At 36.5% G+C, this 72089-nt stretch overlaps 1 protein-coding gene and 1 pseudogene across 1 annotated transcript; one reads left to right on the top strand and one right to left on the bottom strand.

The window, feature by feature from the left end:
• Window positions 1-2450: 2450 nt before the first annotated feature.
• On the bottom strand, window positions 2451-2540 carry LOC124525281 (uncharacterized; annotated as a pseudogene).
• A 28281-nt stretch (window positions 2541-30821) lies between these two features.
• Window positions 30822-68673, top strand: PPP1R3A (protein phosphatase 1 regulatory subunit 3A). The gene is made up of 4 exons (XM_047094836.1): window positions 30822-31609; window positions 64061-64119; window positions 64233-64357; window positions 66277-68673. The coding sequence occupies exons 1-4, from the start codon at window positions 30822-30824 to the stop codon at window positions 68671-68673; spliced, it is 3369 nt and encodes a 1122-aa protein (XP_046950792.1).
• The last annotated feature ends 3416 nt before the right edge of the window (window positions 68674-72089 follow it).

Genomic DNA, 72089 nt, shown 5'->3' with positions numbered 1-72089 from the left:
TCTTCAGTCATTATAATAGACCTTAATTATCTGATTATACTGGATTTTCTAATGGTATAAAATAAATTTCTCAGACAATTGACTGGTTGAATCTAAAATACTATAGAAGTCAATTTTGAACACCAGTGATTTAGCAGTAAATCATCCTCTTTATATAAGTCTTAAGTCAATGTACTAAATAATTAGAACTGCTAATATTAAAAAAACACTAATTGGCACTAAAAATTAGATTACAGTGAGTATGAAGATAAACTATTTATAACATTAGCCTTTCACATGTTTTTAATCTTGAAAAAAATGCTTCAGAATTCTCCATTAAAATCTCATGATTAATGACAAAAGGATTATAGATGGATAACATTACAAAAGGATTAAATCCTTCATAGATATGTAGAACAAATGAAAACCATTGTTTCCATTTCTGTATTCTACACCTAGATAAACATGTGTTTAGGAAAATACACATTTGTTTTACATAGTTAAGAAAAGCCACAAGAAGGGGGCTTGGGTGGCTCAATCAGTTAAGCTCTGACTCTGGACTCAGCTCCGGTCAAGATCTCACAGTTCATGAGTTCAAGCCCTGCATTGGGCTCCGTGTTGACAATGCGGAGCCTGCCTGGGATTCTCTCTCCATCTCTCTCTGCCCCTCCTGCACTCATTCTCTCTCTCTCTCTCTCTCTCTCTCTCTCAATAAATAAATAAATAAATAATAAATAAATAAGCTTTAAAAAGAAAAGACACAAGAAAGAAAATATTCTGTGAAGTCTGTAAGAGTTGTTGATTAAACATAATGGAATAATTCCCTTTTCTTGTAGGTACTACTATCTTAGTGCTTAAGATGTGATCTACAAAGTGACCTGAACCATTGCTCTACATATGAAACATTTCTTGGAGAAATCAAGAAACAACTACTACAAACCTTATATACTTAAGTGGCATTTGGTTTTGGAGTTGGTAATACTTTAGGACAAGATATATGAGAACCAGGAGATACACACACACACACACACACACACACAGAGAGAGAGAGAGAGAGAGAGAGAGAGAAGAAGAAGAAGAAGAGAGGGAGACAGATGGAGAGAGACAGACAGAGAAAGGGAGAGGGAGGGGGAGAGAGCTGGAGAGACAGAGGGGGAAGAGAGATGAGAGGTATTGGAGCTTAATTTCACTTTTTAATCTTGAGGAATTAATATCATCATTTCTCTCAACCTTGTCTATTTTGGCCATTGTTAAACATGTAAGTGACTCATATATTCTCTTTGCCCCCACAATCCTATCACCATACTACTTTGTGTTTTCTTTCTTTTAAAATCTCATATTTCCCTGGCTTTCTCTTTTATTCCACCCTAAAACTGCCCAATTCTTCCTAAGCCTCACTCAGCTTCTACCCCTGTTCCTCCTGAGGTGCTTTGAAACATTGAATCAACACCTAAAGACTTGCTTTTAAAACATTTTACAGAGTGGCTATTTCAGATTTCACTTAAGAAGGATCAGTAAGAGAGAGTTTGTTGCTTTCTTCCTCTAATTCATTTTTTAAATTTGTTTTAATTTTTATTTATTTTTGAGCGAGAGAGAAGCAAAGCATGAGCAGGGGAGGAGCATAGAGAGAGGAGACACAGAATTTGAAGCAGACTCCAGGCTTGGAGCTGTGAGCACACAGCCTGACGTGGGGCTCGAACTCATGAACCTTGAGATCATGACCTGAGCTGAAGTTGGACACTTAACTGACTGAGCTACTCAGCTGCCCCCAATCTATTTTCCATATTGCTGCTGCAATATTTCTGAGATGCAAAATAACTTTATTCCTTTGCTTAAAATTGTCAAAGTCTCCCAATATTCATTGAGATAAAACCTAAACTCCTTAGTATGACTTTGGAGTCATTTACTCAACAAATACTTATTGAGCACCTACTACGTCTAGTCACTGTTCCTAGTGCTTGAGATACACCAGTGAACAAAACAGGGAAAGATCTCTGCCCTCATGGAGATTACACTTTAGTGGTGGGAGAGAGATAATAAATGATAAATATGATACGTAAGTAACTTATCCGGCATACTAGAAGATGCTAGATGCCATAGGAAGGAAAGTAGATCAGAAATTCTGGGAGTGGCCGAGGCAGGGTGTGTTTCCACGGAATGGTCAGGGTCAGCCTTTCGAGATTTGAGTGCATGTCACCACCACATGCACCCTAACTTCCCACCATACTTTACTATCTTCCTTTCCATGAATAGCCCATGTTCTATCACCTATTAGCATTTTAGTTTGACACAAAATGTCCAATTTTCACAGAAGCCCTTTCTTTGCCCAACCCCTCTCTCCTTTCGATTCCCCATTCTGCTATGGCATCATCCCCTCTCCATCCCCTGAGTTCCACTTTCCTCCCAGATAGAATTGGTTGTCCCTCTTCTTTATTAAATCCATCTCACAGGGTTTTTTTTTTTTTGCAATTATTTGTTTGTTTTGTATTTGTTAATTATCATTTTTTTTGCTAGGTTATGCTATACTACACTTGATCTTAGCCAAAAGGCCGAGAAGCGATTAGGTTATGCTATAGCAACAACAACAAAAAATCCCTAAATTTTAGTGGTTTCTCACCTACATTTTGGTTGCAGCAAATTCTGAAAAACTGTGGCTCTGATTCCTGAGTTCCCTTCATTCCAGGAGTAACCTACATTTGGGACATGTCTTTTTCATGGCAGAAGGGAAAACGACTGGTCAAAACATTCAGTGTCTCTTAAAACTTCTCATGTATAGCATACATCACTTATGCTCACATCTCCAAGTCAGTGGGGCAGAAAAGATTCCTAGAGAGAGTGTCTCTGCAAGTTTCGTGATGATGGTTGGGCAATGGAATCCTCTTACAAAAGGAGAGTAATTGTGAGCAATACAATCTGCCACACTTGTGTATCTCACACAGTGGACTCTGCATACCATGAGTTCAAGTTTTGTGGCTTTCATCAGCAGACGTGTTTCCTACTACACCAATGTAGCTTCACAAAATGTCTGAGTGAAATAAGAAAAAGAGGATGGGAACTAACATCTGGTTAGTGTCATTGTACCAGGCACCACCACACTTTGTTACCTCTGTGTTACAAACGAGGCAAATGAGATTCCTACCTGAAATAACTTGTGCATGACAACAGTTCTGAAGCAAGAGATATAGCCTCTGTGACTCTAAAGCTGCTTTCTACCTCACCATCCTGCCTTTAGAGACATCTGTAATATACAACTCTTACGCATTCATTTCTTACTATTAAAGCAAAGAGAGAGATACGATAGGGCTACGAATGGTGATTCTATTTCTGCAGAGTATCTTGCATTTGACCTGTTCTTATCATATCTCCCATCATTTTTCTATCTCTGGCATTTGTTACACACCATTTAGAGTTCCATAATAACCCTTTAATTATCCTCCTCTCTCTCTAAGTTCCATTCTATACCTAAATAATGTTCCCAAAGCATGTCTTGTACCATGTCATTCTTCTGTTTGAAAGTGTTTCAAGGTTTCTATTTTTGTATATGTTTATTTATTGATTTTGAGAGAGGCATTGGTGGGCAGGGGAGGGGCAGAGAGAGAATTCCAAGCAGGCTCTGTGCTGTCAGTACAGAGCCCTATGGGAGGCTTGATCCCACAAATAGTGAGATAATGGCCTGAGCCAAATTCAAGAGTCAGACACTTAACCAACTGAGCCACCTAGGTGTCCCTGTTTCAAAGATTCTAATGATCTGTACCACAAACTTGAGTTTGTGCTGTTACCCTACATGGTCTCACTGTTCTTCCTGAAATCCCTCTGCTGAACTAGGGACATCTTTAGGACCTAATCTTCACTTTTCCAAATATAAACTGCTTTCTTTGCTCACTCACTCCACTGGGACTAACCCTCCTCGTGCCTTCATTTATCGAAAAATGTTTTTCAATTTGAAGTCAAATGCTGCTTATTCAATTCATATCACTCAGGTCCCCACCTGATAGAGGTCTCTCCCTCCTGTGTTTCCTTGGAGGTTTGTAGTGATAAGACAACTGAAGTTATTGAGGATGCTGAGAGTGGATGCCGATATGAACACTATCTTCAGATATTTGGAGGATGCTCACCTGGAAGAAGGATAGGCTTACTCTCTGAAGTTCTAGAGGGAAGAATAGAGACAAGCATAGATGCATTATGGGGGAATAGTTGCAGCCACTTCAGTATTAGCCCCAAGACAGAGTAAGTCTTTCTTCAAAGGAAGTGTTGAAGCAAAATCTGGGTGCCCCATGATTGTGGCTATTGTAGGATTTATGATTCAAACATCATCATTTATATTAGTTTGTGCACAAAGTGTTTTCTCTATTAGACTTTAGTTGTTTAAGAATAAGGACTTTTTTTGGGTGGGGGGAAGCACTAAAGGGGTAAGGGGCATTAAGGAGGACACTGCTAGGGATGAGCAGTGGTGTTATATGTAAGTGATGAATCACTAAATTCCATTCCTGAAGAAACAATATTTTGATTTTAAAAATTTAAAAAGTAATAAATTAGGGGCGCTTGGGTGGCTCAGTCGGCTAAGCGTCTGACTTCAGCTCAGGTCATGATCTCACAGTTTGTGGGTTCGAGCCCCACATCGGGCTTGTGCTGACAGCTGAGCCTGGAGCCTGCTTTGGATTCTGTGTCTCCCTCTCTCTCTGCCCCTCCCCTGCTTGCACTCTGTCTCTCTCTCAAAAATAAACAAACGTTAAAAATTTTTTTAAAAAAAGTAATAAAAGAAAACAAAAGAAAAAAGCAAGTTGCAGGAGAATGTGTTCGATATGATGCCATTCATTAAAATTTAAACTCTTGCCCCCCCCCCAAAATGAATAAGGACTTTTATCTCATTTATATTTGTGTCTCTCATCCTATTTATTGGATTTGCTTTGTTATGCAAAAGGATTACGGGGACATACTGCTAGTATCACATGGTATAGCTATAAAATTAATTTTACTAAGACAAAAACTTTTAAGCAAAAAAGTAGCAGAGTGCATATATTTCTCTAAATTCTCACAACCCCGATAGAAGTGGATTTTAGACTACCCAGTTTGAGTGCAGGCACCCAGCTGAAGGGACTTTAGGGATAGAATGCCTTCTATTCAAGTGTAAATTCCCTGCTAGAGGAATTGGCCTCAGAAAAGAGGAGTCTCTGGATCTCAACCTCTGTTATCAACAGATTCTCCCTGAGCTAATTTCTTGCTAAATTATCAAAAGGGAGGGAATGAGTCACCAGGAACCCACATCTGTTTCTTCTTATGCTTACAATGTCTTTGCCTGAAGACAAGTACTCCCTAACAGGGGTAATAAAAGAGAAGGAAAGTAAATAGATCTCTACCATTTTCATGTATTTATTTGGCACACGAAAAGACAGTGGAAAATGGAAAGAAACCTTTGAACTTTTGTAGCCAGTTAGAAACTAACAGTTAATGTGCCCAGTGGAAAGTATGTCAATTCATCATCAATTGAAAGAAACACAAACCAATGATTAGCTCACCACTGGGAAAGAAGGAAACGCAAAAGACTGTGGGAAGAAGGGCACCAGACAGAACAGCTGGGATGATTGGAGGACCGGGCTTGTCAGGTGCAGAAATCCAGGCAGGAGCAGAGGAATAGAAACAGAAAGCTAGGAGAGGGCTGGGGGTAAGGACAGGCTGGTCAGTATCAATCAAGGCTACAACAGGGATGGAACTTTAAAATATTATGCCAAATGAAAGAAGTCACATACAAAAGGCCACATAATATATGATTCCATTCATGTGAAATATCCATCATATGGAAATCCAATGAGGCAGAAAGCAGACGAGTGTTTGCTAGGGGCTGGGGAGAGGGGAGGGTGGGCAGTAACTACTTAAATGGGTATGGGTATGCCTACTGCTTTTAGTGTAATGAATATGTCCTGGAACAAGACAGAGGTGATAGTCATACAGCAGTGTGAATGCACTAAATGCCAGTGAGCTGCACACTTTAAAATGGTTAATGGTTAATTTTATGTTAAGCTTGTAAAATTTTACCTCAATTACAAAAAAGAATAGACTGGTTGGGACCACTCTGGGAGGAATGGAATTCCAATTTTCTTTCTTTCTTTCTTTCTTTCTTTCTTTCTTTCTTTCTTTCATCTTTCTTTCTCTTTCTTTCTTTCTTTCTTTCTTTCTTTCTTTCTTTTTTCTTCCTCTTTCTTTCTTTCTTTCACTTCACTTGTCCCAAGATTACAACTTTTTAGTTTTTTACTTTAGCCAAATTTAAGTCATACACTTTCCTTCTTGTTGTATGGAGGCAATGTAAGAAAGTGTCCTCCCCTGAGTCTCTTAGTAGGAGGCAGGCCCCAGGATTTCATGGCCCACCAACATAACAGAAAATGAGAAATGCGTAATTTTCCAAAATTGATAGCAATGCTGTTAGGAAGGGATAGTGGATATTGAGCATACGCAGTATCCCTAAAATATCCCTATTAGAGGCAAGAAAAAATCTAATCAGGCATAAAACAGTCTTTGTAAGCAAAACTAGTAAGATGTCTTGAAAGAGCAAACAAGAATCTCTCAGACATATTTACTACTATTTTTAGAATTAAACGTTTTCTTTAAAGATATATGTGGTTGCTCTGTACATAAAACAAGTGTTTTGGAATATACAAATAGTTAAAATAAAATTCTGTTCCCTTTGAAAGCACATTGTGCAGAAGTCAGAGGATAAATAGAGCTGGCATACAGGCCTTTTGAAGTCAACTGGAATGCAACACGTATTTTGGAAATGGTACAGGAGAAGAGACGTCACAACTAGTTCTCCCCTTTTCTTTAATCAAAGTTCTTAGGATTCTTTGTGGGATTATGCTCTTGTTAAGACTTGGGAGTTTAGATGAATTTCTTTGAGGTGTTTGACAGGTCTGAAGAGGAATTATTGAGACACAGCAATAATAAGTTGACACTTGATCTTTAGAACACAAAGCTGTTCACGACTGGGTCTGTTCCTATATCCAACGTGTACAATGTGCGATGACATTCGTTCTGTGTGGCAACTGAGAAAACCTGAGCCAGAGAAAGCATTTAAATGTGCAAAATTGAATAGAATCAGACCAACGGGGCTGTTCGATGTGTTAAGGAAACAGCTCGGTTAGTAAAGATTCTTCTTTTTGTAGTTTTTATCACAAAAGGAATTTACCTGACACACATATGACCTGTGTTGTTCACTTTATACTAAAATAAAATATCAGGCGAATATTCTTCCTCAAATGGAGAAAGAATTAACTTCAACACAATTATTTTTTTTTTTTTTACTGGCACACAGGTAAGAAAATGTACAGAGTTGGATATAATTATAACAAAGTAGAAAGATCACTGGGTACAGATTCTGAAGACCTGGGTTGGAGTTCTGACTGCCAGTCTTTGTGCACCCAGGCTGGTCATTTGAATTCTCTATAACTTAGTTTCCTGCCTTACAGCGATGTTGTGGAGAGTAGCAAACAAATGTCATTAATATTTCCTTTTTTTACTTTACAGAATCTGTTACGAGAGGCCACTGTATTTTCTCACGGTTTTAGTGCTGTTTGAAATAAAATGAGGGACTACGAAAGCCGGTTAATGTCCCAGGCTACCCATTTTAAGAGCAATCTTGTCTGCAAAATGCTGTCTTTCCATTGGCAAATCACACACTGGCGGCCGTGGTGGGGCAGTGTCATCCCACCATGAGTAGATTCAACCGCAGCTGCCTCTGTCAGTCTTCATCTCTCACTATCTCTTCACATACACTTCAGTCCCGGTAAGTTGATTTAACACCGGATCTTAGTTCTAGCCTGCTCATCTTTGGTTACACAATCCCTGATATGAAAACCAAACAAAAGCCAAAAAACAAAAGCAGCATGAAATCTGTAGGTAGCGGGGTACAGCACTGGGACAGTGGGTATGGAACTGGTAATACTAGCTAATAACACAGGGACGGTGGTGAGTATTCACTTCTTCTATGAGATGGTGAGGAATGGGGTGGGACTTGGCAGGTGTGCGGTAGAGGGAAGGGACAAACAATAAAGGAGACCAGAGAGGCTGGCTTAAGGTGAGGAATGGGGGCACAAACAGTATCTGTATCTAAGCACAATTGGGTGTACTTAGATTCTATTTTAGATTATGTCAAATAACACCTTTAGCCGTGTAGTTACTGGGAACTGACATTTAATTAGTGAATGACGAGCGTGAAATAGCAGGGTGACATGGAGCCGCTTAAGAATAAAGCCACCATTATTTCTCTTGCAGTTTATACCTGCTAAAGTATTGTTTTGCCCTTTATTAATCCTTCACAATATTACTGCGAGAAAGATAAATAACAAGAACTAGCTATTCACTCTTTCTTGTGGACTAAACAAAAGGAAATTGGTTTAAATTGTAGTCAAGTAAAAATGTCTTGGCCAATCTGTGCTAAAAAGTATTTCCTAAATGGGTTACCCATTTTAGTAAATGTCTACGGAATTTACGAAGTTGAATTTTTATGACACATTAGCTTAAGCCAGGGTGATTACACTGGAAGACCCAGGGTTAAACATAAACATAGAAGGCACATTCAGCTCTCTACATGGGATGCTTAATACTCCCAGGCCCTCAAATTTTCTCCCAAAGGACTGTCCCATTTCCTGAAATTTTCACATTACTGGTTCTTTGGGAGGAGTCACTGAGGGCCCCATAATGGAAAAGAGTATATGGATTGCACCTTACATTAATTTTAACCATCTACTCTCAGATATTTTTCTCAAAATAATTCCCAATTATCTAGAAAAATTCCAAGAAAATGGAAAATGGGACAAATAATTTTCAGCAGAGTGGGAAAGTGATTCAAGAATCATTTAAGACACGGTTGCTGGCAGGGTCTCCCGAGTGGCTCACTCAGTTACACGTCAGACTTCAGCTCAAATCATGATCTCATGCTTCATGAGTTTGAGCCCCACGTCGAGCTCTGGGCTGACAGCTCAGAGCCTGGAGCCCATTTTGGATTCTTTGTCTCCCTCTGTCTGCCCCTCTGCTGCTTGGATTCTGTCTCTTGCATTCTCTCAAAAATAAATAAACATTAAAAAAATTTAAAAAAAAACATGGTTACTGGCAGAAATTCCCTGGTGATGGCTTGTGAACACGCAAATCCCTAAGTGAAGGAGGCCAGCCATTGTGACAACAAAAGACCCATCTAGAAATTGATTATTCATTCAACAAATATTTATTGAGCCTATATAATAATGCAACAGGCACTGTCCTTGGTACTGGGGCTAGAGAGTTAATAAAACAGACAAAAATCCCTGTCTTCAGGGACCTTAAATTCTAAAGGGAAACACAGACAATCAACAATGAGAAATGAAAAAAATCCACAGTATGTTAAATATTGACATGTGCTAAGGAGAAAAGGAAGGCAGGGAGGGGCGACAAGACGTGTGTGTGCTTCCCAGAGAGGAGGTTGTAATTTTTGATAAGAGGGCTATTTTACAGTGAAGGTTAAAGGAAGCTGGGGAATGAGCCATCAGGTATCTGTGCAGAAGATCCTTCAAACAGAGGAAACAGTCAAAGGCACTGGACAATCTCATGGGTACCAAAAGAAAGAGGAAAAGGAAAGATAAAACACTGACATTGCTTCCTTAAGAGTTTCGTTTAATAGCAGTCTTGCCTCTTCAAGCGAGCATGCAGATGGCAGCCTCTGCATGGGCTTCCCACTCCCTTTGCCACTCAGGTCTTTGATGCTTTACTCAAAGTATTGTTGTCTGCAGGCAATCTTCTAGAACTTCTCAGCCCACATCTTCATCTCCTTCTATTCATCATTTGACTCTTGATTTCTCCATCTCTGGAGACTGATTCCTCTGTCAACTTTTATGTCTCCACTACTCTCTTGCCAGCATCCTTGATTTCCAGGTCCCTTACTCTTCTGGAAGAATCAGTCTCTGTCTGCCAACTTTGATCAGCCCTATCACCCTCATCTTAGATGAGGTTTTCATCTATCATCTGACTTATGGTATTTTCCTAACCAACTCCTACTTCCATTTTCTCTACAGCTGGTCCTGTCCCTTCTCCCCATGTACCTGCAGTGGGCGCTAGATGCACACATTGTATGTGTGTGGGATGGATGGGCCAGCTGAGAACCCTAGAATTGCTTCTTGTTGACACATAGTGCTTCTCCCACGCCTGGTCCTCTTCTGGGCGAGAAGCATGCAGTTCCTGCATGGTGTCAATACCAGCTGCCTCAGATCTTGGACTCAGAGTCTTAAAGGGAAGATAGTCTCACTTTCTTCCAGGAGGTTTGGAACTCTATTCCCAGTTTTGTTGGCATTTCCAGTCTTCTGGTTGATTTCAGGAATGCCAAGTTAGGGTTAGTTCCAGAATCTGATGCCTACCTGGGTACATACCCCTCAGAGGAAGGTAATATTTCCTTCTGAAACTCTCATATATTTTTATCCAGATAATGGGTTGGTTGCCTGCTTTATCAAGGGAGACTGCCCTCATGGGCCCCATGGTGATTTGTCTTCTGAGGGAAAGTCTAGGTAGGAGGACTTGTTCAAGGATACAGAGGGCGTTCTGTGGCAAAACTCTCAGTTAAGAAAATGAGAGAACAATTTCCCCTGTCCCCCACCCAAACATATAAATTTCATCTCCCCTAGGGTGCCCAGCCTCATAATAGTAAAAAGAAGAATTGTTCAAGGTTTTTAAGGAGTTTACAATCTAGTTGAGAAGATCAGGGTTAATTTACTGTAAGGGGAAGAACATTGTCTTACATTTCTTTGGAGTCTCATTAGCCAAGACTTGCAGTCATTGCTAAGGTTATTGTAATGTACAGTAACTAAGAGAAGATGATATATTAAGTTTCAGATTTGTAAAATGAATAAAAGACTGTTCAAGTGGAAACATTCAAATTAATAAAGATAAGTAAGACATAGATGAGCCCTTTTGATTTGAAATGCAGATTAGGGTGTTACTGTATAGTGATGAGAGAAAAAATGGAGTACACTGCTATCCTAAAGGAAACTAGCTCTAGGTGAAGATGCTGCTGCATGATGTTTTGATACATAATAATGGTAATAATAAAATTTGTTATTTATTAACTCCCCTGAAATTATTTAAACCTCTCAACAATCTTATGGGGTAGATGGTATTATAATCTTTGTTTTACAAATGGGGCTCACAGTACATTGGTTGTTTTCCAATATCATATGGTAGATATTAAGGTATATGGTAGAGATCAAATTAAAACCTAGAAATTTGGACTTCAGAGCTTATGCATTGAAGAAGACTAATAACTGGTTGCTTCTGCAATTTTGTGTATTCCTGTATTTTGTGAATTTGTTTTATGTATGTATGCATGAATGTATTTACATATATATATATAAATATATGTATATATATTACATATATATATATGTATGTAAATATCTGTTCAGTTCTGCCTCTGGTCCTTTAACTAACCTCATCCCTAGTCAGGGGAAATTTATAAGGTCCTAGTCTCACAGCACAGAGATTTAACATTATTGTTGTCTATTCTTGATTCATTCAAGTCTTACACCTAATTTTAGGGACTGAGCTTTTGCCTTGTGATTCACTCCCAGAGCCTTTTTGTCCCTCTACATTTCCATTTTGGTTACATGGACAGCATTCCAGTTCTGTCTTTTGCATGCTGTTCTGTTATGAGATTAAAGTATTCAAGTTTGTGAACTTGAATGCTTGAAAGTTCCAAGTATTCAAGTTCACACATAGCTCAACTTGATTTACCTCTTCACTATCTGAAAGCTTAAATTCAAGACACTTTTCAGATGGTAATATCTACTGGCTCTGGTAATTGATTGCATCAGGGGTGAGGGAGTACTATCTACATTGCTACAATCATTTTCTCTCAAGCTAGATAGATGGGGTATTGGACATAAACATGCTGCACATTTCTGGCGTAAATCGTTGAATGGTTGCTGATGCCTCCATATGGTATACAGAAAGAATTAATAATTGAAGATGAGGCCAAGAAAAGAATTAACAATGAAACCAGCCTGATGGCTGGCTGGCTCCTGGTGCCATCAACTAAAATAGAAAACCTGGGAGAGGAAAATGTTTGAGGGGAATGTAGTTGAGTTATAAATATAACATAACTTTGGATACAGTAAGCTTAATATACCTTTGAGATTGAAAGTAAATGTATAACTCTTGAATTTAGAAGAGAGCATTAGAGGGGTGCCTAGGTGGTTCAGTCGGTTGGGAATCTGACTCTTGCTTATGGCTCAGGTCGTGATCCCAGTGTTGTGAGATCAAGCCCCATATCAGGCTTTGTGCTGAGCATGGAGTCTGCTTGAGATTCTCTCTCTCTCTCTCTCTCTCTCTCTCTCTCTCCCTCTCTCTCCCTCTCTCTCCCTCTCCCTCTCCCTGACAGCTTGTACTATCTTTAGCTACTAAGGAAAAGTGTAATAGGATCTCTATGTTGAATATTATTAACGTGGCTTACTCTTTTGCTTTTGTGAGCTGTAGTCCATTGAAGAGATCTTTCTGATTTGATGTAGGTTAAATTTCTTCCAAAAGGAATGAAAAGAAAAAGATAGAAGTAATAACTAGTATTCAAGAGTAGAATGTACAGCAAGGCACTAGTCCGGATTTCAGTGATTGAGAATTGGACTTTCCATATTCCATTATGTGTATCGTTAGCATAGACTTAGGGATCTAGAGTATAGATTTTTGCATAAGCTTTCTAGACAGGAAGAGGATGGAGGACAAAAAAAACCGTGTCCCTTTCTAACCCTAGAGAAATGTGACAAGAAAAAAGAGAAGTGGGAGAATATGATGAATAGATCTATCCCTTCTGTGAGTCAAGATACCACCGTGCGGAGTGAAGTCTTGCCCGATTGAGACTCTGGGTGGAGGGCCTCTCATACTTTTTCTTGTACCATCCTGGCTGGGGCTCAGCCATAACAGAGTAATTTTGAAGGCACAGCCTGAAATTTTATTTTTCCAATTCACTCTTACTCTTTCCTGTGTATTATAGGCCCCCTGGGTAGCTAAGAGTCTGATTGGCGACTTGCCAAGACTTGGCAGTGTGATGTATTTCTGTGAGTGGACCACCTAGGCTGGTACTGAATGGGATACTCAGCTTAGTGTTTATAGCAGCAATATGAGCAAAAGTGAGGCTGAACCTGCCAGGGGAGCGATCTGAATATTGGAGAACCCAAAAGAATGGTACACCATTTTCTTGCTCAGTTTTTAGCATGGGAGGACCACAGAGCATCCAGAAACTAGACCATTAAGGAGCATCACCAGGAGGCTGGAGGAGCCAGAAAACCCCACCAAAGGAATGCCCCACTCCTGCGACCCTTACCCCACACCCAGGTGTCATGTTGAAGAAGAACCTGGGAGGTGGTACAAAGAGTAAGAAATCTGAGAGACTAAAGTTTCCCAGAGTTGCTGAACATTACCCAAATGTGTTATTTCAATTGTCATATTTGACTAAGTTTTAAAATGGATTGGACAGTTAGTTAATGCTTCTCCTAATAAACCACAATGGTGTCTCCTGAAGACCAATTAGCTATAGATGAAAAATTTAAAAATTGTATATTCCCTAGGAATTACATTTTGTAACCCACTTTCATGTTTATTAAAGTAACAACCTTTATCCTTCCCATATATCTGTGCATCTATTAGTTCTTTTCCTATTCTTTTATAGAAAATGATGCATGTATCTGTCTCTGTATTAGTCTGCTAGGGCTGCTCTAAGAGAATACTATGGACGGGGTGGCTTAAGCAATAGAAATTTATTTTTATACAGTTATGGAGGCTGGAAGTCCAGGATCAAGGTGTCAGCAGGGTTGGTTTCTACTGAGACCTCTCTTTCCAGCTGTATACTCTGCTTCCCATTGTGTTTTCATGTGACCTTTTCTCTGTGCATGCACACCCCAATGCCCTTTCCTCTTCTTATAAGGACACCAATCCTATTGGATTAGAGCCACTCTTTTGACCTCACTTAATCTTTCCTTTATTAAAATTTTTAGTATTTATTTTTGAGAGAGAGAGAGAGAGAGAGAGAGAGAGAGAACATGAGCAGGGGAGGGACAGAGAGAGAGGGGACACAGAACCCAAAGCAGGCTCCAGACTCTGAGCTATCAACACAGAGCCCAATGCAGGGCTCAAACTCACAGACTGCCAGATCATGACCTGAGCTGAAGTCAGACACTTAACCGACTGAGCCACCCAGATGCCCCTGACCTCATTTAATCTTAATTGCCTCCTTAAAGACTCTATTTCCAAATACAGTCACATTGAGGGTTAGGGCTTCAAAATACAAATTTGGAGGAGATGTAATTCAGTCCATAGCAGTCTCCATCACTGTATTTGTTATCTGACAGAGACCTTGTCATTATTTCCCTAATCTCTGCCTGGTGACTGATAGGTAGTAGTACTTAATAAATGATGGGTAGATACAAAGCAAAGTAATACATACATAATCTAGAGTATAGTATGGTGAGTAAAGGCACAGACTTTTGAGACTTGTGTTCAAGGTCCAGCTACACCTCTCATCCAGACCCAGTTTCTAAATCTGTAAGTAGGCATAATGATAACACCTCTTTTTGTTGTTGTTGTTAGAAGATTAAATGCTTGTCTAGTAGATTTTACATACTCACTAAATGTTAGTTATGATTCTTAACATTTAACCGCTTCATTTGATCAACGTTTTATTTGCATATCAGCTTAAAATCAGCACCTTTCAGTCTGATCAGCAGGATCAGAGCATCTGGGTTATAATCAAGGGCTACAGACATAGGGGTAGAGTGAGCATGTCACAGAGCCATCATCCTGGGCAGTTGTTCTCTAGGGATTGTTTCTGTCTGCTTGGGGGTGATGTTTTGGCCCTCGTGATGGGTAATATTCTTAGTATTTTCAGGCAAAGTTAGGCTGAATTAATTTTAGAACTGACCCACTTACATATTTTTAAACTTTAGACTACGGCAGCTGCACAGCTAAGTTGGACAATTTACAAACTGTATTATGGCTTATATGGGGCAGGCCATTCTCGAAATAGGACCAAGAGGCTCAAGAGCCCAAGTGATTGGTTCTTGACAGATTCAAAATATCAATTAAATCCTTAACCCTTGGTCATCTGATGGAGTCTAGCAGTTTGGGGGCGGGGGGGGGGTGGGGAAGGAAACATATCATATAGTCTGGTATGGAATCAAACCCAAAAAATGAAAATTCAAATCTAGAATGCCACAGAATGGTTAACAAATAAATACAAATTTGGGCAAGTTTCCATTACACTGAACTATAATTACCTACCAAATTTTTATTTTATTTTTTATTAATTTATTTAAAAATTTTATTCATTTATTTTGAAAGAGAGAGCATGAGCATGGGAGGGGGGGGGAGAAAGAGAGAGAGAGAGAGAGAGAAAGAAAATCCCAAGCAGGCTCTTCACCGTCGGCACAGAGCCCAATGCGGGGCTGGAACTCACAAACCATGAGATCATGACCTGAGCCAAAATCAAGAGTCGGACGCCTCACCAACTGAGCCACCCAGGGGCCCCACCAAATTTCAATTTTAATACTTGGATTAACTTGGTAAACTTGCAGGCTTTTCATGTGTTCAGGAAATGGTATAAGAGTAATTATTAACCTCAAAACAATATTTGTGAAGTCTTTTTACCATTTCCTCCATGAATCTTAAAATAATTGTTTGAGCTAAAATTCCCTCCCCTAAACTGATTAGAACTTGATCTGTGTACTCCTCATATGTTACTGTTATCATTCAGTGCATGATGGTTTGTTATACCTCTTCTTCCTCCCTCTCCCTGCTGCTTTCCTTGAATTCAAGAGTCGTAACTGATTGATCTTTATATCTCTTGCAATGATGTTCAGAGTCCTACACATAGTAGGTGCTGAATAAATATTAAGGAAATCCAATGTAACCAGTATCTATTCAGAGCTCACTCCCTGCTTCATCCTCTCATTCACAATTCAACCATAACGTTTTTCCTACTAAGTTGAACTTGGACTTTTCTCAACACAGTGCTCCAGGGAGCTACTATCTGTCAGTTATGCTTGGTATGAGAATGAAATGACTTTGCTATTCTGGCCCTTGAGTTTCCAGCCAGAGATTTTGCCTTGAATTGTGGTCATTCATCTAGGCTCTTGTTAAGGATAAATGAAGTGAGGGGTTTTTTAATGAGGGCAAAGCTATCATTGGTACCTAAAAAATAACTCTTATATGCTATGTGTATTGATAATAGGTCAGGAACACTATTTTAATGTGGGAAAGACAACCAGCTCCTATCAATAGTTGTGACTAAATAAGAGTGTAAGAGTGAAATAATTACTACTAAGTATCCTGAGTCACATTAGGCCAAATCATTTGCTTTGATACTTAGATATAGAGATAGCCTTATTTCCATTAGTGTTTATTCAGTATTCATTATTCAGTGCAGTGTGAAAGAATTCCAAGACCTTGCCCTACCATTCTCACTGAAGATGTCAGTTTATTGACCACTTTTCTTTTTTTTAAAGAGAGAGGGCACACATGCGAGCCAGGGCAGATAGGGAGAGTATCCTAAGCAGGCTCCACACTGAGCACGTAGCCCAATGCAGAGCTCGATCTCAGACCGTGAGATAGTAACCTGAGCCGAAATCAAAAGTCAGACGCCTAACATTTCATTGACTACTGTTTTAAAGATTATGGAGTTCTCCTTTATTATTACTTATTTAGTTTAAATTATTTTAAAACTATTTGACACTATTATGAAGTTTCTAAGAGTAGTTATAGACCTTTGCTTCAAAATAAATGATTTCGCTCTTTTAGAATTTTGGACAATACTTATCTTGGTATTTACTTCTATGTGCATGGAAGTCTGTTTCTCTTATGTCCACCTCAGGGAAAAGTTTGTGATCACGTGTGCATGACAAGGGGAATTATGAACACTTGGCCACACTCAAGGAGATACTGGGGAGGCAGCCCTTTGTGCACTAGACCCTGTGCTCTCTTTTGATCAGAGTTAAGAAGACTAATACTAAAATTCTTCTGTCAGTGAGAGGCTGTTTGGAGTAAAGTGGAGAAGCCTGGAGAAATGGTCAGTTACATTCCCCGTTATGTAATTAATGCCTTTTACATGTAGACACTAATGATATTGTATTTACTAGTAGCTTTGATGCAAGAAAGAAATAAAGACAAAAATTACTTGGTCAAGAAAGAATAATGAAACCAGAATAAATAAATGCTCACAGTCAAATCTGAAAGTAGTAGTATTTTTTCAAAGAGCTGAGATGTATGCAGAAGGTTTTATCCATTTTTCTTAGAAGATATATTACAAAACATAACTATAATAACTACATGTCTAATATCACAACAAAGCACTATATTTAGAAGGAAATTTAAAGATATTAGAATTTCATCTCATCAACCAAACTAAAGAATAAATTAACATCATTCTAAGATTTATTTATTGGCAAATAGTTTCTTCCTGTCAAAATTCTATCAGGATCTGATTTTCTAAGCCTATTAAAAATAATAGGTAAATCAATAATAATTTAGTGAACTTCTTTCCACTTCAACCTCCTTCACGTAAAATGAATGAAAACATTCCACTTAACCACTTATTGAAAGAGAAATAAAGTCATAATTTGTTGACGTGGAATCAATGTCTCCTGTTTTGCCTTGGTCTTGCTTTTTTATCTAAGATGAGATACTACCTTGTGAAAATATTTTGGTTTAAGCACACATATTTTAAAATTAATTGTAAGCCTTTCTATTCAACTAAAGGTAAGTCATAAAAGGGACACTATGGCTGCCAACATTTTGCTAATAGTGGGTACTGCGGTTAAAAAACCTAAAGTCAAACAAATGTTCCTCAATATTTATCAATAGTATTCATTTAATATCTGATTATGGATCACATTTTGATAGCATGTTACGGGTAACGGCTCTACATAGTTCTAATATCAAGTAAATTGCTTCAAGGATATGTCCACTTATGGCAATTTACTGTTTATTATCTATATTGTGTGAGAAACATTTCTAAAATATTTACCAATATAGACTAATACCATTAATCACCAATGATTGATGGAGAAAATTGACTAAAAGTTTGCACTTGTCAATGACAAAACTAAAATGCTATAATTAAAAAATGGAAGTATAAATGCATTCAAAATTGAAATTTCTAAAAAATTAATACAAACCCTTCTCCAAGGGTAGCCTGTTTTTATTCTTACTGGAGAAATCATGAGATAATAATTCACTTCTTCATTAAAATATCAGCATCCCACATCTTTTATCTCTGTTAGAAAAATAACTGAAAACTAAAATCCCACCAGTTCTCAACTTTGTGTTTCTGTAACTGTTAAAAAAAAAAAAGAGTACTACATTACTTGTAAGCCTCATGAGACATTTTGAAAGTTTTAATTTATACTAGTTGTAAAGTTCTATTTGCTTATTATGCATGTTGTTTTTACAATTGTTTAGGTAGGTGAATGAAATGCATAAAAGGCAGAAGGAAACTAAAGGACTCTAGAACACCAACATTCAACTCCTCTATACCTTACACCTTGCCTTGCTCTTAGTCCCAATTCTATTTTCAGTTTTGTCTTTATTCTTAGGACATATTTCGAACTCCATGTGAAGACCTTACAGGGAGTCCATGCATGGAGCATGCCTGCCACATGCTGGGGAAATAGAACACACTGTAATTATCTCTATTTTATAAGGGATGAAACTGAGATGCAGAAAGGTTAAGCCATTTGTGAGAAACCACATATAAGTAAGCATTCTTTGAGATGGAGATAGAAACCTTTAATCAAGAAGAGGTTAAAATGTCATGATTCCAAATCTGAAATAGATGGTCTGAAATGGCAGATTCTTAAGAGAGAATAATTAAAGGAGTTGATGCCTCATTGTCTTTAACGATATTCCTTGCTGTTCCATCAAACCATTGAATAGACAAGAGGTGAGCAATAAGTTTCAAGCTGATCTTTTGTATAGCCAGATAATTTAGACAAAAGCTCATAGGGATGGTGTGGAAAGTAAATTCACCTACCTGGCCTCCAAACTCCAACTTTCAGTAAAGGGTGAATGAGTGACACCTGGACACATGGAGCAGAATAAAATTATTCTGTATGTTCTGCTTTTCTTTTTGAAATTTGCAGTGTCGGGCCACTGACCGTGTATGCTATGATAATTGTAGTAATTTGCGCCTTGGAATCAGAGATTGCTATGTCTCTCCTGAATTTTAGACTGGGCAAATGAACTTTATTCATATTCTATTTTCACTTCACCTATGCTCAGAAGACTCAACCTACAATTATGTACGATGGTTCATCCTACTTCTTTACCACAGTGGCCATGATTTCCAGTGTTCAAAAAGTGAAAGAGAATACCACCTTCCAGGTAGGCTAGCACCTATTTTTTTTTTTTTTACTTCTCTCTCCATTCTGGGAAAGTTCAGGATCAGAAACCTTATCAGGCACCTTCTCACCCTCGATTTAAATTCCAATTACTCTCCTGGGGTAAGGAAATAGGCCATTCCTAAATTTCAAAAATTTGCAACCAGGGGGAAATAGTGAAAGTATGTATTTATCACATCTCCTGTAGTGATTCTAATTCTCTGATATCAGTTTTTAATGGATCATTTCCCTTACATCTTTATATTTTATATGAAACTATACTTTAAAATGATCTAATGTTAGTCTACTTGTTCATGAATTCATAACTCTTTTCTTTTGCACTCTACTGTTCTTTAAAGTTTTTTTTCAAGTAAATCTGTATAATGCATGATGAAAATTTATCCTAAAGGGCTTCTTATATAAATGAGTGTGATAAACATCTCACTATGGTGACTGTTAATACATTAAAACCTTTTCAGTTGTTCTTTTCAAGAGGTTATTCTGAAAGATACAAAGCACTCTTCTTTAGACTCCATAGAGGCAGTGGAGAAATCACCTCCAGGTGAGGAGAAGCAGAGAAATGATGACGTATTAGTGATGAAGGATTCCTTTATCAATTAGGAAGCACCTTTGGACTTTCTCATTGTCAAGGAGTGTGATAGTGATCTCATTGCAATTGCTTGGATAAAGAGGATAGATACTGCTTCCTTTTAGGGGACTCGACTGATCCTCAGAGTTAGATTTTACATACTATCCCAGTCTTTAATATGGATACAATAAAAATATCCAGAAGAGTTTAGCTGCTTATGCCCAGGAGAACAACTTCAGAAGTGGCAGGGACCACACTTTAAGCACTTCTTTTAGTTATTAGACAAGATCTACTTAAAGAGTTTGAGGGGGAAGACCATCAAATTGTGAGCTGAGCAACTGCTGGCTTTGCCTATACTGCTAGTGCTCTGATAACAAGAGGGGGAAAAATTCCCTTCTTCCTTGTAAACCTGCTTCTTTTACAATAAAATGTAGTACAGTGTCTACTGGCTTTCTAGAATCCCTTCCAGTTTAAATGTGCTCTAGTATACAAACGTCTTCTGGTAAGCCCTTCAATACCAGCTCTTATTTACTTCATCCTCTGTGAAAATAATACAGAAAAATTAAGCTGAAATTTTGAGCCAATCTTGCAATATTATGCAAGTAATGAAAGGACTCAATAATGTTGTCTGATCTGAATTTGGTGATAATTATGATGCTATCTTCATGGTCTAGTTCTAGGACATGCAGATTGCCTGTTAAGAGTGAAATGCCATTTGGCGTGCCTGGGTGGCTCATTGGGTTAAGCATCTGACTGTTGATTTCAGCTCAGATTATGATCTCATGGTTCATGAGATTGAGCCCTGGGTCAGCCTCTGTGCTGACTTCATAGAGCCTGCTTGGGATTCTTATTCTCTCTCTGCTCCTACCCTGCTTGGCTTGCGTAAGCATGCTCCCTCTCTCTCTCTCTCTCTCTCCCTCGAAAGAAAAAGAAAGAAAGAAAGAAAGAAAGAAAGAAAGAAAGAAAGAAAGAAAAAATGTTATTCATCACAGCAGTCTAGTGTGGTTCAGCCAGTTGTTTATGTGATGTAGGCAACTTACCTAAATTATGTGTGGAAAGCTATCAACTGAAGTTTTTAAAATTAAAAGAAAGTCACAGTCTAATAAACTTTTAACGAAGTAAAAGGATGAACATTAATCATTGTATCTGAAAATATTTGTCTAATTCACAGTGGAGAAGTTGAGTTACACTTCCTGTGATAAATTGTGGTCCCCTTAAAGGCAAGAGCACTTTCTCATTCACCCTGGCACAGGGTAAAAGTATTAATAAGTATTTACTGAAGTGAATCTTATGAAATAGAACTTTGGGGAGTTCATCGATTGTGTGTGTTGGGACAGGCACTTCTATACACACAATGAACAAACAGGCACGATTCAATACACAAGTTTAAGCACATTGCAGTAAACTTCATGAGGTATATAGAGTCAGAATTAGAAAATTAAAAAGGACCTTGGGGATTATCTAATTGTTTTATGATATTGAAATTTTATTTTAATGAGAGAACATGACTAGAAATCACATTCTCATTCTCTGGGAGCTGGGAATGTGAAAGAATTTATATTTAGCCTTTCTGAGGGAATTACCAAGTTAAAATAAGTTTAAATTCCAAAAGTGTAGAAAGGAGAATATCAGATCTTTCCTATCCCCACCTGTTTACCCTTTAGGCCTCTAGGAACTTCCTGTCTTCTGTTGTGTTATTTTGGTATGGATTGAGGGTAGCGGTGACTATTTTTCAGATGGGCTGATGAGACTGGGGGTGGGAGATAGAAAGATTGGGAGCTGAAATATTCAATGGAAAAGATACAACAATTACAACTCTTCTTTTTCTTCTGTGGTTATTCCAGTGTAAAGTGAACACTGTAAGTTACCTTAAAAGGAAGTTACACAAGCAGAAAGAGAAGAAAGTGTTTATGATAAAAGCAATAATATCTAACGAATTTGTGCTTCAAAAATATAATATTTTATGCAAGTTTAAAGCAATATATTACCTTATGTTTCATTTCAGTGTATGTTACTATAAACCCAACACCTGCTGTTTGCTAGGCACTGTGCTTGACTTTTAAAAAAAGATATCATCTTGGGGCAACTGAGTGGCTCAGTCAGTTAAGCAACCAACTCTTGATTTTGGCTCAGGTGATAATCTTACAGTTGCGTGAGTTCAAGCCCCACATTGGGCTCTGGGCTGATCCTGCAGAGCCTGCTTGGGATTCTCTCTCTCTCTCTCTCTCTCTCTCTCTCTCTCTCTCTGCCCCTCCCCTGCTCAGGCTCTCTCTGTCTCTATCAAAATAATTAAACTTTAAAAAAAGGTATCATCTCATTTAATATTCATGGCATTGCTGTTATTATTTTTGCTTTACATGTATATAAAGAAAATGAGGATCCCTTAGAACAGTCAAATATTTGCTCAAGGTCACAAGATGGTCAATGTATGAGCTATGTTTTAAATAGAATTTTCTTGACTCAAATGCTGTTTTCATAATGGGCTGCTCTCTCCCCAGTGGACATCAGTTGAACTGAATCTAGTGTAAAATGGCAGGTAGATGAAGGGTACTAGCTTTGGGACTAATTCCATCCTTTACTAACTAGCTGTGCTGAAAAAATTTAGTTCCATCAAAGTAAAGCTCAAAAAATCAGAAAACTCATCAGTGGTGTGAGAAATCATGATAGTGGTTACCTTTGAGAAGTAGCCACTGGGAATGGATATGAGACAGATCTCTGGCTGAGCACTGGTAATCTATTTTTTTAGACCAAGTGGTGGTTAAATGGCTAAGTTCACTTTGAGAAAAATTCAGTGAGCTGTACACTAATGGTTTATGAACTTTTCTGCACGAATGCAATACTTTAAAAGTTTTCTTTCAGTTGACATAATTTTATGAAGAATTTGATTAGCACAGTAAGTTTTTATGAGAATATCAAATGCTGCTTCCACAATAAAAATAAAAATAGTGGTGCTGGGAAAACTGGGCAGTGATATGCAGAAAAATGAACCTGGACCACTTTCTTACACCATACACAAAAATAAACTCAAAATGGATGAAAGACCTAAATGTAAGACAGGAAACCATCAAAATCCTTGAGGAGAAAGCAAGCAAAAACCTCTCTGACCTTGGCTGCAGCAACTTTTTACTCAACACGTCTCCAGAGGCAAGGGAAACAAAAGCAAAAATGAACTATTGGGACCTCATCAAAATAAAAAGCTTCTGCACATTGAAGGAAACAATCAGCAAAACGAAAAGGCAACCGACGGAATGGGAGAAGGTATTTGCAAACGACATATCAGACAAAGGGTTGGTATCCAAAATCTATAAAGAACTTATCAAACTCAACACCCAAAAAACAAATAATCCAGTGAAGAAATTGGCAAAAGACATGAATAGACACTTTTCCAAAGAAGACATCCAGATGGCCAACTGACACATGAAAAAATGCTCCACATCACTCATCATCAGGGAAATACAGATCAAAACCACAATGAGATACCACCTCACACCTGTCAGAATGGCTAACATTAGCAACTCAGGCAACAACAGATCTTGGTGAGGATGCGGAGAAAGAGGATCTCTCTTGCACTGCTGGTGGGAATGCAAGCTGGTGCAGCCACTCTGGAAAACAGTATGGAGATTCCTCAAAAAATTAAAAATAGAACTACCCTGAAACACAGCAATTGCACTACTAGGTATTTATCCGAGGGATATAGGTGTGCTGTTTCAAAAGGGCACATGCACCCCAATGTTTATAGCAGCACTATCAACAATAGGCAAAGTATGGAAAGAGCCCAAATGTCCATTGATGGATGAATGGATAAAGAAGTGGTGTATATATATACAATGGAGTATTACTCAGCGACCAAAAATAATGAAATCTTGCCATTCACAGCTACATGGATGGAACGAGAGGGTATTATGCTAAGTGAAATCAGTCAGAGAGGGACAAATACCATATGATTTCACCCATATGAGGACTTTAAGATACAAAACGGATGAACATAAGGGAAGGGAAGCAAAATGATATAAAAACAGGGAGGGGGACAAAACATAAGAGAACAATGGAGAACAATCTCTCTTAAGTATGGAGAACAAACAAAGGGTTTCTGGAGGGGTTGTGGGAGGGGGTGGGCTAAATGGGTAAGGGGTATTAAGGAATCCACTCCTGAAATCATTGTTGCACTATGTGTTAACTAACTTGGATGTAAATTACAAAGTAAAAAAATAAAAAAATAAATAAAAATTTTTAGAAAAGTAACCCTGGGGTGGGGTTACTAATATAAATTAGGTTGTGGCACTAAATGACAAAGACCTTTTTCTTAAAATTTTTAAAAGTGAGATGTGCTGCCTTATGATGCAGTGAGTTTGCAATCACTAAATTTATCTAAGGTAAAAATAGAAACATTCCTATTAATAAATCTTAAAAGGGAGTCTTTAAAGGGTGGAGGTGGACAGAATAACTTCCAAGGAACTTTCTTACTCTAGGAGACATAATTTTAACCTTATCATGAACAAACACAAGCTCCTGAATGTGTTCTACCAAATAATTTTCCAAACACTGGTCATCAGTGAGCAAATCATTTAAACTTTCAAGCTGATTCCACCTGAAAGAACACGTATTTCTCAGTTCCTTGTATTTGTGACAACACTTTTGTTATGCGATTTAAAAATATATATGACTAAACTACTGGTTAAACAAGAGATTATGTCCAGATTTTTTTGTATTCTTAAGAGAAATCTAAAATAATCCCAAACAGTTGATTACTCTATTGGTAAAAGATGATGTGCCAAGGGAAAATTTTAAATGATGCTAAATGTATCTATTCACTGTACCAGGAGTGCCTTATGAAAAATTGAGCAAGTTCTATTTATTTCTCCCCTAAATAAATTAGATATGCATAATGTGTGTATGTGTTCACATAAACATCATCATGTATTTTTCATATTATATAGCAAAGAGATTTTTATAATGGGTCCTGATTCGATTTGTGCTCAACTTTAGGTGCATGAAAGGGACAGACTGGTACATATTCTACTTTTAATTTACAGGACTGCCTCCTCCTGACTGTCAAGTCATTTGTAGATCCCAATAATTCTTAAATATTTGGTTCAGAGACCCAGGAAGTAAATTTGGTATAGTCAACACAGTAAAATGGAGACACGCACAAATTTAACATATACTTGCAGAGAATTTTCAGATCCTTTGTTTTCCGTCCGCTTACCCTGCAATGTCAATAGATCACAGGTTTCAAGCTCCTAGCCTGGTAAACTAATATGTGCAGTAGAGGCAACTAAGTAATGCTGACAATGTTGCTGACTTTGTTAGAATGTTAAACACTATTAGGCATGGTACCCTGTATGGCAAATTCAGTTTAAGATTCTTTAAGCTGTTACCGAAACATTAACTATTTATCCTCATCCAAAACTGTGCCAAGCATTGCATAAAGTGAATATATATCTTTAGAACTTCAGGAGAAACTCCTGGTTGATGCTACATTTTTGGCTATATTAAGTGACTCAAATGGGAGAAGAGCCATAAAGGTCAATTAATAATTTACTAAGAAATTATTAAGTTATACTGGTCTTTGAGAAATTTATGATCTATTTCTCTTCTAGGGCTAATACTGGATTCACTCCCAACCCGAGTTAAGAATCCAGTGGACCACTTAGATTTTGATGTTTTTATATGTAAAATGAAGGGGTTGATGCTTGATTGCTTCACAACCTCAGAACTGTAGATTTTTTTTAAAGTTGTATTTCTATGTCTTTATTTCAATCAAAGGAGTTTAAAGAACATTATTTAATCCATATAAAATAAGCACTTGGCGCTTGAATATTATACTAGTTTTTCTTTTGTAAATTAAGCTAAGGAATGAGGATGCTGCCTTTGGTGGCAAACTCTTTTCCTGTAACATGATCAATTACCTACACTGAATCATTCATCTCTCCATGGGATAAATGACACATACCTTTAAAAATTTATCTTCACCTGGCAAAGTTTCCACTTTCTGCTGATTTATCTGCGTGTCCTCTGTTGGTAGATGTGCACATTTGCAGAGGATTTTTTCCAGTAATTGGCATCTGATGAGCCAATCTGTGTCTCAAACTATGTTTGAAGTAGTGTCCTTTAACTAATAGTCCTTTAAAATACCAAGTATCAATATTAGTTCTAAAAAGATCATATAATTCATTTTTATAACTTAGATCAGTAATTCCCAAATAGGAGTATAGCTGAGTCTCCGAGGGAGAGAGAGGACAGTGTAAGATATTATATTTACCCAAAGCAGCAAAGGTTAAAAAAGGTTGAGTGACTCTGTCATGAAGAAAAATTATCTGGACACTCTGGAGATCTTTCATCAAATGGAAAAAAGAAAGTTCACAAAAGTTAATTGATTTTAAAAAATAAACTGGATCTAGAACAAATGAATTTTAATGACTATTTTTCAAAAAATGATTACTTTGTTAATTCTGAATTGTAAGGCTAAAAGTTGGTGTATGTATGGGTTAATATGGAGAACACCAGACAGAAAGCAAGAAAGAGCTGGGTTCAAGTTCCAGCTCGGTTACTAAATGATGGGGCTTTCACTATTCCAGGCTTCCATTTTCCTTTATGAAAGTGAAGGGACTAGCCTACATGATTTCTAAATGTCTTAAAATTCTGCTACTCTGTAACTCTACTAAATTTTTATGCCTTTTTTAAAATAAAACTATTGTATAGATTCTATGTCAAAAACAAAAACAAAAACACCTAATACTTGAGGGACGATAGCTATGATTCTTTCTAACCAGAATACAAGTCCTTGTCTCTCTGGCCCACAGACTCACAGATCATGTACCTTAACCGATCTATACTGGAATCACTTGTGCAGTATCATCAACCTGGAAGCTCTTATTCAGTAGATCTAATGGTGCACCTGAACCTGTGTCATCTGAACACCTCTCAGTGATGCTTGGTTGAAAATCACTCTTCCACGTCCTCTTTTGACAAAATGTCTCTTGAGTTTAAGTTGCAAAGATTTATGACAACAAGGGAAACAGATACAAAGTTATAATCTCAGAAAAGAGGGTTTCTTTCTTTGCCATCTGTGGATAAACTCAATATTTCTTATTTATGACCCTCACTGGATCAGAGTTTACAGATGTTAGATATTTGAGTATTTTGCTGTGACAACAAATTATCAGGGAATAATAATTCAGTTGGCATTGAGATAGACTATGTATAAGGCAAGAGGAACACACATACATATTTTAAATTACATATGCTTAAATATAGTGCATAAGCACATAATGATAACTTAATAATAAACTTTTAATCTCTGATACCTTTGTCCCTCCAGCTCCATTTGGCACTTTTTTCACCCTTCTCTACCCAGCTTCTTTGCACCAGGAGACTGACCTGAATGAACTGTAATTGTCCCCAAAGCCTCTGGCCAATGCATAATTCTGGTAGGACATCATATGAAAGGAGAAAAGTAAATTAAGTGTATTTTTGTTCCTAGATCTCTCCTGGAAAGGTCATATTTGGCTGGCTGTGTCCCTCAACCAAAGATCATGGTGCTCTTTGCTTTCAAGCTCTGATGATTACCCCTTTCCTCATCCATTGAGGGAAGGTAACCAACGCTGAGGCAACTGGCTCCCAGTTTGTTGCACTAGCCCTGTGGCTTTTCTGCATTTACACTTTATAAATAGATCCTTGTAAATAAACCCTCCTGGAATTCTTATTTTGAGCATGACACTGATTTCCCACTTACTGGGATCCTGACTGATACAGATGTTAAAGGTGACTTTGAGAATCTTTGATTAATACGAAGTGGAATATGTGAAAACTCGAGCTGTAGTTTGTTTAAAAAAAAAAAAGGTATGCCTGTACAGTTGAACAGGATGGTAAAAGTCATGTTAAAATTGAGGTAGTAGTGAAAATGAGAAAATGGGACGTTGGTTTGACCTAGGATATTAAAAAGAAGCAAGGCGATGTGAATTTTAACTGAATACAAATACGAAATCACAAGGCTGAAACCGGTAGTGTTTCTGTACCTGCTCCAGAGACACCTGATCTGTGATTAACAGAATACTATGGGCAAGCTGGAAGGAGTTCCTAGAGGAGTAACAAAATGATAAAAAAGTGCTGGAGGACTGACATGTGAGAAGAGATTGAAAGGATGAAATCACTGGGCTTTAGCTAAGTGACTAAGGAGCAACATTCAACTGTCTCCAATCTTGTGAAGGTTATAGACTCCTAAAGAGAGGCAGTGATTACTACAGATCAAGGGAATAGTGCTCTGTGTAAAGAGACAACTTAAGAAGGGAAAAGTTTACCTCAAATAACAAGACCATTTTCTAATGTAGAGCTATTTTGTGTCTTATAAAACTATGTTACAGAGTTAAGTGTTACATATTATAGTCTTTGAAAAAGACAAAATCAAACAAATTACAAATTATTACTTAATATTCTATATGTAGGTTCTCTATAATCTATTATCTATTGATGTATCTTAGAAATCAGCCTTCCATAGCATATTTAGAAATAAAAATAATGCCTGCTATTATTACAGTAAGTTTTGTGTTAGACATTTAACACACAGCTCATTTAATCGTTAACATTGCATAACAGTTATAGAAAATGAGGGTTAGAAAATTTGAGCAAAATTCTGAGCGTTGCCCAGCTACTAAGTGGCAGAGCCCGAATACAACCCATGGGTCTTTATCTCTGTCTCTGCTTATCATCCTTCAATAGCTAAGTTACTTCTGTATATTATTGTACCTATAAATTTTCATTCTTCTATTGTTTACATGACTGTAAGGATTATTGACTAATTCTTTAAATTATTCTGTTACTATTTTCCTTGAATACCTAATGATATATTTAGGTAACTTGGATTATGTCTACTCAAAGTTTATGGTCATGAACTTTGCAAAGGATAGCCATTTCCATAGCCATTTTCCATTCTTGGACAATCCGTGAGGTTACCACTCCTTCTTGTTTTATGGGTGAGGTAAGGCCCAAATAACTTAATTTCCTTATTCTAGATCCTACTCATTTTTAATTAAAAAAATAATTTCCTGAACCACTATTTTATGCAATTCAAATTGTCCAATAAGTTATAATATACTTACAAAGCTATGATATTAAAGAAATGCTATTGGACAGCCTGCCTTTTTTAATTAATCACCTCTCACAATTTAATTAATTGAGGGGCACCTGGGTGGCTCAGTCAGTTGAGCATCTGACTCTTGGTTTCAACTCAGGTCATGATATCATGGTTAGTGAGTTCGAGCCCCACATCTAGCTCCATGCAGACAACAGGGAGCCTGCCTGGGATTCTCTCTCCCTCTCTTTCTGCCCCTCCCCTGCTCTCTCTGTCTCTCAAAACAGATAAGCTGAAAATATATTTTTTTTTAGTTTTTAATTTAATTCATTGATTCAAAGAGATAGTGAAAGATCTTGCTCATGGCTAATATTTCAAAGAGTACAGAAGAAGACTATCAAGTCAAGAATCTCCTCTACCCTACAACCCCCAACCTCTATGATCAGAGATAACCACTGCTAACAATGTCTTCTGTGTCTTTCCAGGAATTTTCTGTGCAAGTATCTGTACATACTTTCTTTTCTCACTTAGCTATTTATCTTGGTTATCTTTCTGTATCAATATATAAAGAGCTACTGTAGCCTTTTAATGACTACAAAACATTTTATTGTATGGGTGTCCCAGTATTTAGTTTCTTGTTGATGGATATTTGGATAGTTTCTAGAGTTTTAAAATAATCAATTCTGTTATGAATACACACACACACACACACACACACACACATTTATCTTTATATACTTAGGTTGTACTGATAAGGCAATTTCTAGCTGGAACATTCCAGGGCCAAAGCTTATGTATATTTAATTTTTTTAATAGGTATTTACCTGATTGTCATCCCCAAAGTGGGTTTTACATGAACACAAAAATTCAGTGGTCTAAAAAGGCTGCTCACATTTTAAAACTCACATCAAACTCCAAGATTTCATGGTATTAACTTCTGCTCTGTGGGCATGAAATGGCAATTTGCCAAAGATGAACATTTTATTCTACATAAATATTTCACTCCTGGGCCAGGCTTACCATTGCTCATATATATTTTCAAGTCAATAACATATTACTTGTGTGTATTTTTCCATAGCTTAATTAAAAGAAACTCACTAATGTTTAAAATAACGGATTTGACTAATTATTTGTTCTAGGCCTTGGCTTAGGCCATTTCTCCCACCTGGAAAATCCGCTTCACTCCAACCCTGCATGTCTATATCCTACCTACCCTTCATGCTTTATTTCAAATGATGCCTTCTCCATCTAAATCATGTTTCCTGAGAACTCCCAGCACCTCTATTTAACCCTTTTATAGTTCACATTTTACACTCACTGTAAGGGCCTGTTAAATAGCAGCTACCATTATTATTAGGCACTGGATTTTTCCAGTTCTACAAATGTTCTTATTTTCTTCCGTCTGCCCTTGTCTGCTCCAATAGATTGATTTAGCTCAAACTACATATTAGTATTGTGGTTGTTTTTATTTTTAAGATCAACTGGTTATAACAATTTTTAATTGTAAAGCTTCAGATTTTTCAACACAGTAAAAAATGATTTAAAATGACTTTTTGGAACTCAGCTCATAAACAAATGCAACTTTAAAAACTGCGAGTTAAATCTGAAACATACTGGTGAGAGTAACATGGATGCTATCATATTAAAGGCCTTTGGAGGCGAGCTAGCATAGTTTACACGCCATTGGACCTATTTATAGAGCTGACTCCTTTCTGCAATGTCAACTGTAACATTATACTTATTTTAAGCCTCAGTATCTCAAATATCAGCCTCTACTAGTTGTACAGTTCTCTCTTATTTGATACCAGAGAGCCCAATGGAGTCTTCTGAAGAACCTAGTCAGATTAGCAAAGATAACTTTTTAGAAGTTCCTAATTTGTCTGATTCTCTTTCTGAAGATGAAGAAGTTAAAGCTACCTTCAAACCTGGTTTCTCCCCTCAACCTAGTAGACGAGGTTCTGATTCTTCTGAAGATATGTACCTGGGCACTCCGTCTTCAGGTACAAGAAGAGTTTCATTCGCTGACACCTTTGGATTCAATCTTGTGTCTGTCAAAGAATTTGATTGCTGGGATTTACCGAGTGTTTCAACCAGTTTTGACTTAAGGAAGGACATTTTCCACACAGAAGAATATGTTTTATCTCCACTCTTTGAGTTGCCTTCTTCAAAAGAAGATCTTATGCAGCAACTTCAAGTACAGAAAGCAATACTGGAGTCAACTGAGTATCCTCCTGGGTCTACGAGTATGAAGGGCATTATTCGAGTTTTAAATATTTCTTTTGAGAAGTTAGTATATGTGAGAATGTCCTTGGATGACTGGCAGACACATTATGACATTTTAGCAGAATATGTCCCAAATTCATGTGATGGTGAAACTGATCAGTTCTCCTTTAAGATTTTATTGGTTCCCCCTTACCAAAAAGATGGCAGTAAAGTTGAGTTTTGTATACGTTACGAAACTTCTGTTGGTACGTTTTGGTCAAATAATAATGGCACAAATTATATACTGATTTGTCAAAAGAAAGAACAAGAGCCGGAGCCTGTAAAACCACGGGAAGACGTTCCTAATAGACAAATAAAAGGCTGCTTAAAGGTAAAATCAAGGTAAGGATATATCTTACATTCATTACTCTTCATAATCTTAGAGTATTTTATGTCATTCTTCATTTCATGTGTTATAAGAAATAGCCATTCTGTTTAAAAATATACTGCTCATTATATAGAAAACAATGGTGCTAGGCTTTAACAATGTCAGTGCTATTCAAATAATAGCACTGTGTTATCTCTCCTCCAAATGCAAGGAAAAATATGGGTATAATATAATAAATGGAGGAGCAGGGGAGTACAATGTGCATATTGCCCGCCTAATGACTTACAAATTGTTAAATTCAACCATGGAATGTAGATTCTTAACATGTAAAGCTTCTTTTTGGCATGTATAGTATATTTACTTTCAGTGGCTTTTAAATGTCTATGCCATACTTCAAAACATTTCTGATTCTCACAAAACAGTGTTTCAATATGCTCTTAGTTCTCAGAAATTTGTAGGCTTCCCTCCAAACTTTTTAATGACTGATTGAGTCATATAGGGGTGTTTGGAGTGATATGTGTTAAGTAAATCATAACAGTGATGACTTTAACGACAAACTAAGAGAAAGACAAAAGTATATGAGTTATGTATGAATAATTATAAACAAATATAACATTATAGAACACAAAGTAGCATAAGTTAGTAAAAGCAAATGGAGCAGAATTAAAAAAAAAAATGACCCAAATAGAAATAAGGAGATTCAGCTTTATAGATCAGAGATTTGGGATGTGACTCCTCATTAGTAACCCTGCTCTCCTGTTAATATGAAAAAATAAAGAAAACTGCATTCAGCTGTCTCCACTGTAGAGTTGGCTAATTTCCATGACACTAGGTTAGTAGATAAAACATCCAGGAGGAGATAGATCCCTTCTGATCCTCCAAGTGTTTCAGTGGGAAAGTCGACATTGCTCCACAAGTCACAGGCAAATGTTTGATTGTCCTTTGGGTGGTCCATCCTAACTGTTACTAGACCTAAAGATTCTCACAATTGCACCAGAAATAGTGTAATTTGAAGAGGGAACTGTATTAGGAATCAAGACACTGAGATTCCAAGTGGAATTTAATAAAAAATATAAGGAATAACGTTGGAAAAATTTTAACCTCTTGATGCTTTAATGTCTTGATTTATTATATGATAGTAAATAATAACACTAAATGTGTTAGTCTAACACATTGATGAACTAAATATAACATAGGTGGAAGCAATTCAATCATATAAAATATTTCTATTTTCATTATCCTTTACAGTCATTTGAAAGATTGGCTTACTCCACTTTGAGAATTTTGCCAACTTTCCCAGTCCAAATAAAACTTTCTCAGATTTTAACTGATGCTGTTAAGAGAATAATATAACCATAATCTCTACATGTGCTAAAATAATAACTTAGATGTTTATGAAATTACTTGGCAACATGTTACCTATATAGACAAAATAAGTTCAACACTATTTAACAAAGTAATTTATATACACAAACATGCACATTGAATACTTTACAATATCTATTAAACGTGCTGCAACTTGCTCTCTCTGTTAGTGAAAAGCAAAATTTAGAAAGGTCACAACCTTATTGTCAACATGCTAATAGAAGAAGCAGTGTTTAAGTCCAAGGTATTTTCTGAAGTTTAAGATGCAGCTTTAAAAATACAAGCAGTGAACTATGGTATAGATAGAGGATTCTTTTGATAGATAAACCTTGACTTGAGACCAAGAACAAAAAAGGGCAACTGATAGGTCTAATCTTCTACCCCAGTTATGATATTATTGGAACTTCTCCTAGTCTAAGATATGTATAACTATATACATCCATACACACATTTGTATTCAGAACAGTAATCATTGGATTCATAGCGGACACCATTCAAGTTTTAATATTGCTTTGGGGAAAAACCTGAGAAGAACTAAACCACAAAATGGTCTAAAGGCCTGTAAAGTTTCCTAATGAGTTATAAAAATGGAAAAAATCTCTCTCCTTCAAAACCACAAATACATTTTCTGCACTTCTATAACTTAAAAATGACCAACATAATTCAAACCACATTTTGAAAAAAGCATTTGCCTCTGGAGGAGGCCTTTTGTGCTGAGTTTCAGTCCAACATGAATTTTTACATCTGATTTATATACCACTCAAAATGGAGTGTATAAAGGAAATCCTGACAGATCCTTAGAACAGCATGTGCCGTAATAGAATATTTATACAGCTTTTCCATGATATAATTTATATGCAATGGGGTTTCAAATATTCCTAAAACTCACACAAGAGAGCATTATCAAATTTCTAAATGAATATTGCAGTTGGATTTCATTGTGAAGAATTTAGTTAGGGAAAAAGAGCACACCTTATTAGTGTTATTTTGCAAAACGTGTAGTTGGCTAAAATAAAAGTGAACTAATACTTATTTGATGAAAAAATTATAGCTTCTAAAATATCCTCCTCCCTTCAAAGAGTTATGGAATCTAGATAGGTTTTTGTTGTTGTTGTTGTTGTTGTTGTTGTTGTTGTTTTTAGTGTTTCCACACTTCCTCCATAGCTTAATTTGGAGGTCACTTCTTCCATAGGATAAATACAGAAGAGAAATTTATGTGGATTTTTGCTCCATACATGCAAGCAATTGATAATACTGTGTTATATAACTCAGAGTTAAAGGGAAAATAAACTGTCCTGGTGCAGACAGTAACATCTAGCTCGAATTCTTTTTAAAACCAAAGTTAATTTCCTATCAGGGTCCTGGAGATTGTATCTTCTGAAAGTGTCAATAATTCCTTCTAATAAATACAGAATGAACTGTGGGAACACATTTAGTGAGGTAGGATTTCTGTTATGTCAATCACCCTAGGCACTATGCTTTTCCTGTGGAGATTTTTTTCAGGTCAGAGTCTGAAAATCTCTACATTGATATGGCTGTCTATTTGATGTTTGTTAATCTATCCACTTTGACAGAAAGAAATATCTAGAGGGAGAGGAAAGCAGAATTTGTAACTCTCAGGCATGTGACTGAGAGTGACCCAAAGGTATTTAATTGCACGGAAAGTCATGCATCATGAGATACTTGATAAGTGTCACCACATATATGGCACAGGTGTATGTGTTAGCAAACAAACTAAGCAGATTTCTGATCTGCATTCCTTGGGATTTATTTCAAAATAAATGACCAAAAGAAATGAATGACATTGATATAAATTACATTAAATTTACAGAGATAAATAAACCAAAAATAGCATGCATAAGCAGTTAAAATTACGGGCTTCAGAGTTAAAAATATCTGGCTTTGAGTCCAAGCTCTACCATGCTGGCTGTGTGACTTTGGGCAAGTTTGGTTTCTTCATCTGTTAATTGGGAATAACAGTAGTACTACTATCTTCTAGGGGTTGAGATTTCTGTGGCATGATACATATTAACTTCTATGGCACAGTGTCTGGCCATGGTAAGTTTTCAGTAAATGTTAACCAGCATAAAAAAAGACAAGGCTAACTTTAGCTTTAGGTGGATCTCAAAAACCCTAGAAAGGCTCAACCTGCCCCAAAGTCTTGATACCAAGACTTTCCTTTCAGGGTTCCCAACTTTTCAGCTTTGGAGAGCCATTCCTTTGTCTGTTGCAGGATTTTAATCAATAAACAAAACTAATTCAATTGCAAATTTTCGTGAGAAATGTGTCACCTTATATCTGAAACACCCTGAAACTGGGTTTCTTAATGAGTATTAAAATTTCCACATTTACTAGATGACAAAATGGAGGAACAGAAAGGAAGGGGTAAAAAAAAAAGGCATGAATTTCAGCATTGAACAGACATGCATATTAATCCCAGTAACATATATAGTTAGTAGCTAGGTGATTGTGGACATATTACTTTACTTCTCAGCGCCTCAGTTTATTCATCTGTAAAATAGGGGTAATGATGCCTGATATTGTGATGATTCAATTACCATAAAATTGGATACTTTTAAGGCTTCTAGTAGAGTGCTGGCCACATACAGAGTAGTCATCAAAAGCGAAGCATATTCGCCATGATTATCAAATCTTGTTCAGCTAATTTCCTGATTCTTGGACTTGCATGATTTCTCTAGACCTCATAGTCTACCTTGTTCAGGTTCCAAAACTCATTCAACAAGTGTTTATTAAGGACCTGTGTGTTCTCAGACACCAGTATCCATGAGAAAAACATGGCTGCAAACATGACTCTGAGATGAGGAGAGGCCCCAAAGAAAAGGCCTCCCAGGGGCTGAGAGAAGAGAAAGGGAAAGAGAGAGACCATCAGCTCTGATTCTTTGGGTATACGATGGGATAAAAAATAAAGTAAGAACCATTTACATTATGTTTCATGTTTTCTAGAATATGTGATCTATAACTGATCTTGTGCAAGGGCTAGAGGAGTGACCTTTTTGTTCCCCCACCAGCTGCTAAATGTATGTTCCCAACTGTTGGGTACACAGACTGACTTCATCTGGTTTTCTATTTTATTAAGTGAACCCAATTTATTATTTTAAGTAAAGAAATGGCATGATATAGGTGTTGGATGGTATTTATAACTTGGCCAGGTGAATGCAAATAAATTCCTGAAAGATTTCAATGCCAAAGGAGAAAATTGATCAGTCTTCAATTTTTGTACCCGAGAATAGAATAAGGCACATTCAAGAAGGGAAAAGAGAGAAATATTTTCTAAAGCATGATTTTAAGATTACAGAGAGTTTACCTTTCAGGGTGGTATAAAATCGTCAAAATGAAGCCAAGAAAAGCATTGGAAAATGGAGCATAAGATATGGTAATGTTGCATGTTCCAGTCAGGCCCATTGGATCGTGAGACTTCCTTAATTTACACTTACAGTATAATCTGGGATCCTGGAAATAGTCCAAAGAGGTGTAAATAGCCCCATGAGGCCTTTAGGACTTAATGTATTCCATAACTAACTTGTTGTGAGTCCGTACTAATTGTGGAAGCCAGGTCTGGTTAAAGGGGGGGGGGGACCCTGGCAAGGCCATATGGAAACATAAAACGCAGCTGCACAGGACCTGTCAAGAGGACCGTTTAGAAGCTGCCAGCTGGTTGACAGCAAGGAGCCAAGTAGCTTAGTTTCCTTGGAGATCTACCAGGGCTTTGTGGCTTCCTGGTTTTGTATAAACCCATAGCCCTAGAAGCCTAGGCTCCATGGAGTAGTTTTGGAGCCTTTTCTGAGAGAAGAAGAACATGAGAGTCTCATCATTCAAGGTGTTTCTGAAGCTCTGGTTGAAGGAAATCACTATGGATCCCGTTTCTTACATGGATCCTCTGGATCTCCATGAGACTTTACTTCCCACCCAAAGCCCATCTGCAAGTCTACACAAATTCTTATAGGGCCCAAGCATTCTGAGCCAATAAGGCTCCAAGAAGAAAAAATGATTATAATTTGGGACATTTAGTTTTCCACCTTCTTCCAGTTTTGCTGCCTGTGGTCTTGTCCCTCTTCTAAGTTTTTACCCCAACACCCCAACAGAAATAACATAGGGGAAGTGACCTCAGGAGCAGACACCTGAGGTGGGCCCGACTCCTTAGTGCCCTGGCAGACGTAAAAGGTCTTCTACGCTCTGACACTTCACTTTGAAACCATGCCTGAAACTTTTACACACACACACACACACACACACACACTTCCCTTCCTTAAATGCAGACACATCTAGGATGGCAGGGACTATCTTTATCTTACACCTGATTAAAGTCAGCTGCACAAGGGGGCTTTAAGTGTGGATTGAAACAATGGAAATGGATAATTTTAGAGCAGAGAGCATTATGGGATACAAGGCAAGTTTGTGTACGGAGTTGTAGTAAAGGCTCCATAGAGGCAAGAGGACTCGGGGGGGTCTGGACTGTATGTGTGTATTGAAGGGAAAAGGTGGATTCCATAAACAATGAGGCCTAATGGAAACAGCATACCATTTAAAGTCAGGCAGATTTGAGCTGTCAGTATAACTAATTACTAACTGTGCAAACTTGGATAAATTATATTTTTCATCCTTTTCACTAAGGCCAAAATAGGGATAATAATTTCTACTTGGCAGAGGTGCTATGAGAAATACATGAGTTAACATACACAAGCATCTGTCTCAGTTGCTGATACTTTATATGCACTCAAAATGGCATTGGTGATAAATTCCACTTTTTTAAGTTTATTTTTTTTATTTTGAGAGAGATGCAGAGAAAGTGAGTGGGGGAGGGATAACAGAGAGAGGGTTAGAGGATCTGAAGCAGGATTCGTGCTGCAGACAGCCTGATGCAGGGCTTGAACTCATGAACCTCAAGATCACGACCTAAGCTGCAGTTGGACACTTAACTGACTGACCCACCCAGGCGCCCTGATAAATTCCACTTTTATAAATCTTGTATATGGCTAGTTCTATGCTCAGGATTAATGGAGGCATGCTTTTCTTTCTTATAATAATTTCTGCTGCCTGGACCCAGGCTAATACAAAGAGTTTCAAATTTAGTTGTATTATAGATTCAATAAGCTTTTGGTCACCAATCAGGGACACTAATATTGATGCCACTGCTGCTATGAGGAAAATTATTTCCAAATTCCAGAAATTTCTGGGTTACAAAAAAAAATCTGGATTGCCTGTTCATAAGTTGAACACTACTTACAAAAAACTACAACGTGTTTCTTTTTAAGGTAGTTCTTAAAATAGTTCTTTTGGACTAAATAAATAAGTTACCTGCACACGACTTCACCTTATCACTTTATACCTATGAATAGAAGATGAAATTGAATTTTATGTAGCTCTTTTCCTCTAAGAAAATATATTATATACCGTTGCATTTCAGTCATTTCTTTGTTTTAAAGCATTCTCAGTACCTTACCACTATATAAAAAAGAAAAAATCTCCTCAGGACATATGTCTCAGATCTTTTCAGGCTTTTATTCTGCTTCTCTAATAGTTTTACTTGGGTAAATGCCATGGTAGTGTTATTATCTATTATATAAGTAATAACTGGTTTTGAAAGCTTAATCATATCACCCTGCTGTTTAAAGATTTTATGACAAAATAGAAATTGCTAGATTGGAATGCTATATGGCATTGTTTAGTGACAGAGACGAACTGTACATTAAACAAACCTGTCTCAGGAAATTTGGCTACTCCCTCCCCCTCAAGTGAAAGGGTCTGAAAATGGGGTGTGTTGCAAATAAGTACCATTTACGTCACAAATAGAAATGGGATTCAAACTGTCATAAGACAACGACTGTCCTATGTGTGGTTGTGGATTTGAATTTTATTTACCCCTTTTGAAATCTGTAGTAGTAAAAAAGACAAAATATCCCCCAATTCAGATTTGTAAAGCATGCCAAATAGTAGGCCCTTTTCTTAATTATGTGAAACAGATTTTATAGCCCATTTAACATTGATGGTATTCTGATTTGTTTTACAGATTTAAGCTATGATACAAATCAAATAGACTATAACTTCCTAAGTAAAACCCCAAGCTTATTTTCATTCTTAAAAATTACTGTGGATGTCCATACACAATTACAAATCACATAGAAGTGTGTAGGTAAATTTCAGCTTCATAAGCCATGTGTGAAATGAAACTGGGAACAATACTCACGTTTTACTAATATCTCCCTTTGAGGATTAATACAGCTGATTTTATAATGTACTGTCATATGTTAAATCTTTTGGGTATTTACCAATAGAAGCATTGCACAGATTTTGAAAATCACATTCAGGTGCAATAGAAAATATAATCTTCACATATATTCTAAGTAGGTCTCTATTGTGTTTGGTGTAAATAAAGTTATAATCGTTGTTTCCAATGTTAAAACACACTTGATTTCTGAGTAATTTTCAACAAGTCGTATTGTTTTAGAAAAGACCGCTTAATTCTTTTGCTTTCAGGCAGACTTATGCCAAAAACTACTCGGGCCGAATGGTTATATATTCTCTTATTAATCATCTACCGGGAAATTGTGCTCTTCAGTAATGTATTCTATCAGGAATTCCTTGTCTTTTATGTCCCATTCATATTGTTCTATGTCTTTAATCTTGCCATTTGTTTCCTCGGTTTCTGTGACTGATTTCTATTTTCTTTGTCAAGTAACCTAACAACTTTAGATTGTTACCCTGCAGGCCTAACTAGTAAACTAATAAACTAGTTTGTAGTATTCTAATGCGAAAATCAAAGAAGAAAAAAAACCTCCTCACCAACTAGATGTTCTGAAGGAGTGAATGGTATCACTATTACAAGGATGGCACTGTGGGCACTAACATTTCAGGTGCGGCAGGGAACAGAAGGCTGCTAAACAGCTCTCCCAATCCTTCCATTAGTAGCTTTGAGTTCTGAGTTCTGGAGTGATTATTATTATTACTGTACTTCCTATGGGAGTCACAGAAGAGAAAGATACTTAATTTACAAAATTACAAAGTTAGAGGTATTTCAGAAGATTACTCAGTGTATGTCTCAATTCTACCTAAAAAGATAGCTGTTAGAATCTTAGACAAATAATGAATAATTTAGAATAGCTATGTACACTATTTTATAGATATCTAATATTTTAATAAAATTTCACTTAAGAATATAACTGTATAAGACAATGAAAAGAAATTTTGAATAGGTTTATAAAAATCAAATGTAGTCTAAGCCAGCTGAAATTTAAATTGTTAAGTGTATCCTTTTGTAGAAAGGTTAATACAATGTCTACAAGCAGAATTCATCTGAATAGATGTTAAATTTCTTGACTGTGTGTGTGTGTGTGTGTGTGTGTGCTATTTGCTTTAATGAATATATGCAGAGGACTGGGAAAGCTAATCCAGTTCATAATTTATTTAGTAAATTGAACATAGGGAGCAGTAGAAGTAATACTGTCCATCTATATTCAAATTATTCTTGACTCAATTCCTTTTTGTGGAAAAATATACACACACGTATCTGTTTTTATGGGCTTTTTACTTAAACCTTATCTTGTTTGTGTATATGTGTGTGTAATACATAAAGACATTCTTCAGATAGATCATATGTTTGCTAATCGTGTGCATATTTTCTGTATTAGTAATATCTCATTTGAAGAGAGCCAAAGCATAAGAGGCTGTTAAAAACTGAGAACAAACTGAGGGTTGATGGGGGGTGGGAGGGAGGGGCGGGTGGGTGATGGGTATTGAGGAGGGCACCTTTTGGGATGAGCACTGGGTGTTGTATGGAAACCAATTTGTCAATAAACTTCATATAAAAAAAAAAGCCTTACACCATGTTCAAAAAAAAAATAAAGCTAACTTTGGCAAACAAAGTTAAATTTTTAGATAATGCTCGTTATATGGACATTCAAGACATTTGTTTACCATTCTCATTAAACTCATGTAGTTCAAATAGGATCCCTTTTGCCCTTATATTGCTTTGGGGTTTTGTTTATGTGTTTGTTTTGTTTTAAGTTTAAGAGAGAGAAAGAGAGCAAGGAAGGGGCAGGGAGGGAGGGAGAGAGGGAGAGAGCGGGAGAGAGCGGGGGGAGAGAGAGAGAGAGAGAGAGAGAGAGAGAGAATCCCAAGCAGGCTCCTTACCATGAGCGCAGAGCCTAACTTGGCACTCAGTCTCATGAACGGTAAGATCATGACCTAAGCCAACTGAACCACCCAGCTGCCCCTTGCCCTTATATTTCTTTGTTATTCTTCCTTTAAATGACAGTATTTCTGGCCATATTCTTTCATGGAGTAGTTGCTTCTAGGGTACAAAAGGAAACAGCTTTCCTTAAATGAAAGGATTGCTGTTTACCATGTTTGTATCTGATGTAATTTATTTAGAGACAGAAAAATTAACATTTAACAGAAGACTTATTGCTTATCGTATATTTGTATGTCTGGAAGGAAGAGGACTTCTGTCATAGGGCTCTCGGTATCTGTTTAGTCAGTATGTTTACAAAGGTGGCATTTACAGTGGTGGCCTTTTCCTGTACTTAAAGAAAAACTCATGTGTGTGTCATCTTCCCAACTGGACTGCAAGTTCCTTGAGGCCAGGAATGATATGTTTGTCTAAGCGTTATTCCTCACTGTAACTAATAAAAGTATTTGCATATAAAAAGCTCTTAAAGATATCTATTAAAGGCAACTGGTTTTCTCATTGATAACCCTGAGGCCTAGTAAAATCCAAAAACAGCTTCTGAATAATTGAAGAATGAATTATGCTTGTTATGGTTTAATGATGAGTACGTTTATTGTTTTCACAATCTTTAAAACTCAGATGCCTTCTGGACATCTCCATCTGGATATCCAGGTGGCAAATTAATTCCCTTGATGTCTCACACCAAAGTTACATTACTCCTTAAATCATAACTCTTCTTCCTTTATTTTATATTTTGTTTAAAATAATAGACAACATCCCTGCCACACATATAAAAAACTTAATAAAAGACAACATCCCTTAATAAAAGACAACATCCCTGCCATGCAAATAAAAAACATAAGAACTGATTTCTCTTTTGCTGGTTCCTATTGATTCTATATCCATATTATATTTTATGGCCATGAGGTAATGATCGTGTATTTGATCAAAAAGAAAAATTACTTTAAAAATTAAGAATAGAATATATAAAGACTATAAATACATATTATAAAAAACAACAGATGAAAAGCAAATTTGTCTCTGCAGTAACTTTGTCAACAATTGAGAAATAAATTAATATGGTCTACTATGGGATTGTCTACTATGATGGTCTTTTTTTCTATCCCGAGTCTTCCGGAGTCTTCCCAAGACCTGATTCATGGAGTCACCATAATATTACTTTGAAGTAATGTCAAATAATCTTATCTCAAATAAAATAAATATTCATTGGTTGGCCTTTGACTTTCTTTATACCACAGTCCAGACCAGTGGGACCAGAGCCAGAAAAATTTAACAGGCTGAGTAATGAAATACCAAAGGCAGATATTGTATGTCTACTGATCAGAATTGGGTCATTCATTCTTTTTTCTTGCCAGGGCTAGGACTGAAGCCAATACTCAGATTAGTGCTACTGTTGCTCGTGTGCTGCTCCCTCAGCCTGACACCTGTGGATTCTGGGCCTGCCTGCTGTCCTGTTAGCTTTTCTTTATTTTATTGTCTTCCCTTGCCTGGGCCTTTTGCCTCTCCTGGATGCCTCCTGTGTACCTAAAGCTCAACTGTATTAAGTTGTTTGGCACTTTCAGCTCTGTTTTGGGATTGCAATCTTGGTCTTCCCCTACATGAAATCAAAAACCAAAAATATTTAAGGGGACTAATGCAATGCATCTAAATGTTTAACCTTAAACCTACAAAGGTAGTGTGATGGATCTGCTACACTCTATATAATACTATTTACATTTTTTTGGATATAACTTTAGATTTAAAGAAAAGTTACAGGAAGAATAGGAAGACTTCCCATATTCCTGTATGCAGATGTTTTGAAACTATATAACACAGGGGCCCATTTGCATTGATTCTTATAGGCAAGAGCTTTAACTTTTGAAAACTTTAAGCAATGGAAAGTTTCTAGTTTATAGCTAATTGCTGATTTTGCAGAACATAAAATACCTTGAAAATACTTGCTGAAAATGTTAACAAGCTCAAAGTGAAATAGTACTGTCATCATCAGACAGTATAAAGTTTTAATTAAAATTTTTTTAAACATTAAAAATTAGAGTTTTAAGACAGTAAGATTTGTGAAACAAACATCTATCTTAGGAAACTAGCATAAATAATTATATATTTTTATGGCACAAATACTAATATGCTCCCCCTACACTGACACAGTAATTAGTTCTTATATCATCACCCTCCACTGACACCCCATAGTTTTCATTAAGAGTTTTACTATAATTTTCCTAATATTTTAAAGAACTTTATTGTATAAAACCTAAGGTCTTGACCCAAAGTGAACATGTATTATTGAGGGAGGGAACGCATGGCATTTGTAAATAGTTCTTATGTTATAAGAAGTTTTTAAGTGAAGTTAGGTAGAAATTAAAATTTTATTATTTAAACTTGTTGTTTCCCAATTAAGTTTTTAAAAATGTTTATTTATTTATTTCGAGAGACAAAGAATCTCTAGTAGGCTCCAGGCTCAGCACAGAGTCTAACAGGGAGCTCCATCTCACAACTGCAAGATCATGACTCAAGCCGATATCAACAGTCTCGTACTTAACAGAGGCCGCCACCCAGGTGCCCCCAGTTAACTTTCAAAGTACAGGTGGAGATGGGTTCCCACTGAAAATGTTATTTGTGAGACTGAATTAAACATTTTCTGGGTAAGGCATCATTGTTGAGAAAGTTGGGGGGGTATTTTTTTAGTACAGTCCAATATAATGGTCTGTGATGAATTGTAACCTCTAAGGAAATTAATTTTTTGAAACCCCTTTCAAAATTATGTTGGCACAATTATAAATGTCAATTTGTGTGTGTGTGTGTGTATGTGGGTGTGTGTTTCTCTAATTCCTAGGGAATTACTTGGCCAGTTATGGTAATTTTTGATGAAATTCCTTTCATTCTTTTAATTTTGTACCTAAGGATCTGTAACATTAGTTAGAACTTGGCTACAAAATGCGGCGGGACTTTCATATCATGTATGGACTATATCACACTGACAACTTTAATTCTATGATATTAATATTATGATATTGCTACTTTAATAAGTTACCTTGTCTTTTCATTTAGAAATTTCTAATTATATAAGCTTAAAGAATATATGTTTTAAATCTATCACATTTCTATAGTGATATAAAGTTATCTCCCATTAGATCACTTTTATACATTGTAGTCAGCAATATCACTTCATTTCATATAAGAAATTGGGCAAAAGGGATCTATTTGATCAAGTCCAGAAAATATTTAAGAGAAGTCAGGTTTGTGATTTAAGCTCTCTAATCTGCTGTGGCTCTGAACCAAAATGCCTCAAGCAGCCACTTATTCATAAAGAAATAAGAGGGTTCTTGTTTTATGTAGAACACTTCTAGGTAGCTTCTATCTTCAAGCATGGATTTGGTTAAGGGATAATATTTATATACTTGAAGAGTTAGCTATCAACATAGTATGTGCCAAATGGAATTGACGTACTCAGAGAAAATCAATGGAGACACGGAGCAATAGGCATTCGAGAAAGGACTGTACTTGTAGGCTGCCCTCATTAGGAAGGGCATCTCAGAGGAATTGAGCTTGACGTTGAAACGGTAAACCCCGGTAGGTGGAGGAGGAGCAGGAGAGCATTTACATAGAGTAAAAAATATTTGTGGAAAAGACAGTGCGAAGGACAACGGGAGGATTTTGTTGGTCAATCAGACTGCCTAGAATGGACAGAATTGTGAAAGTCAAACTTGAAAAACAAAGTTGAAAATGAACTGTGCCTCTTGCTAGGCTGAACATCTGAACTTTAGTCTCCCTATTCAAAGATAAAGTAGTATTTCAATTATATTAATTCAGAAAGTATTCAGAATAAATAAATGAAAAGTATGAACTGGGTTGCTAACTGTATGAAATGATATTGATTTAATTGTAAATGTTGAGCATAATTGCCCTCATGTTTTTCTCCTAACACGTTTCTACTAATTTTGTTTTATGGAAGATCCCTTACTGCCTTGAAAAACTGCTTATGGCATTTATGAACACCATTACACTTCTGTTCATGTTTTGGGTGTCTCATGGTTTAAAAGCTTTTTTATGTTATTAACCATTTTTTTTTTTACTGTGTCTTTACCATTTTTACTAATGGAATGGTTAAATATAGGTTTTATTCCTTTCTCGTTATCAATGTTAGTTGTTTCATTTTGCTATAGGTCATCCTTAATATAAAAAGCAGATATGGGGGCGCCTGGGTGGCTCGGTCAGTTAAGCGTCCGACTTCGGCTCAGGTCATGATCTCACGGTCCGTGGGTTCGAGCCCCGCGTCGGGCTCTGTGCTGACAGCTAAGAGACTGGAGCCTGTTTCAGATTCTGTGTCTCCGTCTCTCTGTGACCCTCCCCCGTTCATGCTGTCTCTCTCTGTCTCAAAAATAAATAAATGTTAAAAAAAATTTTTTTAAATAAAAAAAAATAAAAAGCAGATATGTATGATGGCACACGTTTTTAGATATTTCTAAACCTATTTCATGGTCATGCCTGGGGAAATTTTCTTTTTATAATTAGTTGATCCAAATTCTTCCTTTAAAATCTAAGGGTTATGTTTTAACTGAGTGAGAAAGATTAGTCCAGGCGTCTCAATGTTTATCCTTGTGGTTGGGCATATGGAAATTACCCTAGTATGGTCCCTTCTATAACACCAGTGACCTCAAGATTGACAGATTATGAGTTTTGGTTAACTTGAAAGAAAAAAAATCAGAATATCAGTAGCAAAGGTCTTACTGTGCTCTTCAGCTTGTGCATGGATAGAGAATAAACAAACAAAAGACACTAGTGACTGGAGAAATCAATCAAGGGTCTTCATACATTCAACAAGTGTTATTGAGCACATACTACACGTGCCAGATACTATTCAAAACAGCAAGGATACATTAGTGAAAAAATGACAGTCTCTTTCCTTGGTTAGCTTACATTCTAATGGAGGGAAAACTAATAAGTAATTAACATAACGAATAAGTAAGTTATGTTAGAAGATGGCAAATGCAGCTGAGAATATAAAACGCAAAGCGGCATAAGAAGAATTAGTAAAGACGGCACATCACTGAGGAAATGACAACTGATCAGAGACTTGAAGAGAGTTAGTCATGAAGAAATCTGGGGGAACAGAGTCCCATGCTGAACAAAGCAGCTGGGGCAATATTTGAAGCGATTTTAAGGGATGGACCTTTCCCTTTTGTCTACTTATGTCTCCTATAGACCCTTGGGCATATTTTCCACAGGACCAGTCACTACCTCATCACAGGGTCCGTGACAGAAAGGGAAGCGTGCAGTAAAGAGAAAACAGTTTCTCTTTGACACCATACCTTTCTAGGATCCCTTTCTCCTTTTCCTGGCTGCTTTCTGGCTGCCCAGATTCTCATATCTTATCTTTCAAAGGTCCATCTTTTCTACTGAAGGACCAAGTTGCAGCTTTGTTTTAGTGAAGATGGAGTTGTGTTATAGTGAATCTAAACAAAGAAGAAATTTAACACTGGAGTTACTTGAATTTAAAAGCACTAAATAATTGTGCCTATCATTTTTACTTTCACATATTTTGTTTATCCTGATTATAGACTACTAGTATCATATATATATAGTATTGTACAAACTTGCATAATAAGTTTATATAAAATGAGACATGTGAAAAGATTTTTTTTTCATAAAATCAACACCATACATATACAAACAAAGCAAACCATTGCGAAATGCCGATTCTCAAAGACAGCAAGTATAATCTTCTAAGTGCCTTCACTTGTGTATCATATCAGGAAAAAAGAAGACCAGAATATACCTGGTTGTGGCATTTTTACATGAAACATTCTCTTACATATGATAAACTCCAAAAACATGAAGCTATTAGCATTATCCACAAACTTACATTTAAACTATGAAATTGAAAGTTCTGCCTTTTTCAACACTGTTTTGCTAGTCTGGGTCTAAAATTTTACAAACACTATCAGTTTTATAATAGCAATATGGTTCTTAGTGTAGAAATTATGAATGTTTCTTACCCTAAACAACATGTAGTTTTCCTTTCAGTTAAAAAATAAGTAAATTTAGATTCACTGAAGTATGGATCGGCAATCTCCATGATGAATGAAAATTAATTGTTTTATAGACATAACAGTAGCAGAAATACAACCTGTGTAAAATTTATATTAATGCTAGCATATTTGATTATATGTTCCGTCTCCTCTTTCCACCCCATGAAAACTCCAAGTATTTTTACTGAAGGAATCAATTGCACACTAACCATACCTTCCCAGAGCAGCCAGTGTAGCAGCGTAAACCAGGGTTTCTCAAGTGTGGCTGCACATAGGAAAGGGGGAAAAAAGGGCACCCATACGTAGGCCCCATGACAAAGACAAATTGCACTTGTCGGGGGCTGGGCTCAGGCACAGGTATGTTTAAAAAGCTCCCCAGGTGTTTCTGTTATGCCCCAGGATTAAGAATAACTGGTATAATCTGAAGACATAAACACAGGTGTTCTGAGTTAACTTTAAAAAAAAATTGCAATTCATTTGGTCTCAGTATCCACTAATAGAGTTTAAATGAAAAGAAAGTAAATCTAAACGAAGTAACACTTTTACAGGTATGGCACCTGAGAGGGTTAAGTAATAGTAGCAATGTTAAAGATAAAGTTAATTACCATTTAGAATGAAGTAAATTTTAGAAGTTTTCTTTTAAAAGTTTGTCTTTTTGAGAATTGTGTATTTTATAAATCAGAAAATCAAGCTTTTAAAAAGTGTCTGTAATCAGATTGCAGGACCTCCTCTTCCTCCAGTCTGATCTCTCTTTCCAAGCCCATGTATCTACACAGCCAGCTCCCTCCCTTCTTTGAGTTTGGGTTAGTGCTCCTAGTATTTTTTTCTGTAGGACCCCAGGCTTCCCCAGTCGTGAATGGTACAATTGTGATTTTTAAACTGCTGGTTTTATTTATCTTTCTTTACACTGTAAACTTTATGAAGGCAGAGTTTGTTTAATCTTGGCTTGTGTTTGTGGTTTAACTTCTAGTATAATGTCTAGCAAATATTAAATATCTGTCCATCGAAAACACACTGAGTTGTGTCTGACATTCTGAATTAGCATGATGTCCAATAGATGGACTGAGTCCTTCAAACCCACGTGGTAGTACGATTCTTCAGAGTATTGACTCCAGAATCTTCCTCTGCCTTGTTGAAATTGTGGCCGAGATACCACCTTTGGCAATGTGGCTGCATCTCAGCAGAATTTGGCTCTTGCACCCGACTCCTTCAGCAATCCCAGTCTGTGGCCCAACTTCTTTAGTCACCTGCTCCTTGCCTTTTGACTCATATCAGGTTCTCAACTAGTCCTTCCAAGCACCATATTGCTCTTGTGCTAATCTTCAACCATAGTCTATCTTATTGAGCCCTTCTCACTTCATCTTCTTAGGATGTCCTAGTAATAAACTTTGCTCTATTTAATCAGGGATCCAAAGACCTTCAACCGGGAGAGTCATCTTGGCACTGGTGAACTCCTCCATGCTTACTCTATCTCTTCTAATGGTAGGCTCCAGACAAAATAACATGATGTTTGTACTGTGAGCTTTCTAAATCAGTTGGACTTCTTTCCTTAAATCTACATATTCATTTGGATCATTTCTGTATCTCTTTACAACTACTTCAGTCTAGAACCTAGGTAGGACCAATGACTGTTGGATGTTTTCTAGCATTTGGTATTGAAATTAGCATTAGTGAGAATGTGAAGTATAATTAGCTGCTTGTTATAATTATATTAATAAAGATTATTTATATTAAAAATAATATTTTCCCTAAAGAGATTTAATCAAATAAAGTCTATATAGGAACTCTCCAAGGTAGCAAAGACTTTAGGGCTAATAAAAATTACAGCCATCATCCAAATTAAAAACTTTTGCACTTCAAAAGACACAGTCAAGAAAGTGAAAGGGCAACACACATAATGAGAGAAAATACAAATCGTATATCTAGTAAGTGAGTTACATGCAGAAGAATTCTTACAACTCAATAATAAAAAGAGAACTCAATTTTAAAATAAACCAAGGGGTGCCAGGATGGCTCAGTCAATTGAGCGACCAACTCTTGGTCTCAGTTCAGATCATGACCTCATGGTTTGTGGGATTGAGCCCCATTGTGCAGAGCCTGCTTGGAATTCTCTCTCTCTCTCTCTCTCTGTCCTCCCCTCTCTCTGCCCTTCCCTCATTTGCATGCTCTCTCTCTCCCAAAATAAATAATAAATTTTAGAAATTAAATAAAATAAAATGAAATAAGCATTTGAATAGATATTTCTCCAAAGAAGCTATTTTAATGACCAATAAGCACATAAAACAGTAGACAACTAATTAATCATTAGGGACATGCAAATCAAAACCACAGTGAGGTATTGCTTCACACCCACTAGAATGATTATGATGGATAAGAGATAATAACAAGTGCTGGCAAGGACATAGAGAGATTAAAACCCTCATGCACTCACTAATGGTGGGATTATAAAATAGAACAGCCACTTTAAAGGAAAATAATATGACAGTTTCTCAATATGTGAAACATGGAATTATCACAAGTCCAGCAATTTCACACCTAGGTTTCTTCCAAGGGAAATGAAAACATATGCCCACGCAGATACGTAAATGTTCATAGAAGTACTGTCCACAGGAGCCAAAAGATGGAACAACCCAAATGCCCGACAACTGGTGAATGGATAAACCAAGTGTGGTGTATCTATATAGTGGAATACTATTAAACAACGAAAAGAAAGGAAGAACGGATACAGGCTACAACAGTGATGAGCCTCCAAACATGATGCGCTGTGAAAGAAGCCAGACACGAAAGAACACATACTGCATAAATGTGTTTGTATGAAATGCCCAGATTAGGCAAATATATAGAGACAGGAAGATTAGTACTCCAGGGCTGGGGGTGGGGAATGAAGAGTGATTCTAAGGGACATGAACTTTCTTTTTGGGGTGCTGGAAATGTTTTAAGATTAGGTTTTTGTGATGGCACAACTCCATCATATATATACTAAATATACTAAAATGCACTGAAAATATACTAAATATACTAAAAATTACTGAATTGTACACTTAAAGTGGGTGAGTTTATATACACATTATACTTCTATAAGCTGTTAGCTTAAAAAAATTACTGATTTTGTATGGAAAAAAATTACTGATTTTGTATGGAAATACAAATTTCATGATAAACAGACTTCTGTAGATCCACTGCAGAGTTTAGGGTTTATGGAATTTAGAAATAGAGTTTGTTTCTCCTGAAATGTAGTAGAGAAGCTATTGTATTTTAGACAAGGCTAGAGTAATAAAGTGCAAGAAAATGAATATGGGTAGTATACAAAGTCCCACATGAAAAGGTATATTATAACATATTTTCTATACATGAAATATGGATAAGTTTCAAAAAATACTTGAGTATCTCTCCATGAATTCTGTAGTTAATTCTGCTGTAGAAATAAAGAATATGTTTGATCCCCTCCTTGTGGTATGTTAATTCAAAGACAAAAGACGGAACAACTTTCACTCCATAATATTTTTTCTTATTGTTTCAATAGGAAATGTGGATATTACCTTCAACTTTTTGCAACATGCAAAATGCCAACATAATAATACCAGCTAATACTTACTGATTACTTGCTCTATGCTAGACATAGAGTAGTATAAATCCATTTCTTCATTTAATGTATTACATTGGTATGAATAATTACTCTTCTTGGTTTAAGTAAATGTTTTTTTTCTTGTGTCTTCTTTCTTGGGCTTTTCTCGGCTCTCTGTTTCTCTTTCCCCTCCCACTTTCAGGACAAATGATACTATTCACGTTTCAGAGTCTCACTTTTTAAAAACAACGACTTTGTTCACGTTGCCCTGCCTTTAGCCAAAAACCAATTTGACCTCGGAGAAATATCTCAAATCAGGTTTTATGCTGAATTTTTACTGCTTTATTCAAAATGTTCAAGCGATTTGTATATGTAAACCTGCATTAAATCCAAGAAACATGGGCTGAAGGGGAGGAGGTCCTTGAATGTGAAGTGATAGATTCCACGTGAGTGCAGAATCTTTTGTGAAGAAATCCGCAACAGAAGATGGAAGAAAGAAAATAGTTCACAAAAAGGGTGGGTGAAGGGTGGCAAAAACATGTAATGCAAAATGTGGACATTTGTGAGGGATGCCTCAGTGCATTGCATTAATAATTTGCATATTAAGAAGTCACGAGTCTTCGCGTTAATGAATCCCTAACTAGTCTCTGACACAATAGACTGAACCGTCCCTAGAGGAGTCATTATGGCCTATCATGTCAATGAGCCGCATATTAATGACTCTCTTACATGCTCATCAACAGGTAGCCTAATAGGCTTCCATTGAGTTCTTTTTCATTTGCTTTTTAAATGTATCCTCTCCTTCCTTCCTTTTGTAATACTATTGTGAAGAATTGACAAAAAGGTGCATTAAGATGATTTTAATGTGTGACGTAAGTTCACAAAAGCATTAAATTTAGAAATAATGCTTTAAGCCTTACTCGGTCTGCCTAGAAAACTTTTCAAATGCAGCTAAATACAAATCCACTTGGATAATAGGGTTCTTATTTGGATTTTAACATAAACCATCCAACCCAATTTACCATATTTCTCTTTTCCCTGATATATCAATTTATGCTGTGATTAGCATAAGTAGAAGAGCTAGTTTGGAAATATGTTGGTGAAACTGAATTGCTTGAGAATGGAAGTGAATTACAACGGATTTCATATCATAAACACTCATTAAAACTAAAAAACAGTCGCTGATAATATATAAAAAATTAAAAACATAGAGGAAATAGACATGTATAATTCCATAGCAAGGAAGAAACAAGCTAAGAATGACTTTATAGCTTTTAAATTTAACAAAGGTAGTCACAGGAAGGCACTGCGTATTGGAACTTTTCTAACTTGCTTTGTCATGCCTCTACTTTTGTTGGTCCCAATTATTATATTTAAGATATCTGGTGAATTTTTACAAACATAAAACCTGTGATCTCCTAGAAGAAATACTGCAGAATTGTTCTTTCAGTATTTCTACTGAACTGTATACCATCTCACCCAACTTACTATCCAGATGAAAGAAAGAGTATTGACACATGCTTGAAATTCTTGGTCAGGAGACAGGAATGGACAGAAGCTGGGAAAAAAGTTGGAGAAGTTTCTTAGCACTTTGTTCCCCATAACAAAAATGAATTACTACTTGTCAACACTGCTATCTTGAGACACAGTTGAGGGCAAAGATGCTCAGGTGAATAGTTGAGGCTAGTGCTCTGACTTCATACCCATCACCCTTACTTCATCAACAACTCCTTCCGAGAGGTGTCACTTCTGGAATGATTGGATTTTCAAGTCTGGGAGTCTCATGCTCCTTTGTATTGACTCCGTCTCCCAACCCTTCCAAACATACACTGGATATATCAATTTACACTTTAAAGTACTTTCTCTCTTTTTTTCTGTAGAAATATTTATTTATTTATATTTTCAGTGCTTCACACATTTATTTTATTTACCTTTAAGAGATATTTTGGTCACTGTGGGGATCGAAATTGCTTTTTCTTAAAACAGTTTCAAAACGACACGTAACACAAATGCTATAGAGCTGGATTTAACAAACCAAATAGCTTAGGCAATGCTTACATGTAGATTCCACAAAGAAAACATGTTGAATCAGAATTTCTTAAACTGCAATTAGCTGGCTCAGTAGTCAGGACTCTGTGAATAATGACTTTTTACACCACCAGAGACAAAATCAGTATCATTATGAAAAAAATAATGTCTGCAATTTAGTATCTTCTGGAAAAAAAATTCACATGACAACACTCTGATAATTTTTGAAAGATGGAGATGGTATAAAGCTCTTAGCAATCACTTTGCTGGGGAATTGTGGAGAAAAAGAATGTCAGACTTCTGAAGTAGCAAGAGTCTCAGCTGAATAATCACTAGTTTCTTGTCACCCACCTACTCCATGGGTGACAATTACTTCCTTTAAAACTCAAGTGAAATAAGGACTTTGGGCCAATAAGTTTAAGAATATTTTCTGAAATCTCTTTGATGTGTATTCTTTAGTTTTTCCAGTACCTATCGCTTACAAACATTCACATTTCTCCCTCAGTGGAGTATAACGAGTATAACTGGCAGGACGTGGCAGAGGCCCCCCTTGGGCCAGGTTTACCTATAAGCCTTCTTCATTAAAATTCATGGATTCTACTTATAATCACATCTCCTCCCAAAGCAACCTACAATGTTTGGTTCACACTTGGATCTCCAAGATCCTCCTACAGCCTCACAAATTAGTACCTCTTTAGAAAATACACATTGCCACAAAATGGCACATGTTGCCCAGATGCCATCACAGAATTAAATCTAAGTAGTTGTTGTTTTGTTTTGTTTTGTTTTGTTTTGTTTTTGTCCTGATTCCTGTGAGGTGAAGTGAGCAAGAAAAAAAAAAAGCACCTAGTGCTTTGACATAACAAAGCAGATTTGAAGGGGCAATCCTGAGTAGGAAAAGGAGTGACAAAATGAAGAAACTTTGGAAAAGAAACTTAACAAAGAATTTTTCAGCAAAAGTATGTTTTTCAGTTATTGAAATTTCCTGCATCAAGAAGGCACAGTACCATTGTTTCCAGTACATATTCACGATAAAGCACTGAGGCAATGGGCAATGCTCTAACTGAGAAATAGAAGTAGAGATTTTCAGAAATGTAGTAAATGGAAAACAGGTAAATGACTCTATAAAACCATCTGCTCCCTAATGTCATGGTATGTGTTTAGTTTCTTGAATGCTTGAGCAGTTCACTAGAGTTTACGCAAGGGGCGTGTGGTTCGCCATGGTTTACGATTATATTTTAAAAGTAATAAATTAGCTTATATGTTACGTATTATCCAATACACTTATTTATCCCAACCAGTTTTGATACTGGTAATGTTCCATTATTTGAAACGTCCTACCTGGGCAAAAGTAAAATAATGTGGAAATACATGATTCTGTCATCTTTATTACAAAGAATAGAAGATGAGCTCACACACTGTGCAGGTAGGATTTCTATCAATTTGAACTGATACTGCTGGTCATAAGATTTTATCAAGAGTTTATTTTTGACTGTATTACAATTTTAGGTTAACAGCTATTTCTACTGATTCTTCTAGCATTTTGATTTTTTTAATTAGTTTAAGAAATTTCCAAATTAAACATGTCAAAATTATATTCATAGATACTCCTATTATTTATATAAATATAGAACTCTAAAACTGGAAGGCATGCTATTTAATAGCAAAAGTGAGAAGAGCAAATTCATTCCAATTTGAACAATAAAGGGGTTGACAAGTGGTGGATGCCAGGCTGTGCGGAGAAGGTTCGTGGAGCTCAGTGGAGTCTCAGCAAGGAAATCCCTTGATGCGTTATCAATGCTTGCCATGGATGCTAGAGAGGGAGGCCAGCATGAGGGTATTGTATTTGATATCCCTAATCTAATCCAGAGCTTTCGCTTTAAAGATAAGGAATGTGATGTCCACAAAAACCATGTTCCTTACCGTATTAGTTATTCATCTCCAGATTCAGCATCGAAGGGAATATAAAGCCATTTAAAAATTTTGAAGTTTTTCTTTAAGATGATTTCCTGCTTCTTTCAATCCCTGTTAATAATGCAGAGCTGTCTTCCTTTTACTGTCCTTTCTTTATCATCAAGGAACTGAAGGTAACTCGTCTTTCAATCTAAATCCCTTCTGCGTCATGCCTTTAAATGTTTTTCCTTAGATACGTCTGTGCACAATTAGAAATTTATCTCTTTAATTCTCTCTCTTTTGATCATATATTTCGCTTCTGTTTTCAGTTTTATTCATGATTAAGAGAAGACTCCAGGTATTGTAACACCAAAGGAATAGATATTAAGCGCTAGTAGTTACTTAATGTATTACAAACTTTACCTCTCATTAAGTACAAGCTTTTGCTTCCTTTCTTCCTCTAGTTCAGAAATGGCTAAAATAAAAATGTCTGAAAGTCTTTTTGGTATTTCTAGAAGTAGCCATTTGTCTGTGCCAATGTCAAGGCTAATGTACTCTTCTTAAGTGTCCTTTTTAAAAAATCTCAATTGAGGTACATATTTTTTTTCTAATTTAAAAGCTCTCCATTCATTTATTTTCCTTTCTTTCTTTAAAGGAGGATGATAGAGGAAATAAAATGAGGTCCCCAGCTTTGAACAAAAGGACAGACTGAACTTCTCAGTTCAACGTTTATTTACTCTCTAGCTGTTTATCTCAGAGTGGAAGTTTGATTCTCTTTGAGCAATGCCAAGCATTTTCAAGCAGTGTTAAGGAGACACAGAGACAAGTCATGACTCACTTTGGAAGTGATCCTTTTTTATGCCAACTTTTTTATTCCTCTTGGAAAAGAGTTACACTTTTGCTGCCTACAACCTAATCCTGACATTTACCCTGATTGGTTAGGTAATTCCATCACATCAGACGTAGATTGTGTGGAATGGGTCTCCGAGACGTTTCACTCCTATTTTAAGAGACATATGAACTTTTAGCACAATGGCATTACAGGACCTTAGGAAAACCGTATGATTACTTACACAAAACCTACTACATTTTGACAGTGTTAAAGCAGAAGGTCCATATACCCAGAAACTGCAGTAGCATTAACTCAGTGCCCAGATCTTGACACTGAATAAAACAACTGGGTGATAGAACAAAGTGTGAATAAACATTCCCATGCACACTGTATTTGGAGAGGACACTTTTAAGTAAAAGGTTACTTTCACTGAAGATCTGGTGATTTTTCTTTGGAGGATGGTCCTCTAAGAAGGGCACACTAAAAACAACTAAGCAAGTATGCTATCGTGGGTTGCAAATTTTACTCTTGAAAGTAGCTTGTGAATTAAAGATATGAGAGAATATAGGGTAAACATTAAAAAAATACAGGTAAGTCCAAGTAAAAGGAAAAAGATGGGACTTTGGTGCTATGGTGTTATAAAACATATTTACCACACAGTAGTGATAATAATAATAAACTTATCAAACACTTACACATATTGAGACTATGTTAAATAATAGCCCTATATAAAGAGGAGGCAATATTTTGGAGAAAGTTGAGGCATAGAGAGGTTAAGTATCATGTCTGAAGTCACATGGCTAGTAAGTGGTGAATGAGATGTGCATCCAAGCCTTTCTTTTTCACTCTGGTTTGACCCTCTATGAGAGAACATTGGCATGGTGACCAAGAAATCTGAACATAGTTCTACTTTACTTACTAGTTAGTGTGTGTGACTTCTGCCATATTGTTTCACTAGGCTTTAGTTTCTCTATGATATGATGGGATGGGACTATCCAAGTATGAGGCCTCTTACAGAACTGAGGTCCTTTGAATTGAAGGAGTTTGGCAAAAAAAAGTAGGATAACATTTCTGAAGTTACATGAGGCTAAGAAGTTGAGCGTCTGTAGAACTGACTCAAGTTGTGAGTTATTAACTGCTGACTCATAAACACAAATTATTGTTTTCTTGTTAATTTATTAGATAGGTTGCAAATACCTTTCAATTTCTACCTTATCGATGTTTCATCATTTTATTCTATAAGATACCTAGACTGGTCTGTTTTCCAATGTACTTATTTTCTGGGTATATGTGATACATAAACAGTTATTTTGTACATAGAGCTGCAGCCATCCTTACAGAATTGGATGGGACTTGCTGAAAAGTCAGAGACATAAGGAGCTACTTCCTGCATCACTTTCCTGGATTCTTAGAGTGTCTTCCTGCAGCCCTTATATGAGCAGTGAGACTAGATGTTTTCAAACACTAGAACATCTACTAAAAAATGAAGTTCTACTAAAAAATGCAGTTCCTACTCCCCACTCCAGACATGCTGATTCAGAACCGGTTTTGGACCTTCAAAGCAGCATTTGTAATGAGTACCAGGTCATTTTTTGAAGGAGCTCAGTGAACCACATTTTAAGAAGCATTGTTAGGATTTTAAGTTTGTGCCTGTTGAACTGGCTGACTACTATTTGATACCCAGGGTTTTGATCTTTCATTCTTCCTAAATTGTATCTTAAATTGCTTGACATATTTAAAATAGCTCTTTTTTACTGATAACATACTTGTACATGACACTTTAAACTTAGACTTGCCGCTCCCCTCCTCCGTAACTAGCGTTACTTCTTATTTTCAACTTAGAGGCCAGATCCTCCTGGAAACTATTTCTACCCCATCTTCCACCCCACTGAACACACACTTATTACACAGTGATTTGTGTAAAAAGTATCTGTCTTCCCACGGGTTTGGGAGCTCTTTGAGGGCAGGAACTCGGTCTTATTCGTTGTGATGATCTAGTACAATATTTGGAAATTTGTGGGCCCTCAAACATTTGTTAAATGATGCTTGATTGAATGAATGAATACAGATTGCTATATATTTTGTTACTATTACATTTCATAGGGATCATTATTAACTGGAAATCATTAATTTCTTTACACATCCAAAACATATTTATTATCTACTTGAGGCCATCACATAAAATTTCCGTACTATATCCCATTTCTCTGAAGTGGGGGGAAATTTTTAAATGTAAAGATGTTGCAAGCCTTTGTGCAATGGTATTATGAGAGGTAAAAGAAAAACAACATAATCTGGGCATTTTTCACTCAATAAGAACTAATTTTCATTTCCCATTTTGTCAAAAGCCCAAAGGCTTTCTAAGCCTAACACATTTCCTTCAATGAAACTCATCTGCTTTCCTTCACCCTTGCTTCGCCTCCTGATTTCTCCATCTCAGGTGAGGGTAGTTCCATCCTTTGGAATTCTGAAACTAGAAACCTCTGCATTAGCCTTTATTTGTCTTTACCCATAAGTGTTTTCTAAATAGTAGGAAAGCGTGTTACAAAGTCTTATCAAACTAACACGGAGTAAGGGAACTGGGTTTGGGGCCAGGAGGGCCAACGAAAGCAGAAGAATGACTCTCTCCACTGCCTATCACTAGGGAAGGGGCCACCTGCACAACAAGACCCAATGGACTCCGTGCACTGACACACACCACGTCTATATCGGGGTTTGCAAATCTGCCTCGCATGAAATCACTTTAGGAGATTACCAGTAATATCATTGTCCATTCCCCCCACCCCACCTCCATGTGCAGGTCTATTAATTTAAAACTTACAGAGATAGGACCTGGTGCTTCTGATGTGAAAGGAGATTTGGGGAACTGTTGTTGTATCAAGAGCTATAGTTTTTATGGGAAAAGAGAAGGACAAGGCAGCAGGGCTCCTGAACAACTGGCATGCTTAAAGTTCCATTATGAGCTTGATCTATAGTTCCTTAGAAATTCATCAAGATAGAATGCCCAAATCTAGCAAAACAAGTTGGCTCCAACCTAGAGGCTGACTGGTAACTACTTAGAATATTATGGGCCCAGGTGAACAGAATGGATGAAGAGGCATTTTCTTTTTCCCCAGTGAAGGACTAGAATAATACCCAGAAAACTAATAAGCATAACTTGAGGGTCCCCTGTCTAAGCATGTGAGATTAGGGAGGAAGGTGCTTCTCATGGGTACCTGAGAAGCAGATTACCCAGCCCATAAGAGATCAGAAACCACCCTGGAGACTAATTCAACACCGTACTGACTGGTAGTGCAGGAGCCCCAGTTAACTACCAGACTTAACTCTCCCTTACTTAGGTCTTAGGAGGAAAAATAGTAGATTTCTAAATCTCATGAGTGCATTAGCTTTAGTCATTTTTTAAATCTATCTACAGGAATTGATCAACAATCATATTGTTGCCACATCAAAAGGATGTAGCATTTCATTCCTCTCCTCTTTCCTCTTGGCCATCGCCTTTAACCCTCATCATTTTGTGCCTGAAATACTGTAGTCATCTCATGGCTAGTCTTTTTGCCCCACCACGGCTCATTCTATCCAGGTTCTCCTTAGAAAGGTCCCTTAATGTACCTCTAGAGACTGGTTCTGAAATGGACATCTGACCATGTCTCTCTCCCATTGAACTCCCTTTACCCATCACGCCCGCAGTGGCTAAAAACATGCTTAAAGAACTCAGATCCACTTCCCTGCATGCTAAGCCCTTTAAAACATGCTCAAAAACAAACTGATGGTTACTAGAGAGGAGATAGGGGCATGAGGAGTGGGTTGAGTAGGTGATGGGGATTAAGGAATGCACCTGTTGTGATGAGCACCAGGTGTTGTATGGAAGTGTTGAATCACTAAATTGTACACCTGAAACTAATATTACACTGTGTGTTAACTAACTGATATTTAAATAAAAACTTTAAAAAAACGTACTCAAACTAGCTCCAGTTCTGTTCCTTGGCATTCTTCCCCCCCCCCCCCACAAAATGCAATCCGAACATTTCATTTCTGAATGTGTCTCATTCTTTTGTGCCTTCTTAAATCCCTTAAATACCCTTAAATCTTTTACCACTTGTTATTGCCTCTGTCTGGAATGACCTTGCCATTCTTCTCTCATTGCCAGGCTCCTACTTTTCTCAATAACTCAGTAACTCAAAATGTTATTTCCTTTGTAAAAAATCCCATGATTCTCCCACAGAATAACCTCATTGTTTCTGTCCTCTCTTTAGAGAATATGTATAATATTCTATAATTTATTATAATACTTATCACTTATTATGATTATAATTGCCTATTGATGCACCTATTTTAGTCATTACATTATAGCTTCCTAGAAATAAAAGGCTATAGTTTATTTATCTTGAATTTTCCAGTGTTTATTGGAAGTTATGCGTGGATGATCAAAATATCTTCTAGAAGAATCAATGGCCCTTTTTAAAAAAAGTGTTTTATTTTTATTTATTTTGAGAGAGAGAGAGTGGGAGTGGGGCAGAGAGAGAATCCCAAGCAAGCTCTGCACTGTCAAGACAAAAAGGTAAAGACCGGGGAAGAGTAGAAAGGATGCTATGCGTTTATTGAACAACATTTATTATGCCAATATTATGGGCCAGGCAGTGTGTTAGCCACTGGCAATACAAATAAATAAGAAACTTGCCCACTTACAAAGGGCTCAGAGAACATAAAAGGGAGACTAGAAACATCCAATAATGCTTTTCATTTCTATGAAAATTGTGTATAGTTCTAGCCCTATCATCATCAACTTGTCTTTCTCCTCAATTCTTCTAAAGTTGTTTTAATTATACTCTTTAGATGTAATGGTCATATGACTGATACTTTGAGTTTCAGAGTGGGATTTGAACTATAGACATCCTCTAATCTAATCAAAAGAGCAACTCATTTGTCTTAAGTTATCTGAAACTAGAGTTTAAGTAGATATTTTAAATAATGTTAATAAGCACCTGCAAAACTACCACTCAAAACAATAACCAACTCCTAACTATCTCGTTTTCTCATTCCTTATCCCAAATTGTCCCACCTAATATAACCATAATCTTGAAAATCAAGCCTTCTTGATTATTTAGCTTTTTAGTATATTCTGTTTTCCTTCATATATGTATTCAAATTATTTTAGTAGTTTTTAGCATATAAAAAAGAACATCCTCTGATTTAATGTTTTTGGACTATTCATTTAATGTTACGTTACTAAGATTTATCCATATTGTTGTATGTCTATTTGGTTTATTAATTCTGAGTGCTATGTAATATTCTTTTTTGTGATATGCCATAGTTTTGTGTCTACTTTTCTGTTGATGGGCATTTGGGTTGTTTCAAGATTCTGTAGTTGATAGCAATTTTTATCAATTAAATAGATATAAAAGAGTATCTCCTTGTGGTCTTGATTTACATTTCTCTGTTCTCTAACCATACTGACTACCCCTTTATGTGCATATTATAGGCTTATATGAAGTTTCTCTTCTATGAAATGTCTGTCCCTCTCCCCTGATTCTATTGAAATGTTTGTACTTTCTTATTGATTTGTAGGAGTTATTTATGTAGTCTCGATACTTATTTGTGTTGATTTTGCATTCTTTCCTAGTTTGTAATTTATACATTTCTCTTATAAATATGTATTTTAATGAACCAGTTTTAAATTTCAATATAGTTAGGCTGACAATCCTTTTTATAGCCACTTTTTTTCTTCTTATTTAAGAAAATGTTTCCTACTTTGAAGTCTATAAGATATTCACATGCATTTTCTATTAAGAATTTCAAGGTTGTTGGGGCACCTGGGTGTTTCAGTCAGTTGAGTGTCTGACTTCAGCTCAGGTCACCATCTCACGGTTTGTGAGTTCGAGCCCCGCGTTGTGCTCTGTGCTGACGGCTCAGAGCCTGGAGCCTGCTTCAGATTCTGTGTGTGTGTCTCTCTCTGCCCCTCCTCCACTCACACTCTGTCTCTCTCTCCTTCAAAAATAAATAAACATTAAAAAAAATTTTTTAAGAATTTCAAGGTTGTTGACATTTCAGATCTTCATCCATCCAGAGTAGATTTTTGAATATAGGTTGTGCCAATTTCATTTTTTTTCTCATAACAATAGTCATTTATTGTAAATAGTCATTTATTGTCTCCATGTATTGGGAAATCTCTTATTACCTGCTATGTGACATACTATGATTGTCATATACCCAAGTTATAGATATGTGAGAATCTTTACTAAGCTCTCAATCTTTGTCTGTCTCTGTGCCAACATAACTGTCTTTTTAAAGTTTGTTTATTTTGAGAGAGAAAGAGAGACGGGTGGGAGAAGGGGTAGAGAGAAAGAGAATCCCAAGCAAGCTCTGTGCTATCAGCACAGATATGGGGCTAGAGCTCATGAACCATGAGATCATGACCTGAGCCAAAATCAAGAGTCAGACACTTAACCAACTGAACCAGCCATCCAGGCACCCACAACATAACTGTTTTAGTAACTAAAACTTCATAAGATCTCTTGAAATCAGGTAGAGCAAGTTTTCCTCACAGCTACTTCTCAGAAATATTTCTTCTTTCTTCAGTCCTTTGTTCTCTTTAAAATCATTTTTTCAAATTTTATAAAAGACTGTTGTGGAATTTTGATTAGAATTGGATTGAATCTGTGGATCAATTTGGGAAAGAATACTTTCATCTATCTTCTTATCTATGAACATGGTATGTTTCTCAATTTTTCTAGGTTTTTAGTATTCTTGGTACAATTTTATTCTTTTCCTTGTAGGAGTCTTACACATCTTCTATTAGTTTGCTGCATAGATATTTGATATAATATTTAAATTTCATGTAGTTCAGCTTCTCTTTCTTGTATTTATTCCTGAATCTAAGATCCACCCCCCCATATTTCTGTATTTACATGTTTTGTAAGACACCAGTGTAATAATACACAGTTTAGTAACTAATTATCCCCAAAATGAGTTAGAAGCAGGTTTATTTCCTTTTGATGCACTTATTTTTTTAAAAATTGAATTATGTTAGAGAATTAATTTAGAAAAATGATTGAGAGCATTGTGTTTAGTAAAAAACAGAAGGCTTTAAATATCTATGATTTTCCCTCTACAAATGAGATTTTTCAACACTGTTATGGGAATAAAGAGGAAGCAAGAACAATCAAATGATATTTAATGGTTTGGGTTTTTTAAAGCTCTTATATATTAGGTGTGTGGAGAAAGGAAAATGCATCAATTCTCAGTTAAATTCCATAAAAATAAATCTTTGCATATTTACTGGTCTCATTAAACAATACAGATTTATAGATTAAGTCAGTATCCACTATGTAAATGTTATATTTTTTCCAGTGATACTATATTTATATAGAAACTTTATTTTATTTAATGGGTCCACTGGAAAATACCAAATCTTTTTGGTGAAGTTACAATTAAGCATCATAAATATATACAAAACTGAATTTCTTTCTTGCATAGTCCAGATGGAAGAATTTGCAGTTTTCTCATGATTTGTTGAAAAAGATTGGCTTTCCCGGAAATTGGATCAACACTATCCACGTAATGAAGAGTAGACTGTATTATACAACTTTATCAGACATTGCCAACTCTCTACGTGCATTTTATTCAAGAAAAGTCATTGAGAAAAGTCACTAGAAGAAAATTCAGCTGAGACAATATAAGAAAATGTGGACACTGGGCCAATCGTTTCTGATAGATTGGCTTGTGACATAGCTATACACAAAATAGGCTTTTTCAGTAACATTTTTCTTGCTGAGTGTCATGGACAAATCTAAATCCTAATGATTCCACAAATAAAACTACAAATGGAGTACATTTGAAATAAAAATATTTTTACCTTTCTTAATCATAATGCAGAATATTACAATAAAGGAAGTATAACCCAAATAATTTTAAAGAAAGAAAATATATGCTTTCATATGAGCAATCTGAAGTCTTGGTTGTAAAATTAGCCTTTGGCAATACACACATAAAGTCTTTGAACTGAGTATAAATTTAGCTGCCTTTCAGTTTTTTAGTAAGTTTGTTGTTTTCTCCTTTCCTGAAAGGAGAGTTAATGTTGTATCCATCCAAATGAAGGAATTTTGAGTAAAGTAGAACACAAAAAATTAATCATTAGAACATTAAAAAACAATTTCCATGACCACAAATGGACTGACAGTTCATAAAACTTTAGCATTTAAACCAAGAGAAAAATGTTCTCACTTGCAAATATTAAATTCATGAATGATGGAATAATCAACATTTACACTTATTTTTACTTTGGTTATGTAAGTTTTAATATAGGCAACATAATCTTATTTAGAAATACAGCATTATGGAAGTTGTTCTTAAATTTTTCTACTACTAATATTTGCTACTGAATTATTCTAAGAAATCAATTTTATTTATAAAGCATACAAAGTAACGCAAGAAAATATGAAAGGTTATATACTTATTTGGCTTGCTATTTGTTTGACTTTCCCCCTGTACAAAAAATACTTAGAAGATGTAGTCCCAGAAAACATGTATAACATTTTTTTTTAAATTTGACAGTAAAGAAGAATCATTATTGACATCAGATGAGAATGACTTTGAGAATTCAAAGATTACAGGTACTATTTTTTATTTGATTTATTCAAATTAATTTTTAAACAAAGTCTGTGTCTTTTGTTAAAGCCTATGATGATAATAATCTCACATAGATACAATTGTATTAACTTTGCAGATACCTACATCCCAACAATTGTTTGTTCCCATGAAGACAAGGAAGACTCAGAAACCAGTAATCAAAATGTAAAAGACGTAAACAGGGAACATGATGAACATAATGAAATAGAATTAGAGTTGATGGTAAGTGTTCTGGTTGCCACGGTATTAGAGACGATGAATCCATTTATGCTTCAAAGATGCTGCAACGCCTGCCTTTCGATAGTTTCAACTAATATAATTTGCAAATGTGAAAGCACAGCCTATTCTGTCCTCGCATCTCTAGCTTGATCAACAAGGCACTTTGATTTCAGTATGTTGCTTCTGGTCTCTGCAGTGGTAAATTAATGACATTCATTTCTTATCTCTTTACCAGCGGCTCTGAGTAATAGTTTGTAGGAATTATAGAAGAGGTAGCACTATCCTGATGTGCATTTCTAATCTTTGTGACAAGTGCACACTTAGCATAAACTCATCTCTAAAATGAGAGGGCTGGACTAGATGATTGTTAGAGTCTGTCCAGCTCTTCAAGTGTGATTCTTGCATTTAGCAGCATTTTTAAAAACTTACTTCCATCTTTATGAGACCCCCACAGTTCTATGTTGTTGGAAAGTATTAAATTACCAAATGAGGAGAAAATAGCCTGTGCTATATTTTTTAAACAGGAAACAAATCCAGCACTGTACAATTTAGTATTAAATTTGTTATCATAAATTTCACACTTGGTGAACATTCAATCTATTTGGAATTTTTGGGGGGATGGTTTAGATAGCATTTTTATCACAAAGGAAGAAATGGGAGTAAATGAGTCACATAATGCAATTTATCCTTTACTGTATTTGGTTGGAGCTCATATCATTAGGATACATGGATTCATAATCATCTAAGATTAAAATGACATTTGCCTCTTCAAGTGTCAGAGCTGGAAAAGAAAAGAAATAGAGCTCATCTCTTTCCCTACATTTCCTACCTTTTCTATAGTGATATGGAAGCTGCATCACTAAAGTATGCAATTTACTTTGCTCCAACTTTAAGAAACTACAAAGTTGTCACCCATTGTGAGAATTCTCACCAGCTGAAAGTTAACATCGCCATTTTTTTTTTCAAACCACAGAATATAATGAAAGGGCCCTGAAAAATCACATACTTCACCAATACACCTCATTACAATGAGCAGACTCAAATATAAAAGTTTGTTTAGAAGTTACTGAGATTGTACATCCAATAAATGAACAGGGAGCTGTAATTTAGATGCTAATTTGCTCCATGCTGACGTTAATGCATAAAACAATGAAGCTCTATAATAGATGGAAATACAACCAAATCTGTGGAACCCACAGGCATTGGCTTACAAGACAGCTGTGCAGTTGACAAGTAACATGAGCCTTATGTGAGAAGAAGGGGAAAACGTAAGATTTGCATATAATTATTGAGATCATGCAAATGTCAGTTATGAGGAGAAAAAAAAAACACAGGCATCTCACTGTTAAATCCTGACAGTTGGCATCACTGAAGAGCTCAAATACATTTGAGTACCAGTTGGCAGAGGGTCATTAAAACAGAATTTGCAGAGACATTAACTCCCTCACTTTTCTTTGAGTGACGTTTTGCTATTAATAGTTTGCAGAGGCTTTGCAGAAAACATATTAATAAGAGAAACTGTAATAGGGGCACCTACAGCAAGTGTAAATGCAGCAAGGGGCACCCAGGAAGCTGCTCTCTAATTGATTAGCATGGAGCTATCAATGTGTATATCCTAAGTGAGGAGAAAGTGCAATGACAAGCAAGAATAGTTGAATAATACAATGTGATATTTGGAAGCTGGGAAGGAGAGTGATTAATTTTGGTCCCTTTTCTTATTAATCTCATTCCCAAGTCATAGCCTACAAGGATCCCCCCAAAACATCCGGCTTTGAGAATTTATACAAAATCCATAAATGAAACGAGCCAAGGAAACCTACCGGTTAATTGCTAGCCCCGTGAATGAAATATATGGAGTTCATCTTGTATATTTAAAATCATTTGGTCATTATCTGTTTTGTTTTTGTTCTTTATCCCCTAAGATAAATCAATGCTTAATAAGAAGTACAGCTTCCAGAGATGAAAAGAATACATTTGCGATAGATCCGGTCAATTTTCCAAATAGAGCTGAGGGGTTAGAGAAGAAGCAAATCCATGGTGAAGTGTACACTGACATGTTTAAAAGGCCTTTGTCTCCAAGTTCATCAGCAGAAAGCTCCTTCAAGGGAGATTTTTACTTCAATGAAAAATACTCCTCAGGAAGTAAGTGTAGTCATCAACCTTCAGAGAAAATTACTCCAGATATAGGAGAAATCAAGCCACCATTGGGAGATACTAGTAGTGATGAATTAGTGCAATTACACACGGGCAGCAGAGAAGTACTGGATGATAATGCTAATCCAGCCCATGCGAGAGGCAGAGGGCAAATATCTTGTCCCTCCTCAGATCAACTAGTCACAGAGAATCTCAATAAAAAACATGAAGGAGGAGCTGAGAAAATTGAAGTGAAAGATTGGGAATGTTTAAGAAGAGGTTTCTGTTTGGATTTCTATTCAGAAGAATCAGTAGGAAAGGGATCTTCTAAGAAAGATCATGGCAATGGTAAGACTGAGGAGGGGGAGCAAAGAACACATTCAGGTGTTAACGAAAAACAAAGCAAAAATTTTCATTCAGTCGTACATGACCAAGAAAGGAAGCAGGGCCACTCTGAAATAAGTATGGAAGGGACCGGAGCTGGTAACAGAGACCTAGCCGTTCGGCTGAGTAAAGACACCACAATTCCCGACCAGACAATCAGAGCAGATACGTTTCATTCACCAAGGATAAGTCTAAGTCGGGAGGAAGCTGGGTTAACAACTCCAGAGCATGGTCTCTCGACTAGTGACGGCACCACTTTTGGAGGGATGCCTGATCAGGTTTGTTCACGAAGAAATGGAAAAGTTTTGAGGAATGATTGTCTTTTCCAAGTTGAAGAAGAAAAATCAGGTTGGATTAATCCTGAAGATCAGAATAAGAACGCACAACACAAACAAAGTTGGAATGTTCTGGAAAGTCAGAGAAAAGCGAGAGAGAGTAAGACAAATAGAACAGAACAGATCAAGGAACAAGCAGATTGTGAAGACGTGTGGGGAAAGAGAGATAATACAAGGAGTTTGAAAGCTACTCCTACGGAAGAATTGTTTACCTGCCAAAAAACAGTGAGCTGTGAACTGTCTTCTCTAGCTGATCATGGTGTTACTGAGAGAGCAGAAGCAGGTACAGCTTATATAATTAAGACAACATCAGAAAGTACTCTAGAAAGCATGTCTGCTAGAGAAAAAGCAATAATTGCTAAGCTACCTCAAGAGACAGCACGAAGTGACAGGCCCATCGAGGTAAAGGCAACAGCGTTTGATCCACATGAAGGGAGAAATGATGATTCACATTATACCCTTTGTCAACGAGATACAGGAGGTGTAATCTATGACAATGATTTTGAAAAGGAGTCACGTTTGGGTATTTGTAATGTACATGTAGATGAAACAGAGAAAGAAGAAACCGTATCTATGTACAATCCCAGGAAGACACATGACAGGAAGAAACGTGGCATTGGAAATATCACATCTGTAGAAGAATCCTTACAGGTCATTACAGGCAATCAAAAGGCAGCCTCAAAACTGGATTTACATTTGGGAATGTTACCAACAGACAAAAAAACATTTCCAGAAAACAGAGATCATAAACAGGTCCAAGAATCATCAAAGAGAAAGGATCTAGAAGCTGTTATTCATTCTGCTTTAAATTCAGACACTAATAGAGCTTCTCAGAATGGCTCTCACGTTTCCAATCACCATGCTAAAACCTCAGTGCCATCTCATGAACAGGCAATTGCTGTAGAGAATATAATTACTACCATGACTCTCCAATCTATTTCTACTAAATCAGAATATAATTGTAGTCCAACAAGTGAAATCCCGGGTACCGAGAAGCACCCTCATCCTGGGTCTACACCTGAAGAAGTTTCTAAAAGTTCAGGAGTAGTGACATCAGGTAATAGCAGAGAAAGATTGACAAGCCAGATTTTTCAACAAGAAGAATGCAGTGAGGAAAAATCTCTATGGCCAAAGATTTCCGTCAGTGAAGCCGCGGAGAACATGGAAGAGGCAAGGCATGGAAAAGAAGGATTCAACTCTGGACAATCACCGGGCTCTTCAGGTGACAAGGAATCCGAGAGCTCTTCTTCTGCTAGTCTCCTTGCCCAGGAAGGTCAAAGTGAAAGCAGTGAATCTCTGATTTCGAAATACACCAACTCTAAAATACCTTATTTCCTTTTGTTTCTGATTTTTCTTGTAACTATCTACCAGTATGACCTGATGATTGGCTTGGCATTCTACCTTTTTTCATTGTACTGGCTATCCTGGGAAGGGGGGAGACAAAAAGAGTCTGTCAAAAAGAAGTAACCTCACCACTATTATTATTTTCTCTTAAATGATAAGCTTTTTAGCCCCAAACATTTGGATTGGTGAAGGAGACTATTCATTGTTCAAAGACCCAGTGCAGTTTTTCTCTTGAAGGATCATTTAAAAAGGAATGCGTATGAAGTTTGCTCCTTCATATAAGTAATTATTCTATATAGGACCATTATGTTTGGATCATTAAATGCCTATATGAATATGAGATCTGAAGCACGTCAAGTTGAAATTAGGTACAGCTGTTGCTCCTTAGCAGGCTATGAAGTTGCAATGCTTCACGTCTCTTCACTACTTAAAGTGCCATTTCTTGCATTCATTTCTTTTGCAGTAAAGCTTCATTTTTCCCCCCGAGAGTATTTTTCCCTCTACGGTTAAAAAAAAAAAAATAGATAAAACATGAACAATGGCAGAGGACTTTTTTTTTTTTTTGGTCTTTTGGTATTGACCATGAAATTTGCATTTATCACTGTATCATTTATCAGCACGTTTTGATAGATCAAATCTTTCAACTTTGATTCCATATTTTTAAGAACAATACCCATGTATATTGAAATGCATAAACTTAAAGAAAGACCTTGTTTGTTTGAATACTTTATACACGGATCCTTTTTACCTCCTTCACACATTCAAAGAGCACTCATAAGCCGAATCTGACAGAGACTGAAGCAACTGGGAGATAATCTTGTAATCTACAAAATTTTGTGGGTGGCCCGTCCTTAAGCAATGTTTTTCTCTTGTATAAAGAGAAAGCATAACACAGCTGAACAATTTTAATGTCAATTATTCAAGAGTCGAGGTTTTAAAGTTCTACAAGCATTGCTTCAGAATGAATTTGTACTTATAAAGCATAAAGCATTAAATGATAATAATAATTAAAAAAAGATTTCCAAATGAACTATTTTACTTGGTAGTATTTTTTTGTCTTCAAAAAAATTTTTAATCGCTTTTGTTATAAGACAATGAGTTATTTCCCAAGGTGCATATAGAGAATGAACAACTAACCATTGGTGATAGTTATAATACCATTAGGTTATATATCAGGTAATAACTCAGGCTTTTCTTTCTTTCTTTCTTTCTTTCTTTCTTAATTAATTAATTTATTTGAGAGAGAGTGTGAGTGAGGGAGGGGCAGATAGAGACAGAGAGAGAGACAGAGAGAGAGAATCTCAAGCAAGCTCTGCACTGCCAGAGCACAGCCCAAGGCAGGGCTCGAATTCACAAAACCATGAAATCATGACCTGAAACCAAGGGTGTGATGCTTCACCCACTGAGCCACCCAGGTACCCCGATTACTCAAATTTGAAATAGGCAACTAAGTAGATCTAGAAATCTACTCAGGGAGAAATCAATATCCAATAGAGCAGTGACATTGGCTGCTGTTATTATCTATGGCTAAGTATGTGAAATCATGGAACTAATCATTTTGGTCACATAAAGGTAATGCAAAGATTTTTATACAAGATTTCAACAACCATTTATTGAATGACTGCTAGATGCAAAAATCCTGTGCTCTGGTCTATGGCAAAGTACTTCCTTTGATACCCTGAATGGCTAATTTTCCAGAAGGAGGCATGGGTATATAGTTTGATACTTTTGACTTGGCCAGAAATATGGAAGAGAGTCACACTGAGGGAATCCTTTTGGGTGATTTCTTTTTCATAGGAACTTCTTTCCTAGAGCATGTAACATTGGTCTTCAAAGAGAAAATATAATCTGTTTATTTACCTGTAAAGGTAAATTCAATGAGTAAAACCTGACTATCTCATCCCACAGTTCTAAGAAACATGCATCTATGGGAAGAAAAAATGAGAATGAAGCATTTAAACTGACTTTAATGTGGTAGTAAATCATTTCCCTAATTTTCAGTAGATACACAACTATTTCCAAATTCCTAATTGTGTGCTTGTCTCAAGTCCCATTGAAATTGAATGCTTGACCTTAACTTTTTAGTTGAACAAATACAAACATCCTGAAGTAGAACTTATGGCAAATATTTGATTGCTTGAGAAAGCACATTTTCAATAAATACAAGTGGAACACTGTAGGCTGTACCTAGAATATTATCTCTAAAACTGCTATCCTGATAATTTTGTTGACAGGTCTAAATTACAGTGGAAATAAGGTTAGTATTTCTTCAGATCTTAATGGCATGGTTTTTGCATTCTACCTTTAAGAGTTTCAGTCAATATGCCATATCTTATTAATGCAAAGACTACTACATTTCTTTATGAACACAGGTGCCTGAACTGTAATTATTCCCTTATACATAAAAGAATGTAATTTCTTTTATCTCTTTTACTTGACTTTTGGTAACATTAACTTACTAAACCTTCTCATGCATATTTGTAATATGACAATAGAAGTTTGAAAGAATTTAAAATATTTAATTATGTATTTCTCTGCATGCAATGAAGAAATAATTGGTGATTTAACTGACTTTCCAAACATTTCTTATGAAGAATTTGAAATAAAACCATAAAAGCTTAGGAAAGTATTGCTAGGTGGAGAGGAAGATTTTTGCAACCCATTTTGATCACAGCATTATGATAAGCAACAGAAGTGGATCTCAGAAAAAACTGGTAGCCTCTGGTTAATACAGATTCAACTGTGAATCACCATGGTAAGGTCATATTTATAAGCATAGCTGCCCTCACCATGTCCCCTGCCCCATCCCACCCGCGAGTATTGATTAAGGGCCAAAAGAGGGTGTGGCACGAAAATAAGCAAAGAGAACTGCACTACACATCTACTTCCTAAAGTGGCTAAGAAATGTGATAAAATCCCCATCACCTTTTATTTTGCTGGGCTTCTATTAGAAAGAATATTCTAAAAATTAGTTAGCAAGTACAGGTAGTAGAATCAACGGTCTTAAAAAAATCGTATCTGTATAAGCCATCAATATCCCAATAGATTTTTCCATATAAAAGGAAATGAGTCAATGATATGACTCACTTCTCAACATTCAAGAACATTGGGTTAATGCAGTCATGCTTCCCTGGGGAGTTCTAATATTTTGATAATGAAACAGTGACTGTCACCATTTTGTGAGAGAAACAGGATCATTTTTGCTTGTTATCTTAAACCAGTCTGCTGGGTAAATGGAAAACTTAAAGATATCCAGACCAAATTTGGGGAAATAAAGAAACTATTTTTCCCAAATAGTATTCGTGGGACTTTCTTAACAATTTTTTTGTCTTGAATATTATTTCATACCACCAGGCTTGCTGCCTTTTGTATTAGGCTGATTTTTGCATATAAATAAACCAAAAAAGCAAACATAGCAAAACAACAAAAAACTAGCAGGAGAAATAAATAGCAGGCGGGAGGACTGTCACCCCCAGGCCCAATTCATCCACTGGTTTCTGTCATCAGGGTCTCTGATCTTTCAAATTTTTACAGAGTGA

This window comes from Lynx rufus, unplaced genomic scaffold (assembly GCF_022079265.1).
Source record: "Lynx rufus isolate CCGP_SWC_20201006 ecotype Redwood Valley unplaced genomic scaffold, mLynRuf1.p SCAF_4, whole genome shotgun sequence".
NCBI classification, from domain to species: Eukaryota; Metazoa; Chordata; class Mammalia; order Carnivora; family Felidae; genus Lynx; species Lynx rufus.
The sequence above is the reverse complement of the archived record's forward strand: the minus strand, read 5'-3'. Positions and strand labels throughout refer to the sequence as shown.

Bases quoted from the DNA above. Each gene is read 5' to 3' on its own strand.
- PPP1R3A (XM_047094836.1), top strand. From the start codon at position 30,822: ATGGAGTCTTCTGAAGAACCTAGTCAGATTAGCAAAGATAACTTTTTA. The intron at 64,120-64,232 runs GTACTATTTTTT...TTAACTTTGCAG, and splicing joins TGAGAATTCAAAGATTACAG to ATACCTACATCCCAACAATT. The intron at 64,358-66,276 runs GTAAGTGTTCTG...TTATCCCCTAAG, and splicing joins AAATAGAATTAGAGTTGATG to ATAAATCAATGCTTAATAAG.